At 40.7% G+C, this 71,851-nt stretch overlaps 4 protein-coding genes across 4 annotated transcripts; 2 read left to right on the forward strand and 2 right to left on the reverse strand.

The window, feature by feature from the left end:
- Positions 1-981: 981 nt before the first annotated feature.
- On the reverse strand, positions 982-4,538 carry HSPE1 (heat shock protein family E (Hsp10) member 1; the record flags this gene model as incomplete). Its single annotated transcript, XM_082001573.1, has 4 exons — positions 982-1,209; positions 1,781-1,870; positions 3,322-3,486; positions 4,533-4,538. The coding sequence occupies 4 exons, from the start codon at positions 4,536-4,538 to the stop codon at positions 1,159-1,161; spliced, it is 312 nt and encodes a 103-aa protein (XP_081857699.1). The 3' UTR covers positions 982-1,158.
- A 2,375-nt stretch (positions 4,539-6,913) lies between these two features.
- HSPD1 (heat shock protein family D (Hsp60) member 1) lies at positions 6,914-15,956 on the forward strand (the record flags this gene model as incomplete). The annotated part of the gene is made up of 11 exons (XM_082001392.1): positions 6,914-7,087; positions 9,918-10,170; positions 10,711-10,793; positions 11,500-11,595; positions 11,911-12,004; positions 12,392-12,560; positions 12,929-13,028; positions 14,008-14,253; positions 14,635-14,809; positions 15,420-15,598; positions 15,686-15,956. 11 exons carry the CDS (start codon positions 6,914-6,916, stop codon positions 15,836-15,838), a joined length of 1,722 nt encoding a protein of 573 aa, XP_081857518.1. The 3' UTR covers positions 15,839-15,956.
- Positions 15,957-18,300: 2,344 nt separating this feature from the next.
- On the reverse strand, positions 18,301-29,688 carry COQ10B (coenzyme Q10B; the record flags this gene model as incomplete). Its single annotated transcript, XM_082001466.1, has 5 exons — positions 18,301-18,468; positions 21,527-21,628; positions 24,245-24,437; positions 25,546-25,692; positions 29,603-29,688. The coding sequence occupies 5 exons, from the start codon at positions 29,686-29,688 to the stop codon at positions 18,301-18,303; spliced, it is 696 nt and encodes a 231-aa protein (XP_081857592.1).
- A 7,100-nt stretch (positions 29,689-36,788) lies between these two features.
- SF3B1 (splicing factor 3b subunit 1) lies at positions 36,789-60,203 on the forward strand (the record flags this gene model as incomplete). Its single annotated transcript, XM_082001356.1, has 25 exons — positions 36,789-36,816; positions 42,994-43,160; positions 44,459-44,560; positions 45,262-45,376; positions 47,212-47,291; positions 48,495-48,662; positions 48,812-49,046; positions 49,839-50,051; positions 50,453-50,574; positions 51,231-51,428; positions 51,520-51,621; positions 52,340-52,519; positions 52,984-53,070; positions 53,199-53,469; positions 53,713-53,858; positions 53,947-54,093; positions 54,259-54,384; positions 54,801-55,022; positions 55,268-55,450; positions 55,550-55,661; positions 55,748-55,868; positions 56,282-56,413; positions 57,284-57,556; positions 58,135-58,351; positions 59,644-60,203. 25 exons carry the CDS (start codon positions 36,789-36,791, stop codon positions 59,800-59,802), a joined length of 3,906 nt encoding a protein of 1,301 aa, XP_081857482.1. The 3' UTR covers positions 59,803-60,203.
- Positions 60,204-71,851: the final 11,648 nt, after the last annotated feature.

The following is a 71,851-nucleotide window of genomic DNA, read 5'->3' on the forward strand; positions in this document are numbered from 1 at the left end:
CTGATTTATTTCACATGAAATCAAAACATTTCAAGGCAGTTTATGTTCTTAGACCGCACTAGATGATGTAAGCATACCAACTTTGAAAGCATGGTTAGGAACACACTGTATAAAGTGCAGATTCCTGTTTGAACAACCTTGAATCCTTTTCCAAGGCAAGATAGCATGGTTAGAAATATGTAAATTGATTGCTTAAGCATTACTTAAGTAAATGTCTTGCTATTTAAGAATGTTGCATTAAGGATAAAGGAAATAAAATTTGTCAAATCAGCTCTCTACTAAGTTATGGGAAAGGTAGCGATCTGGCCTGAGATAATCTAGTAATCAGTAAAGAAATTTGCTTTAACATCAGCATCAGCCCCAATTCTGCCTGATTAACTTGTGGAGGGAAGTTACTTGTTTTCTATGGGCAAAATTGAGTGAGAGGTATGTAAGAAAGGACATTGTAATCCTTATCTGCTTCACCTATGAACTGGATGACTTTGTTCTGGCACAGGCCTAACTAGTACAAAGCTCCTGTTAGACTGCCATGGGACAGGCTGTTTGTGGCAGGGTACTTTGTGTGCATTAATCTCCCAGTGTACCTGGGTCTTACCTATGGCTAAGACACAAGTAGTTAAAAAAACATCTGTTATCCTAAGATAAAGTTCAATGTGCAAAGGAGCTAGCTGAAAGTCCCCTGCATCACTGCAGCTCTGTGATAACCATTTTAAACTCATCTCCTGACTTCATACAAGTTTAGGGAAATTAGCATATTACTACAATTGAATTGTTGTTTCAGAGAGATTAGTTCATTACACAGTTGAGACTCAATTTCACTGAGCAATAGCAGAAACTGAAACAGAAGCAGAACAGTTTTAGAAGTTTATTGTAAAGACCTTTACAATCTCCACACAGAGATAAAGATATAAAATGATGTTGTTTGGAATAATTAAGGCTGGTTGGTGGTCATCTGAATTTCACTGTTCAATGGAACTCAAGCAAGAGCAATCGATTTCTGACTGTACATATTTTTATTTGTGTTCCATCATTACAGTGAGATCACAATTATTTCAGAGACTCAATGCCTGCTTATTATAAAATAAAGGACATTTATTTACATGATGAAAGAAAAATTTCGGCATTCTACTGGAATGGATGACCGATACAGCAACAAGTTTAGTCCACGTATTTCCCAAGAATGTCACCATCTCTAAACAAGTAGTAGTCCTGCAAAGAAAAGAAACATTAGTACACATCACATCAGTTGTTTTTCCAGCTGTTCTGCAAATGCTGTCTTGCTCTGAAGTCAGGGCTACCACAGTCATGAAGTACAAAATCAAAAGTAAGACAAGCAAGACTAGCTCTACATGTTGACTTCTTGAAAATATTTTTTTGTTCATAAGATACTCTTTGGGAAAGCTAACAAGTTACTATTTTTAGTAGCAGGAAGTGCAAGAACTGTCACAAGACAATTTTGCAAGCTTTCCCTGTCAAAAGCAAGGTTATTGGCAGTAATTTCAAAGCCTTTTTAGGGCTCCCTCTACTATATGCTTGGCATATGGAGCCACTTTGTCCACCTAGCAAAAGTCAGGCCAGAGGTCTCCTTGGTTATTTCCTTTAAGCAGCAGGTACACTACAGGTACCAGAAGCTGGCTGGATTCAGCTGCACCCATTTGAATACCAACAACTGCAGTTCTTGAATGCTGCTAACACTATGAAATAACTACAGTATTTATCACTGGCAGTACAACATTTTGGGAACCAGCTTAATTTGCATTCACAAAGTTGGGAAACCTACCTTATCTTCTAGTACAATCTTAGTACCACCATATTCTGGTAGCAACACCTTTTCACCAACTTTTACACTCACTGGCTGAATCTCACCATTCTGAAAGAAAAAGGAAATCGTTAGTCTTCCACAATATAGACAGATGCAATAGAAATCCTCCAAACTGCAATGATCCATCCACATATAAAATGTTGAGGAAATCACAACAACTCCGTATTTTCATTGTACGGTGAAACTAGAATATACAGGTTTACTAGCAAGAAAAGCACACCAGTCAATTCTCAAGCACTGGAGTCCTGCAATATTTAGGCAGTAGAACTGCAGTGATTTTCTGAATATAATTAATTTTCATTTAGTTTTGAGTGTAAATATAACTGTGAGGTCTTTGCTTGACATACTGAATAGGACTTCACTTACAGAAAAAAACACCCAAGAAACCTGAGAAATTAAGTGACAGACCATTAAACACCCTTCTGAAATGAAGGGAGAACGGCCATTTCCATATTCTATAGCCAAGGCTGACTTCTCCAAGCGCCAGCTGAAAGTACCTTCCCATCTTTGTTACTTTGATCAGCTTGTCACTGGTGCTGGCAAATCAGTTGTTTAAAGCTGATAAAGCTGAATTATATTTTTGTATAAAAAATAAAATATTAGCATATTAGTCAAATACTGGTGCTATTTCACAATACAAAGCTTTAAAAATCAGATGCTGACACAAAACAGCATGGTATGCATGGAGGGACTTATGGTAAAGAAAAAGTCTGAGTCAACATGCCCAAGTTGATATTTAACCTGTTTTCCACTATTGCTACTAATCAAACACTACTTTGGTGGGGGAAAAACCTTCCTGATGCTGAAGCCCATAGCCGCTGTCATTTTTGTGAAGACTGGCTTTTTTTATGATCCCAGATGTGTATTCAACATGCAAAATTAACAAAAAATTATTTAACACTTAATTATTTTGATTCCTGATTTTCTTTTGTCCAGTAAGCCTAAGCCTTATGGACAATGATATTTTGCACAGCACAAGACAGTGAATGCCACACACTCTGGGATTCTACCCTGCTCACAAGTCACAGAAATTCAGGCATGTAATCATTTTAACAACAGCAGCTGCTAGTCCTTCAAGGTTTTGGCTGAGAAGTGATGCAACGAGATATCCCCCAAAACACTGTTTATATATTTAAAACAAAAAAAAGGAAAAAACCCCCAACCAAAACGCAAAAAACACCCCAACCACAAAACCCCACACCACTCCTGTTTAAAGCTGCTTATAAATATCAATAAATACTACTGATTTTTAAGAGGCAAGTATTTTCCATTTCACAAATGATGAAGGGAATGCTGGAATTTAAGGTCAGAGCCAGTCAGGAGAACTTGAGATTTCCACCTCCTCCTTGAATCTACCTCCAACTTCACTCATCGCCTTTGACCATTTTTGTGAGCCATCACTGAGTTTACACTGCAACCATCCCTTTCTTACGATAATATTTCAGCTGCCACGACACCATTACTAATGCTACCCAAATGTAATGCTTCAGGAGACTTACCTTTCCTCTGGCTCCTGATCCAACTGCTACTACTGTTGCTTGCAGCACTTTCCCTTGAGCTTTTTCTGGAATCATGATGCCTCCTTTGGTTACTGTCTCAGCCGCACATCGTTCAACCAGAACGCGATCAAAGAGGGGAAGAAATTTCCTAAATGCTTTTCCTGCCTGTGGAAGTAATTGTACATTGTAACAAGAGGAACATTACAACGAAATTAAAACAAACACAAAGTGATTTCTTTTTTGAGAGAAATTAATAGTTTAAGAAAACTGCTGAGCATTTATTTTTATTAGTAGCAAACATATGCCACGTTTGATTGCATCAGAAATTGGTACAGACACAGGCAGATGCTGGGCAATCCTGAGAGTTCAGCCACAGGAAGAGGTACTCCATGTGGTGGAATAAACCAGCAGCAGATGGAGCAGGCGCCGCCTCTCTGGTGGAAAAGCTGCACAGGCTTTTAACCCCAAACTGTTAGTTACTATCATTTGGTGAGCATAATTATTGATTATCCATGATACATTAATTCAGTTCACAACCAGATTTAATGATAATTAAGGATCTCTTGGGACAGCTGCATTTTTATTCGTGTAGTGAAGTGTTTTACAGTAAAGGAACAAAAGCCTAGGCAGGTACCCCATGTCAGTCTTTTTCAGGTACTGTCAAACCTTAGCGTTTCACATAACGATATATGGCCTCCAAAGTTTGAGGTCTGAAGCAAGAGTGCTGTTACTTGTATTGACTTCTACAAATAGACTACAACTTTACAAGAAACGTTACTAGATCAATGCAAGCACTCAATCCCAACGAGCAGGGGTCAGGAAGAAGGAACTTGCTTTGAATTAGAAGGAAAAATATGGCAACTTGCCAAGTCACATGGAGATAGTGCTCCACTAGCCCCGTACCCAGAGCCCACACTCACAGAAACAACTAGAAACCAGGGCCAGGCATCCATGTGCCCATTACTGACACTCATCAGTACACACACACTTAAAATCAGGGGAAAACAAGATTACAGGCAGAGCATGAACACAAGACAGTACATAAAGGATGTGTGTGTCTGTCCCCCCCTCCACATTACTACTACAATGATGAAAAACAACGGAGAAAAAGGCTGCCGATTGTGACCATTTTCATTGTGTAAAGATAACAGCTCCAAACCTCTTTTTTTAAAGAGGCTCACTCTCTAACAGAAATAAGCACCCAGACTTACGAACATGAGCGTTCTACACCAAGTATTTTAAGAAGTGCTAGTTCCTCACGTTAGCAGGATGATAAGAATAAAGTATCACAGGTGCAAGAACAGGGGCAGCTCTGCCCTTACCCAATTCTCTTTCAATGCACGAGCTCCATAAAAGTTTATGAAACACAGAGAACGAGCGCAGCATAAGACGTTCCGGTTTCGCCTGCGGCCCTGCCCGCGCACCTCCAACTAACGGGATGCTCCCGATACCCCGGGCAGGGAAGAACATGGAACTAAAGCGCGTGGGAAGCCAAATGCAGCCCCCACGGGCAACCCCGTCGGTCCCGGCCCGCAGCCTCCGCGCTTGCCGGCGGAGCCGTTGCTACCCCAAGGACTGCGTGACCTTGCGGCGTTACCAGGCCACCACAGACACCCCCGGCCGCGAGCGGCTCGCTGCGAACGGCTGTCGGGACCCGCAGGCCAGGGCCCGTCGCGTCCCACCCGCGCCTCGGCCGGGCCCCACGGGCACGACGGAGACCGCCGCTGCCGGCCGGCGGCAGGCTAAGGGCACACCCGTGCGCGGCGGCGTGGCCGCGGGCTGCTCAGGGGGTCCCGACAGTGACCCGCCTGCGGAGGACAGGCGGCCCCGCACCAGGCACAGCGAGGGCTTCTCCCCTCACGCCGCCGGGCGCGCTCAGCGGAGCCGCACCCGAGGCCGACAGCGAGGGGAGAGGCGAGGGCGACGTGCCGGAGCGCGGGCGGTGGGCACTCACCATGACGGCTGCTGCGCTCCCCGCCACCGAGTGCCCGGGCCGCCGCAGTGCACACGTGAGAAAGGTCACAGCCTGCGCATGCGCACCCGGCGCCCCGCCCCGGGGCGGTGCCCACCCCCCCGCACCGGCCCCGGTCAGCTTTAATTCCGCCGCTTATTTTTTGTCCCCGGGGCTACGTCCCGTTTCCGGAGGCGGCTGATACCCCCGCGGCGCCGCGAACCGCGCTGCCCAGCGCCCGCCGGCTCCTGGGGTCCGCCACTCGTCCGGAAGTGAGGTCAGCTCAACTTTGACCTTCGGCGAGCATGAGCGTTCCAGAAGGTTCTGGAATTGGCGGGCCCCGGAACCTGAGTGGCTCATGCTGGGGATTGCCGCGCATGCCCTTAGCGCGGCCGGCGCCCCAGTCCTGCAGGAGGTCTGTCGGCGGGCGCGGCCTCCCTCCTCCCACCAGGGGTGGGGCCACGGCCTCTATGCTGGTTCCCGGGCCGGGCGGTGCGGAGCCCCACATGGGCCGGGGGCGGGGCGGAGGCAGTGAGTGCTGAGCGCCTTCCCGCTCGTGTGCGCAGACTTGCCCACTCTGCTTTGAGTCCGGTTCCCCGGTGCTGCCTGCAGGTGAGCGCGGGAGCATGGTGGCTGGCCCGGCCCGGCCCGGCCCGCGGCGGGAGTGCCAGAGGGCCGGGGGTGCTGCTCCCTGCCCGTTCCAGCGGCGGCGGTGGTTACCGTTCTGAGAGAGGGGGTGCCCGCGCGGTTAACTGCCAGGCCTGGTCGGAGCGCGCGGCGCTAAAGGTCGCCCGCGTGCCGTGGGGGGAGAGGGGTGGTAGTGAGCCCGTCCGCGGGCGCGAGGCGGCCGGAGCGAGGCCCCCGCGCGGGGGCGATGCCGATGCCGGTGCCGGCGCGGCGGGGCCCCGGCGGTGCAGCGCGGGCGGGCTGGCGGCAGGGGGCGAGCGGCTCTTGACCTTGCTGCGCGTGTCCTGCAGGAAGGGGACGCGCGGCGGCCGCCCGTCCCGGCGGCCCCGGCAGCGCCCCGGCGCCCCTCCGCTCCCCCTTGTCGGGGCGCGGGGGAAGCCTCGCCCGGCGGAACGGCACTGCTGAGCCGCTGCCGGGGGGAGCCGCCCGGCAAGCGGGGCCGCTGGTGTCGCGCGATGCCCTCGCGGCCTCCCGTCCTGCTGCCGGGGAAGGCCCGGCGGGAGGAGCCGGGAGCTGCTGGGGGCTGCTCGGTGTGGCGCTGCTGCAGCCCAGCCCTTGCCTTGGGGATCTGGGCTCCCCAGCCTTGTTCCTCGCGGCTGCTTTTGTGTCTGCCCTTACCCAATTCTCTTTCAATGCACGAGCTCCATAAAAGTTTATGAAACACAGAGAACGAGCGCAGCATAAGACGTTCCGGTTTCGCCTGCGGCCCTGCCCGCGCACCTCCAACTAACGGGATGCTCCCGATACACCGGGCAGGGAAGAACATGGAACTAAAGCGCGTGGGAAGCCAAATGCAGCCCCCACGGGCAACCCCGTCGCTGAAAAAACGGGGCTGAAAAACTAAAACTTTATGGTTGCTTGCTTTACTTCCTGCTTCCCTTTTCTGCTTTTTAGTCTAGAAGTATAGACATACTGCTTATATTTTTTTCCTGAATTTGTTTCAATCTTTTAGACATGCTCCGTTTATCTACCGTACTCCGTCAGATAAGGCCGGTGTCCAGAGCACTCGCCCCCCATCTAACACGAGCATATGCAAAAGATGTTAAGTTTGGAGCAGATGCTAGAGCTCTTATGCTTCAAGGAGTAGATCTTCTAGCAGATGCTGTAGCTGTCACCATGGGGCCAAAGGTAATGGAAGATTTTGCATTTATTTCATGTTAATGCTTTGATCTGGTTGAAAACACCATAGTAGAAAACAGTTGTTAGATTTCCCTCGGTAGAGCTGCAGGATTGCCACCTGCAGATCAGTAACAGATGTAGGGCTATGGACAGACTGCTGCAAGCAGCCATATTCTCATGTTTTGTCACCTGAACCACGATGGTAGTGCACGTGCTTTTCATATTGACAAAGTAGAATGAACTGGATCCCTGAAAGATGCAATATATGTGTTTAAACAGTTTGAAGGTTAAGGGGTTGTGCATAATAGGTTACCATGGCTCAGATGATGGCCTGTAACCATGCAGTAGATAATTTAACCATCTGTATATCATGAGGTGGGTTAATTAGCATATGACTTTTAGTTTGGGTGGTTTTTTTGCACAAGTTAGAGTTTTGTATCACTTCACCTTTTAGTGTTAACAAGGTGAAAGAAACATTGAAAGTGTAATGTTGAGTTTTCAGTTGACTGGTAAATGTTATCAGCTTCAGTGAAATTCCATGGCAGTGGCATTCATTTATGTTGCTTATAGGGCAGAATACAGTATATGATTCCCTGTTAAGTTCCAGGTCTCTTGGAAAACCAGCTACTGTATTCTGCATAGTCATGCAACATGCAGTAAGGCTTGAAATGAGATGCCTTTTTGAGGAAGAGACACTGATTTTCTTTGGGCTTATAGGAATATCTGTTCTATATAATAACAGCATTTGCATGGCAGTTCTTCTTAAGGCTGCTCAGCTTCTGTAACATTCATTCATGTATTGCACGTTTTTGGTGCTCTGTTAGCTTTATTCAAAGGCAAAAATGCCATAAGCTGAGCAAATGAAGGTTAAGGAACAGTGATGTCGGCAAGCTGTGGCTGATTTCCATGAAGGAACAAAGTTTAAGTGTAGTCAGTTAATTTAACTCTTGGGGTTTTTTTTGGATCAGGCTACTCTGAATGCCTAAGCATAGTTTTAATGCACTGGTTAAAGGCCAGTTCCTGATGCAACTTGCTGTAACCTTGTGGGGGTTTTGTTCCAGTGGTCTCACTTTATCTGCTGTTCACCATGTATTTGTAGAGATGTAGGGATTGTACTGTAATGCCTGATTCTGCTTCCAGCATTTTTAAGAAATACCACTCTAGTGAGGAAGGTCCCCTTTGGCATTGTTCTATATTTAAAGAAATGTGGTTTGCAGTCTCACGCAATCTTTTGATACTGCTGCCAACACGTTGATTACTTTGTCAGAACTAGTGTATGTGAGTGCTTGGATTCTTGATATGCAGGACGATTCAAAATGCGTGTGTGTTTACCAGTGGTGTTCCTTTTTTCAGAAACACATAAAAAGTTTGTTGAGTGCAAGTCCTTTAATGTGATCAGATATAAGCAGGTTTTGTTGTGCTGCTCTCCATGGAATAAGATCATGTGAAAATAGAGAATAAAATTAAGCAAAACAGAGCGAGACTACATGAAGAACTTATCAGCAGTAGGATCCTCCAGAGAGAGTTTTGTTACTCTTGAACCGCTTTTAAATTTAGGAGAAGTGCAAGTCAAATGAAATAGTCGTAAGAATTCAGATTATGCATTATTTTAGCATAATTGTTTTTTTCCACAGAGTTAGAATTATGTAAATGCCTTTGCAGGTTCAGCATTAGTAACTGAAGCTTAATGTTTCTTTTGCAGCTTCTAGGGCTAGTTGTACCTCAGAAGCGGTGTAGCCTTGTGCTGGGCAGGAATCCCAAGTTAGTTAAATGGTTGAGGCAGATGAGTGGGCTCTGTGCAAGCGAGGAACACTGCACCACGGTGCTCACGTGCTGGATGGGAGTCCTTCGCTAGCTTGCCTGGCACGTGATCCAGACTCTGGTTGGAGCTGAAGCTGTGCTGGCGTCTGATCAGCTACGGCAGTGTCTCAGCAGGGCCAGTGTGGCCAGCTCTGAGCTGGAGCTGAGGCCAGGTGAGGGGACTTGTTGGAGCGGCAGTGGTGAGGTGGGGCAGTTGCTCTCCCCTCTCCCAGCAGCTCCAGCTGTCAGGGTAGCTGAGGAGTTTCAGGGCAGCAGTGGAGCAGAGGTGGCTCTTTACATTTCTGCTTCCTCCAGCTAAAACTGGAACAAGATTGATTGGGGCAGCTATTAAAGCCATTGAATTAATCTGGGAGCAAGCAGTCCTCTTGTGCAGGTGCATCTGCCCTGTGCTCCCTGTAGGGTCTATAGTTTCCCATATTAGCTGTGTATCTATTGCATAGGATAGCCCAGCTTTTTAGTTGAATGGAAGTGTGGGCTGAGAGAAAAAAAGTCTTGCTAACTTGCAACATTTGAGAAATAATTGCAACACATTAACACAAGATTTGTTAAGTTGGCTCAGGTCTTTTTGCTAATCCCTAATGAGGCTTGCAAGTGTCTGCTTTTTTTTTTCCAGAACATGCAACAAATTGAGTTTTGTATTACTGCTTTTTCAATCATAAACTTTGTATTGTGATTTGATGGAAATTTTTCAAAGTTTAGGGGAAAATATCAATGTTAGAGGGAATCCCTTCAATTATTTTTCTGTGTAAGGCCAGTCTTATTTTAGCTGCTGGCTTCTGAGTCTGTGGTATGAAGCCTCATTCAGTGAAAGTATAAAACCTTTGAGCTGTTTTTCCAGTTTTGTGGAACCTTGGTAATGTGTGTGCTTGGAAAATGTCCCAACTGAAAGCTGTGTGCAAGGTGATGCTTCTGTTCAGCTGTGGCTGTTCAAAAGGATTTTCATCTTCTGTTGAACTCTTAGAACAGCATGCTGTGGATTATGTGGCTTTGATTTAATATTTGTTCTTTGTCATCCTAGGGAAGAACAGTTATTATTGAACAAAGCTGGGGAAGTCCCAAAGTGACGAAAGACGGTGTGACAGTAGCAAAGGCAATTGACTTAAAAGACAAATATAAAAATATTGGAGCCAGGTTAGTTCAAGATGTTGCCAACAATACAAATGAAGAAGCAGGAGATGGTACCACAACTGCAACGGTACTTGCACGTGCTATTGCCAAGGAAGGCTTTGAGAAGATCAGCAAAGGAGCTAATCCAGTAGAAATCAGGAGGGGTAATTTTTTTTCCCTTGTTTTTAATGTTTAATCACTGTCTCTTTATGTCTCATATGCCAAATTTGACTGGCTTCCTGCATAAGTTGCCGCCTTTTTGAAGAGCCCCATAAAGCTTTATATGAAGAGCGGTATGTAAAGAACTCACTTGTTTCTGTAATGTTACCTACTCTGAACAATTCTTCATTTTCCTAATCACTTCACTATTTGATATGCTTGCTTAATTTGTCATAGGTAACCTCCACTTAAAACCATTTCTGCATTTAATTTCTGTATATAAATTTATTGGTGCCATATAAATAAATTTGCCATAAATTTTGATCGTGACAAAGTATGTCACCTCCATTCCAAAAGATAATCACTATGTATACAGACAACAATATGGAACTAGAACTGCCAGTCACTTGGTTTTGAACATGCAAACTTGATGCACTTTTGGCAATGTGGAGTTTGGTTCGAAACTTAACCTGTTTGTGGGTTTGGTTTTTTTCTGTGCTGTATACCTTGTTTTGATCACTCACAAGTATTCTCTTCATCTTCAGGGGTGATGCTTGCAGTTGATGCTATCATAGCTGAACTGAAGAAGCTGTCTAAACCTGTTACAACTCCAGAAGAAATTGCACAGGTATGAAAAAAAAAATTTAAAAAAAGTTTACATAGCTATTTATCAGAAAAAGTTTTGTCAAGTCAGGTTTAATGGAGCTAGGCTGTGTGTATATGACACCTGAGTATTTTACTTTATAGATCAAGATTCAGAGTATGTTTCATTGAATGATCTTCATGGTAACACTTTCATTTTCTTGAGTTATTTAAAATTCCCAGTATTCTGCCTACAGCTATACTAGTAGAAATTAGTTTAGAAGTAGGTAGCTTTTCCTTATTTTCAAGTTTCATTCCAAAATGTGGTCTTAAAACATAAACTTGTGTACTTGGGGAGAATTGAGGAGAGCAAAGATGTGTTTGCGGATGGGAGGTGACTGGGAATGTTGCAGCTCTGCTGTGGGAGGTTCAAGTCAAGGTGGGTGCCCAGCTGGGTCTTGGGCACCAGGTATGTTGGCCTTTGTGGCGTGTTTCCACCCACGGCTGCGGATTCAGATGACCTGTGTGTGTTGCATGAGCCCAGCACATGGCATCTGGCCCTGTGCTTGAGCTGCCCAGGAGCCATTAGCCCTTCTAATGGGGTTTGTGGATCCTGGTGCAGATGTGCTACAGTCAGATGCCCTGTCCTGTCAGGAAGTGTTAGAATTAAAAATAGTTATTCTGATTTTTTTTATAGTGAGGAAACAAATCGCTTGTATTGTGAAGTTAGGTTAAATGGCTTACTGTTTCAGGTGGCCACGATATCAGCAAATGGAGATCAGGAAATTGGCAATATAATCTCGGATGCAATGAAAAAAGTTGGACGAAAGGGTGTAATCACTGTCAAGGTAAGAACTGGCCAACATAGGGACTAAGTGCAAAGTGACCATCTCTTCTCCAGTGAGGGCTGGCTTTTGTGGCATGTGATGTAGTTGCTGCTGCTCACACGTGGTATCCCATTGTAATTCCTCCCTCTGCAGCTCCTTTAGGTCAGGGTTTGATCACTGCTCCCTCTTATAATCCTTTTATTTTGAAGGGGGAGCACATAAAGCTGGCATGTGGTGCAGAGCCTTTCATTCTGTTGTGCATAGTATGCTAAACATGTACTTGTGCTTCTGGTAGTAAATAAGGAATCTTTAATGTGGACTTCCTTGCATCAACAGGATGGAAAAACTCTAAATGATGAGTTGGAAATCATTGAGGGTATGAAATTTGACAGAGGCTACATCTCTCCGTATTTTATTAATACAACCAAAGGTGAGTTAACAATAACTTATGTCAAATACTTTACAATGGCTCTTGTAAGTTAGACATCGTGGTACCTGCTAGAAAGACTTCACGATCCGCTATACTATGTACTGCGGCAATAGGACAGTGGGGCCCTTGCCCATCAGAAACTTTTAACTCTTGGAAAAACTTGGAGTCTGTGGGGGTGTGTTTTTCTTCGCTAAGTGTGGACAGTGTCTGTGCTATCCAGAGCAATGTAGAATTGAAACTGGAGTCTTGGGGAAAACAATTTATGTGTCTGTTTTTAAAGCCATTGAAAAGTGTAACAGTTGCTCCACCGTAGCTCCTTAAGTTTAAGTGAATATATGGTATGTTTTTATGATGGGGTTGTTCGGATAACCCATGCTGTTTCTGCAGGGCAGAAATGTGAATTCCAGGATGCTTACGTTTTAATCAGTGAAAAGAAGATTTCTAGTGTACAGTCCATAGTTCCAGCTCTTGAAATTGCCAATGCTCACCGCAAACCTTTGGTCATTATTGCCGAAGATGTCGATGGAGAAGCCCTCAGCACTCTAGTCTTGAATAGGTGAGGCTTAAAATACATACTTGTTGACAAATACTGCTTGCTCTGGGTTTTTTTCTGTGTGTTTTCATCCTTTTAATGGAATATATACAAAAGTGTGTGTTTTGAATTCACTATGGAGTAGTACTGTTGTCTGTTCTCTTTATCAGTACCAAAGAAACAGCAACGTTTGTACATAGCCATACTTGGCATCAGTTTGGACAGAATTTCAGTTCTTTCCTAACTGCCTTTTTGAGCAAAACCGGTTCAGTTCATGAAGGTCTCTTTGTTTGCTTGATCGTTAGAGCTGTACTGAAATAATTGTCTTTAGTAATTAAACTTGTTCTCTGAACACATGTGTGGAATGTTGCTCTCTGAATTCTTTTCTTCAGGCTGAAAGTTGGTCTTCAGGTTGTTGCTGTAAAAGCACCAGGTTTTGGTGACAACAGGAAAAACCAGCTTAAGGATATGGCAATTGCTACTGGCGGTGCTGTAAGTAATGATGTTTAATTGGCTTTTTGCGCTAAGAAATGCCAATGGTATTTAAGGAGGAAAAGAACCTATATTTTTAGGTCCACGGCTTGTGTTTGCTGTGGTGCAGGCTGCGTCATGTTAGTTCAAAAATGTAATGGTAACTTTAATGTTTGAATCTTTTTTTTAAATACAGATATTGATAATTGCTGTGTAACACAGCCCTGACCAACCATGAGTAGTATGTCCTTTTAACTGACCGAAGTTACACACAATTTCCTTGCAGCATTTGGGTTGTTAAGGGGAAGGAGGAACATCAAGGGAATTTCTTAAACATTGCAAAGCTTTCTTGCTGCCTTATAAAACTGATAGTCTCATAATTGCCCAGACTTGAGTATGGCACATATAATTCTTTTAAATGTTTGGAAGAGACTGGATAACTTACTTTTTTTACTCAACTTCTCAAATAGTTGGTGTGCTGATTAGTGTCCCTTTATACTGCTTTTTTTAATACGTGCTTGAAAATCACAGCATGATACTGGGATCTGAAGGTGGTTATGGAAATAAAACTTAGTGTTTAAGCTAAATGGAGCACAAAGTAACAGAACCAGCAAACTCCTTTGCAGTCAATTTAAGTGCTAATATTCGTAACTTCTTGAAATACGAGGAGGATTTTCTAGCACAACTGCACTTCCCAGGGACTTTGAATCAGTTCCATCAGTCAGTCATGAGTGGGAAGACGGCAGCCCCTGTTCTGTCAAGGCCAGTTTGGGAGGTACCAGTGTGCCCGGGCTCTGTTAGAAGGGAAGAGTTTTGTTCAGCTTGGCTGCAGTACTGTGATTATTTTGCACTGTTAGCCTATATGTGTTTATAAATACACATTTGATATGTATGTGCCTATATGATACACATTTGCACTGTATGTATTTGTGTCTAGAAATAAAAAAATTCACATTATGGAGAAGCTGTGAATTTCAACTTTCCACGTAATTTGTTTCAGGTGTTCGGAGAAGAGGGTTTGAGCCTAAATGTGGAAGATATTCAGCCTCATGACTTTGGTAAAGTTGGAGAGGTCATTGTGACAAAAGATGACACCATGCTTCTAAAGGGGAAAGGTGAAAAGGCTCAAATTGAAAAACGTATTCAAGAAATCATTGAACAGCTAGAAGTTACCACAAGTGACTATGAAAAAGAGAAACTGAATGAGCGCTTGGCCAAACTCTCTGATGGAGTAGCAGTATTGAAGGTGAGAAGTTAAACTTCTCAAATTGTAGTCTGTGGGGAAAGGGGTGGTATCAGGCCCTTACTGCTAATCTGAGTTACTACTGTGTCGTCGTCTCATAACCTTAGCAGTTGATTTGGGTAAGGAGTTTGGCTTATTACAGTGCTACACTGCAGTATTAAGAACTTGATGGAAATTATCAACTAAAACCACGTGTTTGGGCTTTTTGAGTGCTGAGGTACAAAAGAACACTGCTGGTGTGGGAGAGTGTGGGTTGCTTTCTGGCACTTTGCAGTTAATGCTTCAAGTTGGCCATTTCATATTGCGGCAGCAGTTCGGTAGCCAGCAGTGTGCTCCTACTCAGGCTCCTTGCGTGGACCTTGACGACTGGCTTGCTGCTTGTAGGTTGGTGGCACAAGCGATGTTGAGGTGAACGAGAAGAAAGACAGAGTTACTGACGCCCTGAATGCGACCCGTGCTGCCGTAGAGGAAGGCATCGTTCCAGGCGGCGGCTGTGCATTGCTTCGCTGCATTCCAGCATTAGATGCTTTAGCTCCAGCCAATGAAGATCAGAAAATTGGTAAGCGAAGTACTTGAACCTGGGTGTGGAATTGTTAAGAATAGGCTTTCTCCTGTCCTGGGGCTTTATAAGATTAATGACAGATTGCTTTCAGTGAGTTTTCAGTTGCTTGATATTTAGAACCTCATATCTGCTTGCTATGGTGTTCTCTTCCGCTTTACAGTGGGAAGGAGCTTTCACCATGTCTCCCACTCGGATGTGAACGAGCCAATAACAATAAAGCAGCAGTACCCCCTGCAAAGAGTTGCCAACCACAGAAGGAAGAGTTGGGTTGACTGTTACAGCCATTGCAGGCAGACAGAAGATCTAAGAATGCTTAAGAGATTGTGGGGCAAATCGAGCAGAAAAAGGCTTTGCGCCATGTTACAGTAACGATGCTCCTTACTACCTTTTGCAGAAGTAAAACGAAAACGTGTGTGAATCCTGCAGTGATTTCATTTGTTGACAAATGTTAAGTAGCAGAGAACTCTCTTCCCTGGAACTGATAAAAATAGCTCATGTTCTTGCTTGGAGGGTTCTCTTTTCATATTGGTCTCCAGCACCTGAGTGTGTGCCTTGGCACAGGAGCAGTGTATGTAACAGGTAGTTCTAAACATCTTTTTTCTTGCAGGCATTGAAATAATAAAGAGAACACTGAAAATCCCAGCAATGACTATTGCAAAGAATGCAGGCGTTGAAGGATCATTAATAGTTGAAAAAATCCTACAGAGTCCATCAGAAGTTGGCTATGATGCAATGCTTGGGGACTTTGTAAATATGGTAGAAAAAGGAATCATAGACCCAACGAAGGTAACCTAACCTCTAATTCTCAGCTTTCCTTCCTCCCAGCTCATGTGACCGTCAGCAGGTATTAAGTTATTTCTTTGCTATTTTTAGGTTGTGAGAACTGCTCTGATGGACGCTGCAGGTGTTGCGTCTCTCTTATCGACAGCAGAAGCGGTGGTGACTGAAATGCCTAAAGAAGAAAAGGAGCCGGCAATGGGAGGAATGGGTGGGATGGGGGGAGGAATGGGTGGTGGCATGTTCTAATTCCTGGGGCAGGAAAGCATCATGAACTGTGCTGTTTCAGACTGATAGTTCTGACTTCAAAAACTTCAGCTGTCAGTGCAAGAGGGTGGATAGTGACTGAAGTGAGGCTGGTGTTTAAAAGAATCACTGTAACCATCAGTTACTGGATTTCATTTAACACACGTGTAATTGTTTACAGTCATTGTCCATGCCTACAGATAATTTATTTTGTATTTTTTGAATAAAGACATTTGTACATTCCTGATAACCGGGTGCAAGATCCACCTACCCAAGGTCCTGATTTAAACTTAATTTAAGGCACTTGATATTCTGTTTCAGAATTTATTGGTGCTTGCCAGTACTAGGAAGAACTTGGAAGCTGCTGTGCGTGAGACTAGACAATTGTGTACGAAGTAGGCAAATACAGTTATGTGACCTTTATGTAATAAAACCAACTGCTCAAAAGTTACAAAATGTATCACCTTATTCATCTGCATGCAAAGCCATAGGCGTGGGGGAACCATGACAGCCTCTTGCTGCCTTCTAAGATTTACTAGCAATCTGACACTTGGAAATGACTGGGCATTTCCTTCCAGGAAACATTCCTTTGTCTAGAATGTTTCAGAAATACAAGTGACTTTAATTTTGGTAAGAAATACCTAAGCTGAACTGACACTGCAGTTCTTCCAAATATTAAACAATGCTATGAAAATAAGGCACGTGCACAGACTTTATTTTGCCCTGCCTGTACTGCTTGTTTCACATGCTGGAACAGGCCCAGTGCATGGTGCAGTGCTGGGGGAGGGAGAGTGCCCCGAGGGCCTGAAACGGGTAAGTTTCCTTTGCTGAGAAAGGGTTCTGGCTGTTTTAACTACTTCTCTGGCTCGGGTGTGGCATGTGGTTACCTCCTTGCCTTAAGACTTCCAGTCTTGTCTTCCAGCTTTCTGGTAACAGGCTCCAGGTGTTGGGTTAATTTGCACTAGCTGCTGCTTTACCCTTGAAAACGACAACTCGCTTTGCCACCTACTGTGTTCTTTGACCTGACATGGCTAATAACGTTGATGTGTAAAGTGTTTTCTGCCTGCTTTCCTTCAACTCTGCTTTCCAGACGTGAACGCAGTGGTGTTCCCAAACTTGTGTCAACTAACAAAATTGCTTTACAACTTCTCAGCGCTTTAAAACTGGCCTCTTAATCCAGCTGTCACTTTCCCCAGCTTCCTACCTTTAATAAGAACTGTCCTTCACAGATAGGATGTGTGAAATTGTGGTTGTTCTTTCCAGAAACATAGCTAAATGTTCTGAAACAGCTGCAGGCCTGTCTTTGTCCTGAAACATACCTTTCTATGTTATTTTATACACTGCTCTGTAGTAACTGTGGATTAGGACACTGGGGAAAAAGACCAGCTTCAACACCTGACCTGAAGCGTCACCTAATTTCAACAAGGAAATGTTTCTTCAGAGACTGGAAAGCATAGTGATGTTGGGAATGTAACTACTGAAAATAAATTTGAGACAGCTGCTAGCCACTGTAATGGATCAATAATGAAATGGTAGTATGGTGCTGAAATAAAACTAAGACCTGAGGTTTAGCTCTCCATTGTACGTTTGTTAACAACAGGCCTTGGGCATGCTCATCTGCAGCAAGTGGAGGACAGCACTGTGGTAGGGTTCTCAAAGACAGTAACACATGCTCACTTAGCTCCCAGTTCCAACACTGCTTTAAACCGTTTGCATTAGATGAGATGTATCCTGCACAACCCAACCGCACTGTGGAACAGTGAAAGAGGGGTGGGTAGGCCGGCTCAGCCCACCAAACATGCTATACATTCAATGGTGGCCAGAGCCCAGACAGTTAAGAACCAGTGGCTGTAGCTGAAACCACTGCATTCAACCTGTATTATATCAATTTACAGTATGCATACCCCTTGATTTCTAAAAACTCAAGAGTGTGCACACTGTGGTGGTGTTTTCTGTTGCAGGTCAGAATTCATCAGCAGCTGGGGACTCATCCTTGTTATTCATTTGGATTAAAAGCAGCTGCTACTCCATGCTCCCCAAAGCGAGAATGTTGGTTTCCCTTCACTTGGACAGAGCCGGCTCAGTTGATGCTGTTAAGTTACATTCATGCTACTAATAACTTAAACTTCAGTTAATATGTTACAATGCTGAAAAAAACAAGCTTGGATAAGGTGGAACTTACACTGTGATTACACAAACTGTTTGGCAAGTTAATAAACAGCAGCCTGAGATACCTTGTGTTACAGTAGCTGCCAATTGTCTGTTACTGCAAACACTTTAAGTTGCACTTGGTTGCAGATTGAATATTCTATGTACATCTGGCTGAACAGGTGTGTGTTGTATGGTGTACAATCACACATGAAGCTCAGATATGAAATGGATGCCCCAAAAGAGGAGCACGGCCCCTCTTGTACAAATGAAGTGTGCAAACAAGTTTATAATGGAGGTTGTTACAATTTTCCCTTTTACGTGTGATGAACTTCATGAAGCATTAGCTCACGAGGTATGCTTGTTTCTGGGCCATGGAGTTTGGATGCTCTTCTTTCAAAGGCAGCTACCATCTGCTTTACCACTTCATCAAAAAATAGTGTAGCAAGTTTTGAGTGTAGAAGTGAACGAAATTCAAAAGAAACCTGTTTAAGAAAATAGAGAAGAATTGTTCTTCCTGTATCTATTGTTGTGGTAAAATGCTGTTACAGATAGACAACTTCATTAAAGATCTCCAGCTGGCCTGCAAGTAAGGTGCAGGAGAAAGAATAGCCAAAACTGAACTATAGGAGAGTGCGTCTGTGAAGAAAAGCCTTATTGCTTGGTCAGAGGACTGTCTCCCTGGGCTTTTAAATTAGATTAATAATTTTTTTCAGTTCTCTGAAGTAATCATTTCCATTTATCTAACTGTATTTTACTTAACAAAGGATGCATCACAAGACATAAGTAAAAGATATCGGGGTAATGAAAAGCTACTGACAAACAACTTAGTTACTTTGTGCATGGAATTCATCTGTGGAAGTCTGAAGAAAATCCTGCATGGCAAGACAGCAGACTTACAGGTAAGCTGGAGCAAACCCAAGAAGCATTTAAAAGCAGCTTGAAAGTGCTACCTATTAAATACCAACATTTTAAATTGGCTTTTCCATCTTGGTAGCTGTAGTTATGGTATGTTCAAACAAGAGTAATTTACTGACTAAAGCTGCAAATTTGCTCTTGTGTGCCGTATCTCCTAGCTGAACACCTCCCACTCTCGACCTTTGCTGTCCTGACGTGGCAGGCAGTGTCATAGTACAGACATACTGGTGAAGTCCTCTGCACCCAGCCCTCGGGCCTCCTCCTGCCGTGCTCAGAGCTTAACTTCTACATTTCCTTTCAGATACTGAATCTTGTAGCTAAACTGAAGCTACTCTGGGCCTAGGGAGTTTGCTTTCTCTCTCCACCCTCAAAACAGAAGGCCACTTTTATGTCAAACAGTCTTCAGTCATGCTTTTGTGCTGTGCTGGCCTTAAGTCTAGTTAAATAACATTCCCCTAAAGCTATGGAATCATATTGTTTCAGATTACACAGCTTCCCAAAATTATTACAGAGTTTTCAGGAAAAGAAACAGGTTGCTCTTCTGTGATTTTATCATTGCTCCTGCTATAGCATGTCTTTTGGATTGAGACATAAGTATTTTTGTAATTTCTGAGAAATCAGCAGATTAAATGCCAAATGGAGCAAATACAGCTTCTCTCAAGTTCCTTATGAGTAATGCATATTAACTGGAAAGAGTAACACAGAAGAAATTAAACTACTTGGACTGTAAGCCACGTGTAGCTTCATTTACATTTGCTTGACCTCAAGCAGCAGTAAAATTAATGTGCCTTTTGAAAGGCTGAGAGTTAGCAGGTAGAGTTCTGCAGAGCGGGGAGAATGAGTTGCATCGTGTTCAGTAACTATGTAAAAACTTGAGGTATGGTGTACAGTTATGAAGTTTGCAGATGGTAAAAATAGTGTTGTGCTTCCATCTATATACCACATCATTTCAGAGCCCAAACCAAACTAAAAAGTTCCCTGCTGTATGTATACTTCTCCTGGAATCAGGCTGGCAGAAGAGGACACAGTAGCTTGTGGGAACCAGCACAACCCAAAACTCAAGTTACATTTTCTGAAGCAAACGAGCATTCTTTAAATCAAAATTTTCTCTTGAATATTTGTAGTGGCACAGTATGTTTTGAGACGTTTGTTGTGAAATGCTTATCGTCTCTATCTGCACAGGCCCAGAGACAAGTAACACTGCTGGTCAGTAACTAGCAAGGGTTAGCGTACTTAAGGACTTGCCTTTGTGAGGCACCCCCCGGCTCAGCTGGCTACCTTTGCTGCTGCTACCTCAAAATGGGGTAAGCAGTAAGAAATAGAGATACTGTTTCCCCAAGAAAGTGAAGATTTCGATTTTAAGTCCAGTTGTGGGGTTTTTTTTAAGTCCCTTTAACTGAAGTTCTTGACCTGAAATGCCAAAAGGTGGCTTTGGTATGGGGACACACACACGCATTTCCTCACAAACTCGGTATTTAGATTATAAGGTTTAAACACTTGCTTAATTCAAGTTTTCTCAACTCATTTATGGCTTGGGTTAAAAGCTAGCTTATGTACTGGTCAGTAGCAGGAACTGGCGCTTATCTGCCTGGAGAAATTCAAACATCATTAGCAAATAACATGCAAACTTTTTTGGCAAATCCTATGAGAAACATATTTTTTTGAGCTAGATTCATTTTTAGATTCATTTTTACTGTTGCACTGCATGAAGCACAATACAGCAGTAAGTTGAAAGTTGCTCACCCAAGGAGATTAATGTGCCAGTTTACAAATACTCCAAAAGCTTTTTCCTGTTTACAGAATATAATTTTTAAAGCAGAGTATCCCAGTAGATGGCAGCAGGATCAACCCATTTCTGTGTACTTTTGTAGCCTGTTCTGAACCCCAGCTTAGTTATGTGCTCAATGCAACACCTACTCTTAACACTATCAAATGTAAGAAAAAAATGTGATGACAGGCTAAATAGAGAAAATGGAAAAGCAGTAGCTCCACTGGAAAACAACTTGTCTAGGAGTAACAGGCTAAATGAGAGACCAGATTTAAAGAGCAATAGTCTTGAGCTGCAGTGATATCCCATCATAGAGTAGAAGCACAGCCAAAGTCTGTTATACATTTATTATAGAAGGAAGTAGTAAGACTTAAAATACATGAAAGAGTAAAATTGTAAGGCAGGAAATTAAATTGACCAAACTGCAGGCTGAACAGGACAGATGGGAGAATACCCACTTTCTGGTACCAAGAGCACTTAGGTTGTAGAGTAATTAAAGAAAATAGCAAAGTATGTTTAGCATTTCTCCTCTGTATTTGATGTCTAAAAACTTCAGCATAGCTAGAATTGTACAGTGAGAGATACCAGTCCCTAGACTGTTTAATGACAGGCAGACACCTCACAGAAGGCTGCTGACTCTAAAGGACACTGTAGTGACCTCCATGTGGTAAAGTTTGCAAAAAATTTTTTGGATAGTAGTAACTAAAACTAACTTGTTTTCTGGGTGTATATGTTTTAAAAAAACAATCAGTACCAACAATTAAAAAAACCCAAACAACCACACAGAAAAAGACAGTTGAAGATACTGTTTCTATGCCCTGTTCCAAGCATGTGGTAGTCTTGATTACAGTACTTACTGAAAAATCCAATGTACATGTCCTTGGATAACCAGGGATACCTGGGCTGAAACGCCACACTGTTTCCAAGTGATTAAATAGTTTTCCATCTGTGCAGGATGCCTAAAAGAAAGTTTAAAAAGTCAAGCTACAATTAGGCTTTTACAGATGTGACAAATTGGTATTACTGAAGTTTACGTTTGCATTTTGTTAGACAGTGAAGGTCATAGCATAGTTAAAATTACTCTTATAGTGCAGGCAGCATAAGATCCTATTTGCACAGTGTCATTTATGGAAAAGTAATTGAACCTCTTTCAAGGGAGAGGAAAAATTTTTGTGCTGAGAGTTGTAAAACAGATCTCTAGCATGATGCATAGAACAGCAGAATAATGCTATACATCAGAATTTTGAACAATACTGTTTTAAGCAAAGGATATCAATATTTACTGGGTTTTTTTGTGGGTGGTTTTTTTTTTCTCATTACACGTGTAGAAGGTTTTATATACTGATATATAGACTGGTAGCTTTCAGCTATAGGAATGCTTAGCATCAAAACAACCCGATTGAAGACAAACTCCAAACATCTTCTGTCACAAGATACTACTGTCATCAAGAGCTACCATGAAGTCAAGAAGACTGTATACTCAAGTTCATAATCAGCTTATACGATGGCTTTTAGTTACCGGCAAACCCCTCGGGAGTGCTTGCATAACATCTTACTTTAAAACAATAAAGTATTTGCAGTAGTTGGCTTCATAGTTTTCGTGACAATAAGATCCTTATTTTCACTCATTTTGCTTTTAGCACATATAGCTAATTTTGTGTGGCTATATTTATAAAAGAAAAAGATTGAAAGGCATATACTTCAAAATCATCCAAATACATAATCTCAGTTGTCTTGGAATTTCTAGAGAGAATTTCTGTAACTGCTTTTTAACTCCCCCTCTCTCTCTCTCTTTTTTTTTTTTTTTTTTTTTACAGGTCTTACTGTTACCACAAGCAGCTCTCCTCCAACAAGGCTACCCATGATGAATAGGTGTTGCTTGTAGTTTGAAAGCAGTGGTAAGGTAAGCCATCCCAAAGGCTAATCAGCAGCACAAAAATACCTACATGATTCTTCCCAGGAATGAGATGCAGTGCCTTGCTACTTCTACAACAGAAAGGGGAGTAGCAGAGGGAAGATTAGACATGAAGAGCTGGGCTTGCTTTTCCTGCTGCTGCCAAAAGGGCAAGAAGAATGGGAAAATTGCCAGGGTATCCCCCTTGCTCCCGACCTTATAAGTAGCAAACTCACTCTGTGTTTTCCACTGCAGCAAGAGCTGCTGCTACCAGTCTGAATTTTCCATTGCTTAAGCACTGCTGCCGTAAGCAACAAATCTGTGCTCATTTTGCCACCACCAGCAGCCTGCTATGCTAGACCATGCAAGATGCCTTTGCCCAGAGTTATTTCTGAGGACAGTGAAATAGTCCAAACACACAACTGCTTCTCTAGAAATGTTCCTACAGTTATATGAACATAATGTAAACTTCTAGGAAACATAATTCCAGCAGAGAAAATGCTAATAAGTCTAGGAGGAGGAAATCTAAAGAAATGGCTCTCCTCACCACTTTCATGATCTTTTCTGAGACAATAAATCCTTTTCCGAGTGATTTAGAGGGAAAAAGAGCTGGTAAGGCAATCTGATAATAATGTGAAAGAAAAAAGCCAGTCTTGTCAGGGAAGAGTAGAAAGGGAAAGCAGTCAGCACATAAAATGCAGATTTTCCATTGTAGCTGTTCAACTTTCTTAATAAAGTGATTTTTTTTTTTCCAGAATAAGTAAATACCCTGGATAAAGGCACTTTGCTTATTCCCTTTCCAATTCACGTCTCCCCCGTACCTAAGAAACCCAGTTTCTGTTTTTGAGCAGTGTCCCTCAAGAGGAAGCCTAGAAAAGAATAGTGAAATAGGATATCCAAACAGTTATCTTGAACAGCAATCACCTGTTGCAATTACACTAGTTATGCCAAAAACTAGTCAAGATCTGCCACATGAAGGAAAAGGCAGTTTTGCTGTAAGGAATCTGTTCTGAGTTGTTCCTAACCAAAACAGATTTGAACATAGAACGCAAATTAGGCAGAAGATCCAGACATTTAAAATTTCTCCCTTGAAATTTTAATTATTGCTCTTGAAGAGCTGAAAGGAGGAGAAATACAACTGCTTCTCTTCTGAACAAATTAATTCTAAGAAATGGACTTAAAATCCAGTATTCTATCTTCTCATCAATGCACTGAATAACAAGTTCTTCAGCACATCCTACACTTAAGTTTAAGACTTCTTGTGTTAGCTAGTCAAAATTGTCAGAAGAAAAGTAATGACAGATATCAATTTTGCTAAGGCATCAGAAGCTACAGTTCTCAATGATAACTTTTAAGTCCTTATTAATTTTGCATTTAAAGAGGCCTGGACAAAATTTTAACAATAACAAACAAAAATGGCATATCTTCATTAATGGCTGCTAGTTTCTCCAGCAAAAGGAAATTAAAAAGCAATTTCTCCCTCCACCCCATTTGGCAGCTTATGTTTTAATAGCACATTCAAAGTCTCTCCAGTTAACCTAAGTCTTGAAACAAAAGCGACACAAGTTTTGAGCCACACAAAGCACTTCCAGCATCAATTTTGTTTTGAAGCACCAGTGAATTATTTGAATTTCAACAAACAAAAGTTACAGAAAGTTACAGCTAAGGAAAAAACAGTTACCTTAACTAAATGTGGTCTCACTAGAGTAACAACCGATGTATACCTCTCTACTACAGGAGGGAATCCTATTTCTAGCTGTGCTTTGCAGTATCCAGAGCGTTTCGATAATATATCCGACTTCTTACACCAAGGAACAAATAGTTTGTAATTCTCCACAACAGCAACAACATCATACATTTCCTGCATAGAATACCTGGAAACAGAAAGATGAATATTAGTTACAAGGTATTTTAACTTCAAATTCAGTTTTAAAAAGTTTCAAAGATGAATGGCAGTTTGGAAGGTGAATATAGTCACTTTATTTTAGCCCAAATAAAAAAACTTAATTAAAAAATACATGTAATGGGGAAAAACTCACAGCATCACAGAATGGCTGAGGTTGGAAGGGACCTTTGGAGATCATCTTATCTAGCACCCCTGCTCAAGCAAGGTATTGAAATCATATGAAAGAATATGATGGCAACGTCTTAGTTGATTTTACATTAACATGGCAAAGTATTGCATAGCTACAATTTTTAATTTTTAGTTCTGACTCAGAAAATAATTGAAGCACATGCTTAATTCCACCTGCATTTAAAATAAAACATATGTTCAACAGTACTCAACAGTGAGTACTGTTGGACAAAGGCTCTTTTTAAGTGACTATGCAAAATCTGTTGCAGTTCAAGAACTATCACGTAACTGACTGTTAAGCATAGTAAAAAAATTATGCTAATAAACAAATACTTCATACTATTGTGGATCAGAGACTGGGGGCAGATCCCAGTCTCATCAAATTAACTGCAATTTTCCCATAGCTTTAAGGCAAACAGAATTTCAAAATCTTTTTCTATGTGCCTAATTTTCTTCATCACACAACTAATTATTTTCCTTCTTTTAAAGAAAGAAGGAAATCTAGAGAAGTGAGAAGCACAACATAATTGGCATGTATTTGGGACAGAAGGGAACAAACAGAGTTTTTACAGCTGTTGGTTTATTCACATTTCTGCACATTAAATTCATAGTGCATTCTTCCCTTTCAGGGTTGTTTTTGTTTTGTCATGGAACAGAAGGGTTATTTCTGCTGTTTCTTTCTATGGGGCAAAGGTTTTGGGTTTCTAGATTTTGATATTCAATTTCAGTCTGGAAAAGCCTGATCTCTACAAATTCTGAAAGTCAAAAAGTCCTTTCTAGTCTCCAGTTGGGCAGAGTCATAGGGGCACATGTCTTCAGGGATTCTCAGTCTTTGAACTTTTAGATTAATCACAGCAAACACAAAACTGATAAGCATATAAAGTCTCTCTCCACACTTCTGTACAAACCCTATAATTCTTCTTTCAGAATATTCTTTTCTTTTATTTGCTAGTGGTGCAGCAATGTTGAAGAAAGTTCTTGAAAAGGTATGGCTCGTTACAGGTATTTGCAAAGGAGAAATTCTGGTCATCAGAATACCGCAAGAAGCCAAGTGCCTGCAACAGTGAAAATGCCTTTAGATGTGTTTCATATCAGCAAAGTAAATAACAACACATTCAGGTGAGACAAACAACCTGTTGTATAACATTCCAGAAAATGTCAGATTCGGATGGAAACACAAAGGCTCGCAACAGTATACAAACTGTTAAAAACACAAGGGAGACGTTTCCTTTTTTTTTTCCCCTCCTTACAAGAAACTAAAAATAGCCCCCAGTCACGAGAAAAGTAACTGGCAGGGTAAAATACAAAGGCGCTCATTAAGCATTGGCTTTGTGGCAGCCAGAGTTCATGTACAAGCCTCATATGCTCTTAATTTGCAGAACAGGCTTTCTTAATAGCAAAATCAAGGGATAGTCTGCAATACTTTACCCTTCTGGAATATGCAAAGACAAGAAGATTCCACTTGGAGATACAAAGCTGAACTCTGCCATAATCTTTCTGCTGCCGTACTTCTCTTAAAAGGACGGTTTCATTTTGAAAGTCCTTTAAGAAAGTGCATTGCTTACCCAGCTTTCAAAATTTCCTTCAAAAAATATCATGTAAAACCTTGGACACAGTGTTTTCATAAATAAAACTGAAAAAATTACCTTTAAAAATGCTAGCAATTCTAAGATTGTACCTCAGTGTTCTCTGTTTGTTAACGTCTATGCTAAAATCTAACAAATATTCATTGTGATTAATAGGTCTGTTCTGCTAAATTATTGATTTTACCTAGATCAAGTCAGCTAAGACACAAAATGCTACCTCAAAAGCTCTGATTTTTGGCACCAGGAAGTTAAAAATGCCACTATCTCCTGTCAGTGGTTCTACAAAGGTAAGCTAAAGAGCAACCTGGGTCTTTTTCTGTCCTTTGTCTAATTAAACAATCAGGACTGTACTTCTGGATTCACAAAGTCAAAAATGGAACTGATCTTCCCCACTTAGCGTGAGGCTTGTTTGGTGGTTTGTTTGTTGTTGTTTTTTTTTAAATACAGTAAACAGATAGATGCATTTTTTACTAACTACCAAAGTAGTCTAGCAAATTACAGTTACCAATTTTAAACAATTAAAATTGTTACTAACATGTTCTTTAAAAATCAACATGATTTTGAATTCTAAAGAAACACAGTAACAGCCTGGGACTGACCACATTAGCTTACGTGGTCCCTGTATTAGGAGACAGGCAAACAATAAATCAGTATTGAGTTTAGAGGAAAAAATTATCACCATCAGAAGATTAGAAATAATCTGTACAGTCTCTTTTAAAAAATAAATAAGCAACTGTGATATGAAGCAGGATGACTGATACCACAGATTGTAATCACTGCAGTTGAAAAGGAATTACTTAAGATGGGACAAATGTGTGGTGTCGAAATTAAGAAAGAATAGGTTGACTTTAAAAACCTCTAGACAGCAAGCTCTGCCAATGTTTGCAACTGCATCCCACGGGATGCGGACCCAAGCCTGTTTTTCCTACACAGGGTGGACAAGACTGCTAAGGAAAAGCATTGCTTTGGCAGAAACGCTGGAAGGGTGCCAGTAACATTGTAGCTGCCTCAACCAGATTCATCGAAGTGTTCAAACATTTGGACCAGACTTCATTCCAGAGACCTAATTTAAATTACTTTCTTCATCTGGGGCTACATACAGTACGCCATCCAAACTAATTGCCAGGTTTCTTCTCTTGGTTTGTTTTTTACTGTAGTGCTATGCCAATACATTGTTTCATACAGTTTTATCTAGACTTGTTTCAGTTGCAAGGCTGAAAAACAATCTCTGCAAATAAATCTTTTAGCTGCTGTAAGACCATGTCCTTTTCCCAATTATATTGCCGTTCAAGGAAGGCAAGGTTAAGAGAGGTTACAATGCTAACAAACATGGTGAGACTTCATCTCTCTCCTGTTTTTATCAGCAGAAAAACAGATGCTACAAGAATGTGCTGGGCTCAGTTCCACTTCAGGAAAGCATACCTCCTCAAGAAATCACGAAAGCATGGATTTCAATGTACTGTCACACATGTTTTTGTGAACCCAGCCAAGGCCACAGAAGAAAAGCCAAGTCCATGCTAGACATCAGACACACCTGCCATCTCTGTGTTCATCCTCTGACGGCAATACAACTGTATCCACTCACACTGCTCTCACTGGCATCACAGTTCCTGCCACTCGCTGCTTTCCCTCTAAACATTTGGGCACTGATCTCTGTATCACCTGAACTCCATGACCTGAAAAGGAAGCATTTACTGGTGTATGGTAAACCTACATAAGTGACCTACATTCAGTGATTTTTTTTTAATAGCTACAAAATTTTTTAAGCCTATAGATTAACATATTTTTGGAAAAAGGGATCTCAAACTCCTGACTATGAAGACTGAAATTAGCGGTAAGAGCATGCCAGGGTGATTGTGTTTACTGTTATCCCAACTGTTATTTCCATGAGGCTAGTGATATCTGATGGCCATTTCATGGTCTGAGAGACATGAGTTGATCTACTTCAAATTCTTTGCTGACAGCTGTTCACATCCCAAAAAGTGAGCGTTGCCAACAAGTGTCCTCATTAGCACCTCAGTTTGAATAAGCACAAGAGACTAATTTACCACCGGAGTCTTTGAAGTCTGCTATTCAGCACAGTAAGGGCTCTGCCAGTTGGCAACAGGTACAGAAAGTACACCAATGACAACTGCAAGACGTGAAAGCGTACATAGCTTCAAGAAAGCTACAAATAATAGAGCACCATTTTGGATTCAGCTTACACTTGCTTAAAACCAGCTGACAAGACTCTTGCAGCTTACAGTAGAAACATTTTGAAACTTAGGTTGAGACCAGTTACTTAATGAACTTCCTTATACTGAACACTCTTCCCAGTAATTGATTTTGCCCTCAAGACGCTAATAAATTAATTTGAAAAACAGCAATTTTTTTTACCAGGATTGAACTATTTTAATATTGCAAATGCACCCTAAAGATTAAAACACAAAGGATATACAGCAAGAAATGGGGTCTAAGAAAGATGGCATTACACCATTGCACAGTAACAATTATGTCAAATGACTGCTTGAAATCTGACATCATGAACTGATCTCTGCTACACTTTTTCCACTGTTTTTATGAGGATGACAGTAAGACTTTGAATTTACCAAAGAAACACAGCAGCACTGCTGTAACAAGTCAGAGGGGAACCTTTTTTCCTCCTCTCTTAAGATTTTCAAATTGCACTCTCTCTCTCTCGTCTGCTTGTTCTTTTTCTTCCAGTTACAAGATCAACTCTTCTTCCAGAGCATATTTTGTTTTTCAGGTTGTACCAGACAGCCTTACATGTGATCAGGGGATAAAGAACTTGTTGCATTATCTGAAGTGGAAAACATCTGGGCGTTTTACTCGGCTTTTAATTTCTTTTATGGATTGCTCAAAGTTATGCAACTGGCTCAAGCAAAGAAGAGCCAAGTTCGTAATCTGAAAATCGGTTGTTCTTCTGTCCACACCGGAGCCAACAGCTACCGGCACTGAGGGCAGACCGGCCATCCCCGCGGAGCCGGAGGGGGCCCGGGAGCGCTTTTCCTCTCCCCTTCCCCACAGCCATCAGCTTCGCTGCGGGGCAGCGCCGCGCTCCCCGGGCGGGACGAGCCGGGCGGGGCCAGCCGGCGGCGGGGCAGGGGCTCGCCCAGCACCGCCCCGCGGGCTGCAGGGCGCCCGGGAGCGCTCACTCCAGAGCATACTGAGGGACCGCGCGCCTCAGGCGGCCCCACCCCGGCCCCGGTCCTGGCCGCGGCGCCCCGGGGGCTACAGCGGGGCCGCCCGGCGGGCGGGCACACCGAGAGACGGTGCGGCGGCGGGTCCCGGGACAGCACGCCACCCGCCGCAGCGGTGGGAGAAGCCGCGGCGGGGCCCCGGCCGTCACCCCCCGGTCGCTCAGCCTCTCCCCGCGTACCTGACAGCGGCCGTGCGCGGCGGCGGGGCGGACGCGGCGAGCCTGCCGGCCAGCGCCCTGCCGAGCGCCCGGCCGCTCCGCGCCATCTCGAGCCCCGCTCCTCGCCGGCTGCCCCGCCCGCCCCCGCGCGCTGCCTAACGGCCGCCGGTGCAGAGCCGCGCCCCCGCCGCGCGGCCCAACCGCCTATCGCCGCTTGGGGGCCGGCATCACGAGACAGCTCAGGCTGGCGCAGCGGGAGGGGCGAGAAGCCTTTCGCCTGATTGGCCCGGCGGCGCGCGAGGCCCGCGCACGGCTATAATTGGGCTTGTGCGCGCAAGGCGCCCCCCCCAGAGCCCCACGGGGCGGTGGTGGCTAACAGCCCCACCCCCTCCCCTTTACCGCCTCCTCTTGCCAAGCGCGTGACCGGGGGAGGGGGGAAGGAGGGAGCAGCACGCGCCGACAGACCGCCCTCGAGGCGCGGGAGCGGCTCCTCGCGGAAACGGCCGCGCGCTGCGGACCCACCCCGTCCCTCCGCGGGAGCGCGGCTTCCGCGGCGGAAGGATCGCGTGGAGTAGGCGGGTAAGATCCCTCCGCGGTGCGGGTGGCCCAGGAGGGCCCGTTGGCGGGCGGCCGCAGGGCCTTCCTACGCCGAGTGGGGCACCCGCTTATCCCGCGCGTCGCCTCGCCTTCCCGCAGCTGAGGGCTGGTCACGCAGGAGCGTGGCAACCGCTTGCTTAGCCTGCTTCTGCTCGCTGCAGGCTGAAGTTTAGAATAACCAACACCGTTAAAGCTTACCAGTGCCTCCACAGACCTGACTGTAGTCAGAGCACACCGTTTTACTACAAATTGAAACAAAAAACTCGTCTTGTTACTTATGCTTTCTCATAATTCACCTTCGAAATACAGCCTCCTGCAACAAAAACGCACTTTATAACTACTCTGCTGTTGAAGCCCTACTGTTTAACTGTCCTTTGTCTCACCATATGTTTCATGTTGTGTGTAACTGTACATGTGCTGCACAGAAGTTAGTTAAAAGTCTACAAAATCTATTGCCATAAAATAGTACTTTTTAAAATTTAGTACCTGGTGGGCTATTCAACTCCTGAACTGAGACATACTTACACTTTATAGTGTTTACACATCCTCAACTAGAACGAGCATCTGGGATGTATCACACTAGAAGGTAAACAGCTTAGATACATTGTCAACAGTCTCTTCAACTATGTGATGAACCCTTCCCCACTCAGTTAAATGCAACTACGTTGTAAATTAAACTCTCTTTTAGTTAAAGCAGTTGAATGCTAAATGCATGGAAATGGAGGTTTCTGAACAAAATAGCAGTTCAACTTTGTAAGTCCACATATACATCCTCCTCAGAAATGTCCTCCTTTTAATTATTTTAGTGTCCTTGCCATTAGCAAAACCAGTCATCATTAAACAAGAACAATTTGGATGATTGAAACTAATTTGAGCAGTTCTTACTTTATCACATCAGGGTATAGTTTTTGTCCTGTATAGTGTTCTTCATACTGAACTTGATGAAAATCAGAAACATGTAAAAACGCATGTTCTCCAATGCAGGTGAAAAATAAAGAGCAAAGCCAGAAATAATGGAGAAAAAAAAAAAAAGGTGCAATGCTAGCCTGCCCACCCCTCCACCTCCAACCCTTATTATGAACCTCATCTGTGTGTTTTGCAGCTTCCATCAGAGCTGCTCTTGTTTGCGGGATTCTGTTTGCCACGGGAGCGTGCTCTGTATCTGTTCTAGCTTGCTTCCATGGATCAGGCATCACCTCTTAGAGAGTTTGATTTCTTTTAGTGCTTAGAACAACTGAAGGATCAGGTGTTGAGAAGTACAAGATGATGGATGTCTGAGGGCACTTTCAGGTTTTTTTGCTTTTTCTTTTTCCTTGATAGGCTCAGAATTACAGTTCTTACACCTTGCTTGATATCTGCTGATGGAAATGAGATTTGCATTTACTAACATTCCTTTGACAGGAAGAGTAGCCCAAACTAATAATTAACACCGGAGAGATGCAAGACATTTCTGATACACCAGAAAGAGACATAATGTATGACCACAAAGACTTTTTTTTAAATGCTATTTTTGTAATACAACCATCATGAGAAAAGGTTCACTTTAAGCTCTGATTATGAGGTTTGTACTATTTAAAAAACATTTAAAAATTTTAAGGACCCTTTTAAGGGGCAAAGTGACAGAGTCAATCTGAGGCATGCATTAAAAGCAGGCTATTTTTTACATGATACATTCAATCTCTGTTCCTACAGATGACTGAATAGGGCAGCTAGTTTAGTATGTTCCTTTGGCAGCCAAAGATATGCTGAGTAAAGCAAAAATAAAGCCATTGTATTCCTATTTATAAATTAGTTTTGAATAATACTTGCCTTCGAAATATCTCAAAATCTCTCACAATCATACCTTTAGGCATGTATGGAGCTGGGGAATACGGGGGGTATCTGGGGAAGATGATCTGCAAGCATGGGTGATGATTAGGTTGCTAGTTAACATGATATGCAAATGATGCAGCTAGGAATTAAGGGCAGGTATACTATTTCACGCTTAAGTGGATTAATCAGGAGCCATAGTATAAAATGAAGATAATTTTCTTATATTTCATATAGCACTAGTGTCCTGGGTGTTTCTGGCATAGCGGTAAGTATTTGGCTGTAAACCTGTTGTGTAAAGCATTACACTTGTTACACCTTCATAAGATTTTGGAGCGCCTGTAAATTCAAAAAAGGTTCAAACCTCAGTGCATATGCACTTATTACCCTGTTTTGAAATCCGGCTGCTCTGTTCATACCCTGTCCCACTTCCAAAACAATACAGGCTGTATTGATTTAACTGCTAAGGAAGAACACTATCGGCACTAAACTACCTAGACACCAGCCTCAGCTTCTCACGGGCTGGGGAGGATGGCTGCTGGAGGAAGGCTGTGCCTTTTGCTTCCCCACGGGGCGGGCGCCATCCTTACCCAACCACCCTCCCGCTGCCGGCCCTGGGGTGCTGTGCCAGCTGTGACACAGGCCTCCTGTGGGCCTGAAGCCTCATTCCTCTTGAGATAAAATCTACAAAAGGATCCTCAGCGCTGCCCCCCCCCCCCCGCCCCGGGAGCCCCAGTACTGTAGGAGCATGGATTACTGCCCCATCCCCTCCTTCATTTATGTTACTCAGCCCATCCTTACCCGCAGTGACAGGCAAAGCAGGGCTGGTTTGTGTTCAGGCTACACACGTACCTACTGTGCTGCAAAACACAAAGCAGTTCTCATTCAAACCCCTCCAAAAATGTTATCACCCAAAGTGTGGGTTTTTTAACTCATTGGCTTTTCAGTGAGAAAAAGGATCCTTTCTACCTTACTACTTCTTGACATCGGAAGCAAAAATGGGACTGGAAGAGATTTTATTTAATTCTATTTTTTTCTTTCTCATATTGTGTAAGGAAATTATTTTCCATGGAGCTGCAACATAGCTCCTTTTGTTAAGCATTTCCTCTCTTGAGTTAAGAATTTGTGCCCCTATCTTTAACAGACACATAAGCATCAGTAAACTGTCCCTGGCACATGAAGCTAAGCACAGACCTGGGGTAAATGAAGTACTGGGAGTTTAGACCATGTTTGTGGCTTTTTGCATAATGTCGGCTCATTGTGCAATTCTTTATAGCATTGGTGTGAGGAAAAAAGTTGAATACAAATAAAAAGATTTTTGGAAGAATCAGCTGGAGAGTGTAGTCAGAAGCATGGCTTCTTTGAGTGAACCAGTGCCAGAAACTTCTACTGGCACAATAGATGGGATGAATCAAGGACAGGCAAAGTGGCTGGATACTTCTTTCAGCAGCAGTGCCAGCTAGTGATAACTTAAGCTGGCCATGAAATCGGACCTGAATCTGTTACGTAAAGCAGGACTTCACAAGTCTGTAACTTAGGTACAATTCCAGATCTGCAAAGCTTATGGGCTCTTAAATCCAATCTGTTTCCCATCCATACAGGGATCTCGGCGAAGTGTATGTACATGTGTATGCAGGGGAAGGGGGTGGCAACTTGGGCAGGCAAAATAGGACTAGTAAACCACTAAGTTACTACCCTGTCCATATCCTGTGGAAGATAGAGATATTGTTCAGGAGGCAAAAGTAAAAATATCAGGAGGCAGGGCTTTGGTAGGCAAACACAAACTAAAGAACCTGGGGCAGCATACAGAATTTGTGGGGCAGGGGGGAAGAGACACAAGCACTTTGCAATGCTTCATCATAGCACAATTCCTCCCAAAATACATAACTTCCTTTTCTGTGGGAAATGGCATACTCCAGAACTACTATTTAAAAGTGTTCCTTGGGATCGCAACCCCTGAGCTCTGTTCTGTTTAGTAACAGAGGAAATGCAATATTGCAACTGTTCTGCCTAATGTAAGTTGGAAGTCAGGCTGAAGAAACAAGAGAAAGTTATTGCAAATTGATCTTCATAGTGAACCCGAGCATGTGACATTTACTTAAAATAGTTACATGCTTTAAATTCTTGCAGTAGGGAATTACTGTCTGCCTTGACCTTACCCTCACATGTCCCTGGGCAGCTCAGTAAATATCTCCGTCTGTGGCCTATGAGTATGTGCAAGTGCATCTTTCTAGAAATGCAGAACTTGAGCTTAATAACACGAAGAAAAAGAAGATGCTGTGCACCTTCCAATGACAGTCTCTTTTAGGAACATTTGAATATATGTAGTTATGTAGAATACTACAAGCTAACTTCTGCAAGGTAAGCAATGCAAAGCAAAGACAGACAGATGTATAGATCAATTGATGGATCAAATGTACATATTCACAGAAAACATACAACCTTGGCTTTATTTTCTTGAAGACAGTCCTCAAAAAGCTGTAATGTGAACTGCCAACTTTCATAGGGAGAACTATTAGGAAGTAGTGAATATGAGTTTTACCATTATGCATTTATCTTCCTTTTTGCAATTAATTTATACATTTTACCTCATTGAAAATTCTCAAGCTGACTCAACTTGGCTTGTTGCAAAGACTTCTGAGGCAATTAGAAACTTAGCAGTTGTACAATAAAACTGCATGATAGGAAATAAGCTATATAAGATTACAGATTACACTGTTATGAAATATCATTAACGTGTTGTATAATTAAGCACTCATGGCCTTTGAACTTAGATTGTTTGGCCAGCCTTGGTGTTTTACTTAGGTTTGTGCTTACTCCTACCTAAAAGTTGAGAGAATAAAAAAATTAGCTCATTCACAACACTTGACTATAAGGGAGAGTTTCCAGGGCTTTGCATGTGGACAGAATCATCCCATTCAGTTATGACGTATACTTTAGACTGTGATGTTGAAATATGTATATATTACATCAACAGAACTGGGGGAAAAAAGTTCATAGTTTCCAAATGAAATGCGGAAGCTGCATAAGGACAGTTACTGCAGAACAGCTAAACAATTTCTGTTTACATTCCCAGCTGGGTCATGTTTCATAAACCTCTGATCATTCCTCCTACTCTATTCTAGACTATGTTGAGTTTGTCCACGTCTTTGTGGAACTGCAGAGTCCCAAAATGAACTCCATCAGCATGTACTCCATCAGTGGCTTTGACTGTGCCAAGTAAAGTGAAATGATTGCTTTCCAGGTTTTATATGCGATGCCACTTTTAATGGCCTAGAATTAATTTACTTTCCCTGCAGCAGAATTTTGCTACTGATATACATTTAGCTTTGATTTGCTGTCCACATGTGATCACTTTCTGATTATTTTGGCTATTCTAAATTCATATACTTGATATAAAATTCAGTAGTATTCAAATGTAGTATTTTTTTGCTCTTTGTTATTAAAGTTCACCTCCTTGATCTTAGATTATTTCTTGTATGGATCAATAGAAGATGATTTTGAATTCCTTCTTCCACCTGCTAGCAGCTTTTGACAGTTTGGTGTCATCTGCCAATTTTAGAAACATAGATTCCATTCCCTCTTTCAAGCCCTTACTAAAATACTGAATAGACTTGATCTGCCTGAAGTGCTGTCATCCCGTTATGCCCTCATCTTGTGGCAATTATACATATATATGCTTTATTCTGATATCTAGCAATTCATCTGTTGGTACTGGGCTAGTTACTCTGATAAGATGAAACAAAGGTCAAGCGATTTGGCAAACGTAGCAGAGCATGCAAACTCCAGTGGGACCAACCTTCAGGAAGAGACCAGTATTTGTGAGAAGCAAGTTTTCAGGAAACAGTAACATGTTTGATGATTGCACTTTGACTGTCCACACAGTATATTGGAAGTGTCATCATCTTTTGGTGTCTCAAGTGGGAAAAAGACAGCCTGTAGCCAGATACTGGAAGAGTGACATTAGTTCTCTTCTCTAGCCTGAAGGTAACGGAGAAGCATGGAAGTGCCTGCACCTTCATATACATAATAGCTTGTAACTCTTGTGTGAAGGCCCGTAGAAGGCATTGTCCCTTATGAACTGGCCTGAACAGCACCGAGGGAGGGAACCACTTTTACGTTTACACAAATAAACAGAGATTGTGTGAAAAGATTTGCATCAGCATGAGGCCTGCTGGCAAAATGCTTCGGGGGGAGTGGAGCTGGCTGCACCCCACCCAGCTCACCTGGCCCGGCACCGCAAATGGCTCAGCCCCCTTCCGAGCCTTGCCGTGCTCTACCGGACAGCCGGCGGCGGCTTCTCCTCAGGCCAGCGCCATGAGCAGCGCTAGACGCACCTTCTCCTGCGGCAGTGGGGGAATGCCCTGGCACCCTCCCTCCTGTCAGCCGTCCACCAGGCTGTCAGGGCCTCCCCGGGACTCTCGCCGCGGTCTGAGCTCCCCTCAGCCCATGACGCAACCTCACCCTGCCCAGGACGGACCGTTACTGCTCACCTGAGCACTGGTCCCCCAGCGCCCGCCTCCGTACCGCTCAACCGCACCATCATTCGCCAACAGGGCCATCCATCATGAAGTGGGCGGGGCTTGGGCCCCGGCCTTGAAGGCCTGCCCAACCGACAGAGTGGCGTCTGCTCGCCGCCGGTACTGCGCTTGCGCAAGGCGCCAGCGCCTCGCTGGACGCGGAGCCGCCCGCGGCCGCGCTTGCGCACTGAGTGCTCGGCCTGCCCCCCCTCCCCCCCCCCTTGTAGCGGAAGTGGCGGGGCCGCGCCAGTTCCGCCTCGGCGTTGTTCGCTTTGGACAAAATGGCGAAGATCGCCAAGACCCACGAAGGTAAAAAGCCTGAAAAACACTTGCGGCGATGGTCTTGGTAGTTGCGTGCTCGAACATCGTCTTTTGATTGTGTTTCTCCGCGACTCTGGGCAGCGTCAGGCTCGGCTGCTCGGGCGGGGGCTGGGCGGGCTCGCCCCGTGGCGGGCGGGCCGGGCCTGTTTGTAATGGCGTCTTCGCTTGTGCCACCGCCATGCCCGGGGCCGCCGCCTCGCGCTCGGGGGCTGAGGGGGTGGGGCTGCGGGGGCGGGCGGGGGGAGCCTGACTTGGCGGGGGTTGTGGGTGGCTCTCGCTGTGCGTGCGGGGGAGGAGCAGGCGGTGGTTGCCTGGGCCCGCGCAGGGGGGTGAGGGGGGGTACGGTGTCGGTTAGCGCCGGTTTTGCTGAGGGGGCCGGCGGCGCCGCTGGGGCACGGGTCCCTGCCGGGCTCCCGCCTTGCCGGTCACGAAGCCGAGGCTGAGCAGCGCTTCCACGAAGGGTCGCCCGTGGGCTGCTCCTCGCCTCCGATCACGGCGCGCGGCCCTGTCCCCTCCTGCCGCTCGCGTCGAGCCCTCGAGAGGCGCTCCGTAAAAGTCGTGTTTCACGCCGCCTCGGTTTCGCATCAAAGCCGTCAGTAACACACGTTTATTCTCTTGGCCGAGCCTTTCGGCCTGGCTCCGCAGGAAACCGGAGGCCAGCGAGGGAGGGCGGACGGGTGTCGCTGAAAGACAGCGTGGCCCGAGTTGTTACTAAGCATCGCGCCGACGTGGTGCTTACTGAGAAAAATGCCCCGAAGGAGGGGAAAAAACAGTGTGAGGACTCAAGCATTTCAGCTGCCATTTTAGCACTGGAGGCTTCCTGCCGGCTGGGTGTTTGCGTAGCAAAACTGATCTCTGATGGGTTTAATGAGCGAGGGCTGTCACAGACAGTGTGTTGTTATTCTCGGAGGTGCTATGTGGCTGGGTTTACTACAGCTTCCAGCTCTGTATAGTAGGAATTAAAGCTTTCTTCTTGGCCAATGTCTGTGGCTTGTTCTGCTCTTAAGTATCTTCAAGCAAGGAAGGAAAATTCTTAGAATTGTACTGCTTCTGTGGTTTTGCTTTTGGGTTTTTACTCATGTTTCTCCATATGATAGGTCATCTGCTGTGTTTTATGTTAATCTACATTTGTAATTCACTAATCAAAAAATATCCCTGGACAGTGGTTGTACACTGTGAGGTAGGCAGCGTGCCCAGGTGTTCGTTGCCTTTGGGGACCTTAAGTTTTGCACTGAAAAAACTTTTCAAATGGAGAGGCATCATCTACCTTGGAAGTGAGGTTAATGTAGTCTTTAACACTGCATACCTGGTTTGAGTTTATGGACGAAGAATAGGTTAAACTTGTATTCACTTTGTTTAAAAATTTAATTTGATTTTATTTTTTAGTATTCTAGAATATTTTTGTAGAATTACAGAAATTGTTTTGTCTTTGGTTTATATGCTGTTACATGCATAAGGCTTGTGTGAGATACAACTCAAGTGAGCATTTCCCATCACAGTGCTCTGCATCTCCTGTTACGTAAAGAGCCTTTAATAATAAAATAGTAGACTTATTTTTTGTTGGGTTGTTTTTGTTTTTTTTTTACTTAAATTGCTTATTTATTGAAGCCAGTGGTGGTCTAATTTAATGAAAACATTGACATGCTTTCAGTGCATGTGTTTTGATTAGTGTTGTATAGGAACAGATTTTAAAGGGGGGTTGTATGTGGTTAAATGAAAAATGTATGTAACTGAGTATGATCATGTAATGCCATCTCTCCCAACATGGAGCTATAGCTAATAGCTTAATTATTTTTCTTCAGACTTCTATCTTATCTTACTTTTTTTGGTTCCTGACTGATTTGCAAAATTGAGTTGTTTGTTACTAAGCTGTCTCAGAAGATCTTTCACATCTTTGTACTGTGCACTAAATACTTGTGGATTGATGTGTTCAAGACACAGCTTGAATGAGGTCTCAAAACAGTTTGAGGTTGTTTCAATTGCATAGCTTTAAGGAGGAAATCTTAGTTTTGTTAGGCCGAAAAGTAAAATTTTAAGTGGCAGCTTATAAAGCCTCAATAAATGCTGAGTTTTGAATGCTGCCAAAGGTAGTTTTTAATTTGCATACGTTTTTCTTGCTCAGGAAAGAACAAAGAGATCTCCAAACATAATGGAGAGACCTAACATGTATGAGAGTGCTAAAATAGCAAGAAATAAAGTTGCACAGGGCAAGCTAAATGTGCAAAAATATGATAAGGCATGACAACATAGAAACTATTTATGCTGTGAAATACTACTACAGTACAGGGTCTGATTCTTTTTCCTTTTATTCATGCTGAATAATGTCGTATGCTCCAAATGTTGCAAGTAGGACTATGTGTATGGTAGTGGCGTATATATTTTGAGACAGGCTATCATGATCTGGCTGTGAACTAGATTTTCAGCTACTTAAAATTCAAATATGTTGACTTGAAAAATATTCAACATTTATGGTATTTTTCAAATCGACTGTGCATGTTAAAGTTACATATTTTAAAATACCAAAAGATAGTAATTTGAGTAAAACATAAGAAATGATCAGTAGGGTATTATCCCCCTCCCTTTTTTTTTTTTTTAAAAAAAATCCCTCTCCCTTTACTGTGTCTGTCTTTGGCTGGGGTTTCAGTTCATGTCCTGGTTGACTAAATCATCAAGGAAGTACTTTGCTTTACACAATGTACTTAAAAGCTTTGTGATTACTCTTTCTTAATTTGATTTGTATTGAAGCGCTTTGTTAAATAGATTGTGAACTTTTTAAAGAAAGTGCCAGGTAGATCAAGGAAGGTAAACACATCTTTAATGTCTAAGTAGTCTTTTCCAACTAAATATGTGATGCTTTCTAAACTGGCAATCAGGCTACCTCTGTCTGCAGTCCTTTTAGACCTTCTAAAAACCCCAAAACCCCAAAAGGGGTTTTGGGGCACGTCAAATGGGTGTTCTCTTTGAAGAGTACTTCATTTAAACTAGCACTTGGAGACTGCATAGCATTAGTTGAAAATTATGGTGGCCATAAGTGGGGATTTGTTAAGCTTATGGACCCTATGTAGACTTTCTTTTATGGTATAGATAACCCAGCAGGTTTTGCTGTAAGAAAATGAGAATGCCCCTTAGTCTGCAAACAGTTGTAGTCCTTGTAATTTAAAGGAGAAGGCCAATGATAAATGAGATCTGAATCCTCTTCAGTAAATATACCTATTTTCAAAATAAAGTACGAGAACAAGGCCTTAATATGTAAAGTGTTGGTAAGAACTATTAATAGGAAAATATTCTTGTATTAACATTTTTGCTGCAGAAATCCCACAATTGCTTTAATAGACTCTGGTGGTAGTAGTGGTGGGAGCCCATGCACAGGCAAGTCTCTGTGGCCCATCCTGTGTGGCAGAGTACTTACTGGTGCTTTGTTTGGCTGAGCTATATGGTCAGGTTGATTCAGTGGACAGATGATGGATAGACTTTTGCACTGTAGGCAAGATCTGTAGGCTTTTTTTGTGTTGAAGTTGGTTACAGCTATGGATGCACAATCAGGGCTTAATATGCTACTGAAGAAGCGGTGGGTTGTTCCAGTAACTGCTCTTTAGAAGTAAGAGTCCTTCGTAGCAATGGAAGCTTCAGGTATTCCCTTTCACCCCAGTGCTGCATTGCACCAGGCTGCAAAAAGAATCAGGAACTCTATCTGCTCTTTGAAAGCAACAGAAATAACTAAAAAATCTGAGAGAGATGTGTTTGAGTTGTATCAATTCCATAATCATGCCATAGGATGACTTCATAAAAATGGAATACCCTAAGATGGCACCGGTAAATGGAATACGAGTGGTATGCCTCTGAAGGTGATCGGAAACCTCCGTGGGCAAGATGGGATTCCCTAATTCGGCAGCGGTTTCTTTCTGCTGCTTCTCCAGCAAGTAACATTGGGGAGCAAGTGTCTCAGGTTCTGGACTTGCTGGAATCCCCTATGCTCTGCAGGATTTTAAGGGGATCTGGAGGTACCTGGGAGTGGGATTCAGCAGGTGATCATGGCCAGCAGTATAAGACTTTTGTCAGGTTTCAGTTTCTCATGAGTTCAGGGCAGATACCATGAGTTTCTGTAACACAGAGGTGACTGTCCAAGTTACCCTGTTCTAGATATTTGCAAAAGTTTGATGGAAACCCTTAATTGGCTGAAGCGAGATTCTCCTTATCAGCCACTATGATGTATCTTCTGTGCGTGGGACTGTTGATGATTTTAGAAACATACTTCTGCTGTTACTGTCTTTCCCCACTGGCCCACTGCAGGAATTGCAGATTTGCTGTTAGGGTTACCGTGCTTAAAGTGAAGTCAGTGTTTCTGCCAGTCCTATGGGCTGTACATGAACAATCCTGCTGTTCTCGCTCACAGCCGTATAGCAAAGATTTGTCAGGTAAAACTACATGTTCAGTTACCTCTATAGAAAACATGTACAGGCAGCATAATTTTGCCTACAGTGGTTGTTTTTTTTTTTGTTTTTGTTATTAGTGGCAGTTTGTGATGAGAAAAGGATCCAGCCTTGACTTTAGGTCTTGAAGCTTTACAGGGCTGACGGTTTACTTTTAAAATAAGCAATTGCTGATCTGCAGTGTTTCAGTCATTAAAAAAAAAAAAAAAATCACTAAAACTAAATATCCCGTTACTCCCCCCAATTTATGTCTCGGGTCCAATAATTTGGATTAGCAATAATCTTACCTTAAAAAAACCCCCTCTAATCTTAATTTTTGCCAGGTTTGTTAGCAGATGTTGTAGTATAGTGTGTTTTCAAGATACCTTGGTGGGAAAACTTTGTGAAATTTATTTGTCCTGAAAAAGAGAAATGAGCAACAGTAAATAAAAAAAAAATAGCGCATAGTCAAGATTTAAGATTATTTGTGAAGAGAGTTTCCTGTAGCTTTTGTAAATTGGCCAATTTCCCTCAAGCTAATGTAGCAGGCAATACCACTTCAGATGGCAAAGGGTGAATCACGGAATCGTTGAGGTTGGAAGGGACTTTTGAGACTATATAGCCCAACCCTCCTGCTCAAGCGTGATCCTTGGTATTCCTTCAGCCGTGAAGTGCAACTCTTGTATTCTTTTGGCCATGAAAATACTTGCTTGATCTACTGAAATTCACATTGTATGGATAATTATCTTTACATATCTATTGAATCAAATAAAATTTAGATGGAAACAGTAATAATTTTATGGAGTTAGTTGTGCCTTAATATACCTATATCACAATTAAATTTATTGAAGACAGTTGAATTACTGTAACTTACATTCTTGTTGCATTACAACAGGTAGGAGGAAAGCATGGTTTAATTTGGTTCCTTGTTTTCTGGTTTAACAAGTTTATGTTTTTTCTGCAAGTACCAAATTTTTAAGGCCAAAGGTGGCCACCAGAGTTGATTAGAGTTAGACCCTGGTACATTAAAAGAATGACAGAGCTCCCATTTGTCCTGTTTGAATTGTAAGCTTTTCGTTATCCAGAAGAATAGCAGACTCCTCAAAGGTGGTGGTGCAGGCAGGAATGGTCATGAGTAAATAACATTTGAGCTGCCAGAGTGAAAAGAAACTGGTCCTAACTTTTTTTTTGCTAACTTGGTATCCAGTGGCATATTAGAGGGTTTTTTTATTATTTGTTGAAAGATAATACAGCTTTGCAATATGTTGGATAACACAATACAGTGTTGTTTTATTGAATATTCTGAGATTTGACAACTCATGCGGTAGCCCTTTTGAACAGATTTGTTTTAATGAGCAAAACTGGTTTGCTAATTGGTGATAACATTTTGAAAGGCTTTTTTAATGAGAGGATTACATTTGCTGACAAAGTGCTGTGTTAGTGTAGTGTTGAGAAATATTACGGTGGTGTAAATTACCTTCTCTGCTATCTTTGCTAGATGAGATACATTAAGGGGGTTTGAATATAATTTGCTTCAGGCCATACAATTGAAGTAGTCTGTGCTGGATAACATTGCAACTTAAGGAAAAGCTGCTTATAAACATTGTGGTTTTATAGTTTTGTGTGTAATATTTACTTCTTTAAGAGATATTTCAAATTGGCTGAAAAGCTCAGTTTGCTGTACATAGTAACATGAATATTACCTTTTGTGTGTATCTGTAAAAAGACATGATTTTTGTGTGTGTCTTTACCCTAGATATTGAAGCACAAATCCGAGAAATTCAAGGAAAAAAGCCTGCTCTTGATGAAGCACAAGGAGTAGGCCTTGATTCCACAGGATATTACGATCAAGAAATTTATGGTGGCAGTGACAGCAGGTTTGCTGGATATGTCACTTCTATTGCAGCAACTGAATTGGAAGATGTAAGTGATTTTATGTATCTGTTTAGGGCATGCATTCTAAGTATATTGGAATTAATTTTGAGTAATTTTTAATAGCAGTTGCTGAAGTAAAAGCAGAGCCATACTGGACCAAATATGCTTCATCTGGGAAGCTCTTAAGTTCTAAGTCTAGCTTATACTTACATGAATTGTGCTTTGAAAGTCACGTAGGCCCAAGCAGAAGGCAAAAAGTTGTGGCCTGGTACTTAATCAGCATTAGCCTTGACTGGAATAATTGACTTTGTTCTGTTACTGCTGCCAAGATGAAAAATGGTGGTGAAAAAGAAAAAATCTAATAAAATTTGGGCCAACATACTTAAGTGACTAAGATTTCTGTTTCTACTTAATTTTAGATTTCAGAGCAATTTTTGAGGATTGTTTTTTTCACTGTATTATGTTCTCCTTATGTATCCTGCTTGTAAGATTATATTAGTTTCTAGTGTAACATTTGACCACATTTTCAGTTGCAGGAGCAGTCAGAAACTACAGTTCTGACCAGGAATGCATAGGCAACTACATACTACACCGAGTGAATTATGTTTTTAAGAGGAAGGAAGATTGCTATGTTCAGTTTAGTATTAGGTGATATATTTTTGTAGTGAAGTACTATGTGTCATTTGTAGACTTCTAAGAATTCCTTAATTAAAAATTTCCAATACAGGGCCTCACATAATTTTAAGAGCAGTTTTTCTTTTGTGTTGCTGTAAATTGTTGCACAGAAACTGGCTACTAATATGAGGAAATAGATAGCAAAAGCGTCTTATGCATTCTGGGTACTTGTTATTGTCATTGTGATTGAGAAGTTATAACTAAATCAATATTAATGTTTTTCTGAATTTTTTTCACTGTTTCTGAAGCTTTTTATACGGTTGTTTACTGAAATTTTTTTCTATATCTATCTGACTTTTAAGAAAAAATGGTTTGAATTCCTGTGCGCCAGTTTTCACATGCCAGCTAGGGAACTGTATCAATAGTGCTGATATGAAATACAGACTTTTGTATAACTAGTGTAGATAGCATACTTGATTAAATGTAGTGTATTGCAGAATACTTGAGTCTCATAGAGAAAAAGTTGCTTTTTAGTGTTGTGGATAGGTTTATCTGATTCAGCAGTTTGGGAGTAATATAGAAAGTTATATGAAAAAGCTGGCTAAAATTTGGAATTAACTATTCCATTTGTCCATTTTCATCTTTTCTATGACCACAGGATGTTAATTTGACATTATTTCATCTAAATATCTTACCAACATGACAAATTTGCCATGTCTTTTTACCAACAGGATGATGATGACTACCCTTCTACAAGTTTGCTTGGCCAGAAGAAGCCAGGGTACCATGCTCCAGTGGCATTGCTTAATGACATACCACAGTCTACTGAACAGGTACAACTTAATTTAAGGCACAATGAAATACTGTTGTAGGTGTTAGGGTAAAGAAATGTTAAAGTTTTTCGAGACCAGGTCTTGTCTTCTGGAAATGCAAGATGTATGTAGAGGGGTATTGTATTTTAATTTTGCTCTAAATTTGTTACTGCTTTAGTTTAGGATTCCAGAGGGTGATAAAAACTGGCACTTCTGCATGTAAAGGCGATGTGGGAATACACGCTAAACTACTAAAAAATTTTTTTCATAGGTCAGATACTTCAAAAATGAAAATAACTGGAAAACGTAAATTCCTTTATCATTCTTTTTGTAAATAAAATGTAATCACTTAGGTTTTATATTCCTGGAGTATTTTTCTGTGAAATTTAAAAGCGTATGAAGTAGTGTGATACTGCCCTGCAAAAAGAAGGGGAAGGATTGACAGCATGAAATGCTTTGGTAACAAGTGAATAAACTTTTTAAAATAGCAAATTATTGTTAGAAGTTATTTCATGAGAAATTTTGTGTTTAAAAAAAAAAATCCCAGTTACAGAAGTAAAATTTATATTAACATAGTGTTTTGACATTCCTACATAGTTAAGATTAAAAATAAAGTAGGCCTTTGTAGTAATACTGAAAATAAATACAGGCTTATGGTCACCAGACACTTTTCATATCGTTGTTCTTGCATATGTGACTAACAAGCTCTTTTTGGTTTTTAGTATGATCCTTTTGCAGAACACCGTCCTCAAAAGATTGCAGATCGGGAAGATGAGTACAAAAAGCACAGGCGGATGATGATAATTTCCCCTGAGCGTCTTGATCCTTTTGCAGATGGTAATTTATTTTGACTTTTCTAAACCCTTTATGAAATTTCTTGTCTTTAATTGTCTTTAGCCCTTTGATTTCTGTTGGCATGCTTGTAAACTTAGTTTTGTTTTAAACATCCCCTTTTTATAGAGATTTGGTTGAAAATCTAGATGCCATATTCTTCATCTTTATAATACAAGTTTTCTTTCCAGGTAGAAGGACAAGAAAATAATGAGCCATTGCCATAGAAACACAAAGGGTTAAAGGTTTCTCTTTTCATTTTGTTTTGGGTTGTGCGTTATACGTTGAACAACTTGTGTATTGAGTGCTCAGATTCTTTCAGTACCTTGAAAGTTTTCATTCCAAATCATAGATTTACAGGGTTACTGCTTGTGAAATGCTAGCTCTCAAAATAGAGCACCTAATTCTTGCCATCCTATGTAAACTTAGGTGGTATAGCTAAAAGAAGCAAAAGCATATATAAGACTTTGATACTATTAATAGTTCAAGTCTGTTCTGATAATTTTAGAATGCAAGTCAGGAAAAGGGGTATAGTGGGTCTGACAGAAACTTTCTTCAGGTGAGTGAGTTTCACGTGTGGCAATAAGGTGCCTGTTGGCTTAAAATTAGTAGCTATTTTGCAGGTTTTAAAAATTAGAATTTCAGCCTGCATGAATTAATAGGGATATTAATTATTTTACTTGCTTAATTGTAATTGATATAAACATGTATTGTCAGAATTCACAGGCCCATACTAACTGTCCTTAATTTCTTTCCTACAGCAGTACTGCTATATGCCAGTCCTGTCTGCATTCTTAAGGGTGCAGTTCAACACATCCTGTGTAGATTATGGTGAAAAAGTATTCCAAAGGAAAGTCCTATCAAAGCTAGTGTCAGAATGACACAGCCAATTGGGCAATGATCTTCAGCATAGAAATGTTTAAGAAGTTCATTTTTTTCCCTAAATTATAATGCTATACCACTTGTATAGCAAATCGGCACATTTTTCTTAGAGAGAAGTGTTTTTCTTGACAAGTCTTATTTTTATAAAGTTGGGCTTCTTGTAAAGTATTTAAAAGTTTAAATAACTCAAGATACACAGCATAAAACAACATATGGTATACAAAACCCATTACCTGTGAGTATCATTGTGGTGGTATATGTACGGTATTGCATTCAGCTCCCAATCACGTTTGTACCTTGAGAAGAGGGGGAAAGTGTCATCAAACAGTTTTTTGGGGTTTTTTGTTTTGTTTGTTTTTTTAATGAAGCCCTTTTACAATATTGACGCTAGAAGATCTGGGAGATGTGTCCGGATTTGTCAGACTTATAAATGGGTCTTTATGGTAAAACATATTAAACATTACTTAGGTATGCAATAGTTAGTTATAGTCAGATAGCAACTAGGATTTAACAGCTTACACAAGGTAATGTTTTGAATATAAATATCTTTCCAAAGTGTTACTAATGGTAAAGAGATAATTTTCTAGGCTTCTATTCTGCTGCTTGAAGTCAGAACTGCTGATGGAGACAAAGGCACGAAAGTGTACGTATTCCGGATTAGCAACCCAGGAACCCATCACTTCTGAAGACTCTTAACTGTGTTGTCATTTTATCATTTATATCGGCTTTAAAATATTTGTTTGAAACTGCAGTAGCTATGTTTGTGTTCAAACAGGTTAAATTGATCAGCAAACTGAATAAACGTAAGATACATGTAATTTTTAAAATTTTCAATCAAAAAGTAAAATTAAATGATCATGGAATAATATAATATTAGAGCAGGACAATAGAAAAAGTCAATAGTTTCTGCTTATCCTGTACTCATTGTGCTCCATTCCTGTTGCTGTTCTCTTCTGCAGGAGGGAAGACACCAGATCCTAAAATGAATGCCAGAACATACATGGATGTTATGCGTGAACAGCATTTAACAAAAGAAGAGGTGTGTGTGGGGAGGGTTTTCCACTTGAATTTAGTTTCATTTATCAACTTTTGAAAGCATGTTAAGAAAGTGGGAGTGGAAATTCTGTTAACTTTTTGTCTTGACTTAAAAGTCTCTTTCTTTGGAAAATCCTGTTCTTCATGTGTTAAAAGTCAGTAGAATTTAATGACGAAAGTTTTGAAAAGCACCTGTTCTGTATAATACCTAAACAATGGAGGGAGAAGTAGTCTCAGTATGTTTTAATCTGCATTTCTTTATAGCACTTGGACTTCTTGTTTTTATTTTCTTTCAGAGGATGAGAATAAATAAATGTGACAGTCACTGAGGTGTATTCAGTATCAGAGATGTTTTTGTGAGCTCTGTGTAAAGGGAATCCAGGGAGGTTTTAAAAGGCTTTTGTTGAAGCACTTAGAACAGATGTTGCAGTACTAAGAATTGGTGTAAGGTTAACATTTGGTTTTAAATGTTAAAAAAGTAAAAGTACATGCTTTATTCATGGCTACTAAAAATTCCTTCTAATAGGTAAGAAGATTTTGGTAATATAATCAAATTTCTTGTGTAATACTTACAGTGCCATCTTATTAATTGGAGCAAGATCTTGTAGTTCCAGTTACCTTTGTAGATTGATATTGATTTACCCTACTTGACTGACTTTAATTGAGGAATTAGTTTATAATTTTGACAATCTTAACTGTTCATGGTCGCATTGATAAGTGACAAACAGTCTGGGTTAGTGTGCTGTTTTTATTTAAAATTCTGAGATTACATTGTTAAAAAGTCCTGAAATTCTTATGTTGATGGATATAGCTAACATGAACACGTTTTCTAAGTCATCCACCTCTAATTTACGGAAGTAGAACTTTTTCAAACAGATGCTTAATGATTTTAAGGCATACATGTAAGTGACAGAAACTGGTAGCACTCAAAATTCTCCATGTGCTAGCAGTTGTTGTAGTAATGGCTTTAAGAAATCAATTTAAAAACAGCCCCTCTAGTCTCATAGCTGCTCTGTCAGTATAGAAGAATTTGAAAATATAATGAACTTGAAATTAAAACAGTAGCTAATTGCATGTTATCTGAGCAAAACCTCAAAAAATAGCATAAAAATTATGATACAGCTGAAATATCTCTTTTAATGGTATAATCTGAAGAGACCTTCTTAAGAAATCTTTCTTACGTTTGCCTTTTTGTGCCCTTGAATAGAGGGAAATTAGGCAACAACTAGCTGAAAAAGCTAAAGCTGGAGAGCTTAAAGTCGTCAATGGAGCTGCATCTCAGCCACCTTCAAAACGCAAACGTCGTTGGGATCAGACAGCTGATCAGACTCCAGGTGCTACACCTAAAAAGTTATCCAGTTGGGATCAAGCAGAGGTAATACTAGTGTTCATCATCTTATCTACAGAAGCCATTAATGCTAATCTTCAATTTCAGAAGTTTCTTACCTACTTGAACAGAGTAACTGTCAGTCTTCTACTTTATAGTATGAGAGATACTAATGCTTTTGGGTTTGTCTTGTATAGACTCCTGGACATACACCATCTCTGCGATGGGATGAAACTCCAGGCCGTGCAAAGGGTAGTGAAACTCCTGGTGCCACCCCAGGCTCAAAAATATGGGATCCCACTCCCAGTCATACACCAGCAGGAGCTGCCACACCTGGACGGGACACACCTGGTCATGCAACACCAGGCCATGGAGGTGCCACTTCCAGTGCACGTAAAAATCGATGGGATGAAACACCTAAAACAGAAAGAGGTATTTATGGCAAACTGGAAAGTGCATAATAAGTTTTGAATGGTTAATTCTACAGTTTTTTTTTTACCTTAAATAAACAGTAGATTAAGAAGTCAGGCAAGGAGTTGTTATATTCTGACATCTAGTGGTTGATGTGGAGTGATGTTTTTGTCCGAGTTTGTCGCATTGAATTCTGCCTGTTAGCTTAGCTCACATCTGTGAAAGCACCTTGGCTCAAAAATTGAATCAAAGTTTTGTAGTATATCTAGTGACTGCTGCAGGTTGGGATTTTAATGTGATAAAGGAGCTCACATTGGATTGCTTTTTGTTATACATTTATGTGTGGTGGTTTTGAACTGTTTAATTTTTTTGAAGAGGTTATATTAAAACAAGTTTTGGAAGCATTTTCTCACCTGCCTAATTTGAGTGAAGCTCATGCATCAGAGAATAGTGAAACATCTTTGTTCCTTAATGCGTTTATCAAGGGAGTACGTGGAGTACTTTGTCCAATGTCTAGAACATCTAAGTTCTTTTGTATTTTTTAGGATTTTATTTATGCTAAGATTTAGCAAGAAGGTGACATGCTTTTTTCATAAAATGAAGTTCTCTGTTGGATGTTTTTAGTGTAATGCCTGTGTCTTTTCAGTAGTCACCAAAGTAGTCTTTACTTTTTGTCTAGTGTATTTGTTTATTTGATACTTGTTGATTTGTATAGACATGAGGATGTGATATTGAAAATGGGTTTGGATATTGATACTGTAGTTGGAGTATATGCTGTTCACTTCCTACAAAAGCTGTTTTGTTTTTCCTTAGATACTCCGGGGCATGGCAGTGGATGGGCTGAGACACCTCGTACAGATAGAGGTGGTGACTCCATTGGTGAGACACCAACCCCAGGAGCAAGTAAAAGAAAGTCACGATGGGATGAAACACCTGCTAGCCAGATGGGTGGCAGCACTCCTGTCCTGACACCTGGCAAAACACCCATTGGTACACCAGCTATGAACATGGCAACTCCTACCCCAGGTAAGCCTGGGCCATTCTCTAAGGCTTCACTTTCATTTGTGGAAATGTTTACCTTTATATTGTATTTTGAAATAGACTTCTGCCTAACATGTTCTTCTGCCCATATGAAAGTGGTCAGTATGTGCTCAGTTTACCATTTTTAACGCCCACAGCAACTCAGTTCTGGAGGGGAATCGAGACTAAGGTTATATGTCTGTTCCTGTTCAATTTAGTTAGTAAAAAATTGGTAAAAGGCTCTCTAAAGGTTTGATATCTTACTGGCTACAGGTTTCAAGTGCTATGGAAACTTTGGCTCAAGAGAGCACTTAAAGGTTAAGTACAAGTTGCCTCTTCTGCATACAGAATGTTTTTTTTAAAATCCTTTTTTATATGTGTTTTTTTTTTTTTAAATTGAAATATAGGTCATATCATGAGCATGACTCCTGAACAGCTGCAGGCTTGGCGTTGGGAAAGGGAAATCGATGAGAGAAACAGACCACTTTCTGATGAAGAGTTGGATGCTATGTTTCCAGAAGGATATAAGGTAATTCAACTGGAATAAAACACAGCAGAGCATGATAGGTTTTTTTTCTGCCAGAGAATACTGATTTTTTTTTTTTTACCAAGTTGTTCCAGAAGTCACATGTTTCACACTAAGTATTAGTTGTTGATTGTAGATTTTTGTTTGATTCAGTTACTGGTTTAGTTTAAATCCATTAGACAGGGAGAACTAAATGTGGTCTCAAAGGCCAGTTGTTATTCTGCTTCTCAATTTTGGGAATGCCCATGAAGGCCAGTAATGAGCTCTGAATGGACTGATTAAAATACTAAGTCCAGACGTACTAAAACATAGAAGAGAATTGCAGACTCTTAAGTCGGCAAGTATACTGTGTTGATACAGATATTGAAGTGCTTCTTGAATACCTTGTAAAGAGACTTCAGAGATTATTATCCAAGCTCTCAGCGGTGGAAGTGGGCTTTCTGCTGAAATATTGTCAATATAGGATAAGCACAAACACAGACTGTCATGGTGAATTTGTTTGTATTGCTGTGAGTGTGGGATCTAGTGTATGCAATAACACTCACACAAATCCCCAAACAAATAAAATGGAAGATATAAGTTTAGTAATGTTTTGTATTTGATGCCTTCCTCTTTTTATATCTGTTGTGATGAGAGAAATTTTGTTCTTTCTTCTGTAGGTTCTTCCCCCACCAGCTGGTTATGTACCTATTCGCACTCCAGCTCGTAAGCTTACAGCAACCCCGACACCTTTGGGTGGTATGACTGGATTCCACATGCAGACAGAAGACCGGACTATGAAAAGTGTTAATGACCAGCCATCTGGCAATCTTCCATTCCTAAAACCAGATGATATTCAATACTTTGATAAACTGCTGGTAAATGAGATTTCACTCATGCTGATTAAAGTTTCCTGATTTCTCTTGAATATGTAGCAATGCCTATTTATTTGTCTGGAATTATTTGTAGGTTGATGTTGATGAGTCAACTCTGAGTCCTGAAGAACAGAAGGAGAGAAAAATAATGAAATTACTTCTGAAAATAAAGAATGGCACACCTCCCATGAGAAAGGTGAGATGAATTGTCAGATGCATTTATGTAATTCCATTTTTCAAAAATCTCCATTTGTTTTCAGGTTTAATTTCAGTTGTCTGTGGGATTATTTTTAAGATGATCTCCTAAACTTTGACCCATTTAGTGCTTTTTTCCTTTTCTATATCTGTGCAGATTTTTGTTTGTTATTCGATGTAATTTAGTATTGCTGCTTTTTGTATGGTAATACCAGTCACTAAATAGTATATGGCTTGTATCATATCGTTTTTTACTATTCTGAGAAACTAGATTTATAGTACTTTTTGCTTACAGGGCTTCATAATTTTCTGGATTTTGCTTCTTACACTTAAATTAGCAGTGTAGCTTTAGTTAAGTTTCAGCCTTACACATTATGCAATACAGTAGCGGTCTTTTCTGTGCTTTAAATTGACCATAGCACCAAGCTGCCTAGGTGCAAGTAAAAGCTGTATAAGGTACTTTTCAGATGTAGCCATTCCTAATATTAGACCAGGAGCGTTCTTTTCTTGAAAATTGAACATCTGGGCGCTAGCATCAGGGTGCTTCTCTTCACGCATTTGTTTTTAAACAGATCAGCATAAAATTGTTTGAAGTACAGTTTTACAGTGGTAGAAGCAAGTATTTTGAAGCCTGTGGTTACAGTGAATTACATACCTGTTTTATAACTGTTCAGTATTGTTTCCATAGTTTAACTGATAGGCTGTTTGCTTTTCTTTAGGCTGCATTGCGACAAATTACTGATAAAGCTCGGGAATTTGGAGCGGGGCCGTTGTTTAATCAGATTCTGCCTCTGCTGATGTCACCAACGCTTGAAGATCAAGAACGTCACTTGCTTGTCAAAGTCATCGACAGAATTCTTTACAAACTGGATGACTTGGTCCGACCATATGTACATAAGGTCTGTTGCAGTTCACCATTTCATCTTTGATTTGCTTTTTCTGATCACTGCTGGGAGAAGTGTATATTTTATTTGCATATCAGAAGAGGATGATACCATGTTTTGTTTTTTTTTTTTTTAACATAATTGGCTTTCATATTTCTTCTTAAGCCAAACTTTAAGTTCTTGTACTGTGATCAAAGTGTCAGCTTTATAGTAGTAAGGCATGATGCAAAAATGATATATGCATACTTGGGGATGGGAAAGGGATCTTATCTGATTTGGGTAGTATCTCCAGGCCAGGTCCTTTAGAGAAAGAGCTGTAAAAAAAAGAAGAGCATAATGGATGTAAATTTTTTTCTAGTCATCATAAAGTTTGAAGCTTGGGTCCATGGAATGATCTCTGTTTCATGGAGTCTGGTTGGGTCAGAAATATTACTAAAAGCATTAATGAAAGGAAATATTAATTTGCTCATCTTTTCCAGATCCTTGTTGTCATTGAACCACTGCTGATTGATGAAGACTACTATGCTAGAGTGGAAGGCAGAGAAATTATTTCAAACTTGGCTAAGGTAAAGTTCCAGCCTTCATTAAGGCATTGAGTTAGCTTACGTATAGCTGCATGTTTATAGGCACAGCAGAAGAATTAACTGTACTGTTCATAAATCCAGTTGGTATGTTTTTTATGTTTTTCCTTCAGGCTGCTGGTTTGGCAACAATGATCTCCACAATGCGACCTGATATTGATAACATGGATGAATATGTCCGAAATACAACAGCTCGAGCCTTTGCTGTTGTTGCCTCTGCTTTGGGCATTCCTTCTCTGTTACCATTCTTGAAAGCTGTCTGTAAAAGCAAAAAATCCTGGCAGGCTAGGCATACTGGCATCAAGATTGTACAGCAGATTGCTATTCTTATGGGTTGTGCGATCTTGCCTCATCTCAGGAGCTTGGTTGAAATTATTGAACATGGTAAGTTCTGTTTTCCCAGGTAAAGGTTTTTTATTCACTTCATATTTGGAAAATTTTTCATACCCCAGTGAGGCACAGTGATGGTAAGGTCCTTGTTTTGTGTGTTGACACTAACAAACAGTTCAGCTGACTCAGTTTTCCTGAAAATAAGTTAATCCCTTTTATATTTCCCTGCTATTTTTGCTATTTGAACTTAAGTCACAAGAAGTACATAAAGTCGTAAAAAACACTGTTCTCTTGCAGGTCTGGTGGATGAGCAGCAGAAAGTTCGCACCATTAGTGCTTTGGCTATTGCTGCTTTGGCTGAGGCAGCTACTCCCTATGGTATTGAGTCATTTGATTCTGTTCTGAAGCCTTTGTGGAAGGGTATACGTCAACACAGAGGAAAGGTATATGTAAAACACTGTCTTTAGTTTGAACTGAAATGGATGTATATCTTCTGTAACTCATTAGAGACATATTTCTGCATTTAAATAGGGTTTGGCTGCCTTTTTGAAGGCTATTGGTTACCTGATTCCACTCATGGATGCTGAGTATGCAAACTACTATACCAGAGAAGTCATGCTAATCCTTATCAGAGAGTTCCAGTCTCCTGATGAAGAGATGAAAAAAATTGTGTTGAAGGTATGTCAGAATGATTGTTTAGCATTAATATTGAATACATACGTTTTTCCTTTGGGAAAAAAAAAAACAAACAAAAAAACAACAAACCCAAACCAAACCAAAAATCAACCCACTGCAAAACCTGCCCAGAATTAAAATTGTTCCATTTTTTTAATTTCCTGTCAGGTTGTAAAGCAGTGTTGTGGTACGGATGGTGTTGAAGCAAACTACATTAAAACAGAAATCTTGCCACCTTTTTTCAAACACTTCTGGCAGCACAGAATGGCATTGGACAGAAGAAATTACAGACAGGTATTTTGGTTTTTTTTAGTTGGAAAATGATTTACAGTAGAACACAATTCACATTAGAATGTTCATTCAGGCTAGATGCTTGATTTTTGTCTTGTATGTTCTGAAACTGAATTGTGTTTGGACTAGCGATTTAGAAGTTGCATAGCTAGAAGATTCACTTGTCTTGATAGCCTCCTAAGAACATTTTACATCTGTGAATATGAGGCTACATCAGTTGGATCAGTTGTAAGGTGGGGTAGTTAACTCCATTTCTGTTGTTTAATACATTGGATGATTTCTAAAGGTAAAACCAGTTGTTTGTAGCGGGCTTATCATGCATGATACTGTTTCTCCTCTTCAGACTAGGGAAATTTATTTTCAAGATGTAGAAAGTAGATTTTAACAATGCTTGCTTACTTAACATTTTTATGTTTCAGTTGGTTGATACAACTGTGGAGCTGGCAAATAAAGTTGGAGCAGCAGAAATTATTTCTAGAATTGTGGATGATCTGAAAGATGAGGCTGAGCAATACAGAAAAATGGTCATGGAAACAATTGAGAAGATAATGGGAAACCTGGGAGCAGCAGACATTGATCATAAACTGGAAGAACAGCTTATTGATGGTATCCTGTATGCCTTTCAGGAGCAGACCACAGAGGTAAGGCTAAGGGTGTTTAGTGTTTTGTTCACTTTAATTGTAAGCTAGCTCACTGTTAGTTATACAGAAATGCATGCTTCTAAGTTAGATTTTTAGAATTCTTTTTTAGGCATCAGTGCTCTAATAAATGAAATCCAGAAACAAGCTATGGAATGTTAGCATTTTAATAACAATTGTAGATGATATGTTTAATTAAAATGTAGTGTTGCTGTTGGTCCGATTTTCCTTTGTTGTTTTTACACTAGGATTCTGTGATGCTGAATGGTTTTGGCACAGTGGTTAATGCTCTAGGCAAAAGAGTTAAACCCTACTTGCCACAAATCTGTGGTACAGTTTTGTGGCGTTTGAACAACAAATCAGCTAAAGTTAGACAGCAGGCTGCTGACCTGATCTCTCGTACTGCAGTTGTCATGAAGACTTGTCAAGAGGTATTGTATTGATTTCTTCTACCAAATTTGCTGTAGTATGCCACAGTAATAAGAGGTGGGGAAAAACATTAACTTCTAAATCTTTTTACTTGGTTGTAGGAAAAACTGATGGGACACTTGGGTGTTGTATTGTATGAGTACCTGGGTGAAGAATATCCTGAAGTACTGGGCAGCATACTTGGAGCACTTAAAGCTATTGTGAATGTTATAGGTATGTTTGTGTATTGATTACATACCTGTTCAAGAGCAAAATGAACAGGCAGTATAAAACTAAATACACCTGTTTGAATTCAATAGGTATGCACAAGATGACACCACCAATCAAAGATCTGCTGCCACGACTTACACCTATTTTGAAGAACAGACATGAGAAAGTACAGGAAAATTGTATTGATCTTGTTGGGCGCATTGCAGACCGGTAAGCTGCCAAATGATAAACTATTTGACCCTTTGCGTGGTCAATTATTGAAGCAAAAGCTAAAGTTGAGTATCAGGTTTGGCATCTGTGTATTTATTGTCATATCTTAAGCTTTACGCACAGCTTAAGAAATATCAAGAGATGGGATATTTAGCAGACAGTCTGTTCAATGTATTATATAATTTTGCAAACACTTAAAGAAATATGTTGTCCATTTATGCAAACTTAGAATGCACACAAAATAATAGAGTACCCTGTTAACCAATGAAGATCTAATCTTAATTGGATACCTAATTAACAAAGTAGCTTAAGCAGTATCCCTCCGATAGCAAATGAATAGGTGCTGCAATTTATGTGGTTTTAGTTAAAAACTTCTAACAGCTCTGAGGAGGTAACTCACTTTATTCCTTCAGAGGTGCAGAATATGTTTCTGCGAGAGAATGGATGAGGATCTGCTTTGAACTGCTTGAATTATTAAAAGCTCACAAGAAAGCTATCCGAAGAGCCACAGTGAACACTTTTGGTTATATCGCGAAAGCTATTGGGTAAGTTGGTCTAATGCTTATCCACTTCTACACACAGTTACCTAACATAGTGATGATTGTGAGTTTTCTGGTGAGAAATATTCAAGCTTCTTTACATTTAACATGTTAAATGCGTAGACTTGATTTTACTAATTTTGTAGAAGGAGAATAGAGTTACCTATTCTTCGTTAACGTAGGGTGCTGCAGTTTTGAACTAAATTTGTAGGCTAGCAAGGTTAGAGTATAATTTGGTAGTAAGAGCTGTTTGTCTCATGAATTTTTGATACATTCAGACCCTCTCTGTATTGTTTCATAAACTCTTCTTTAAATGCTCATTCTCTCTCCGCTTACTTTTCCCCAAATCAATACTCCTATTGATTTGCAAAGCATTTTTTGCTACTAAGGTGATACTGCAAGTCATCATGTTGTAGAATGAAGCCCAATTCCCACCTTTATGTGTATTTTTAAATAAGTAACCAATGACTGACAATGCAGATACTGCAAGCAACCAAGGAATGCCGTAACTGTGCTTATCTCTACAGGACACTGCCTATTTCCATCAATGTGTGTAGTTTTATACAAGTTTGTCATTGCTTGTGGGATCAGAGTAATAATGGGGAGGCTACTGCTACCCTTCAGAGTTCACAGGAGGCATCAGAAGGCAGGAAAAAGCTAAGTCTAGAGAAAGTAAAAAATGTTGGTTATGAAAATAAGATCATGCAGTTGCTTAAGCTGTTTTACAGTTTCATGATTTATGTTGTTTCCCAGTTATCTAAACTTCTTTTAGGGGCTAAGCCATGCTTTTTTGCCACTTGCTGTTTGAAACTCAACTCATTTTATCCAAATCCTCCCTGAATCTATTGACATGGATGCGCATGTTATCTCTTCCAGACCCCACGATGTTTTGGCTACACTGCTAAATAACTTGAAAGTACAGGAAAGGCAGAACAGAGTATGTACTACAGTAGCAATTGCTATTGTAGCTGAAACATGCTCACCTTTCACAGTGCTGCCTGCACTCATGAATGAATACAGAGTTCCAGAACTGAATGTCCAGAATGGTGTGTTAAAATCTCTTTCTTTCCTGTTTGAATACATTGGAGAGATGGGAAAAGATTACATTTATGCTGTTACACCATTGCTTGAAGATGCTTTAATGGACAGGTGAGTGCACTTCTTTCTGTCTATGGTACAGTTAGCCATAGTAATATATTTTAAGTGTATAACTGGGTTATAACGATAGCAATTATGCATATTGTCCTTGTTTGCTAAAAATGAAGTTGAAGATGTCCCTGCTCATTGAAGGGGGATTGGACTAGATGACCTTAAAGGTCCCTTCCGACTCAAACTATTCTATGATTCCATCATAGGCCAGCATGACTTGGAAGCCATTGTCTGCAAATAATTCAGATTCAGTACTCCTATTTTACTGATATTTTTAAAGATTAAAATGATGCAAGCATCTTGAGCCAAGACTTCCTATATTCAAACTGCTTTTGATAATTTCTGTTGTTAGTACTTTTGCTGTGGCTTTAGAACGCAGTAATTTGTCAGAAAACTCGGACTTTTTTAGATTTACTGATTTTTTTGTTACTCTGCCTCCTGCTGTCAGCAAATAAGGGTTAAAAGTGTATATTAGTGCTTTCAGAAAAAGTGTTATTGAAAAGAAATCTTACGCTTGTCCAATCCAGTCACATTGCTTCCAAGTATGATTTATTAACAAACCACTGTTCTCTTTGCAGGGATCTTGTACACAGACAAACTGCCAGTGCTGTGGTGCAGCATATGTCTCTTGGTGTTTATGGGTTTGGCTGTGAAGATTCTCTTAATCATTTGTTAAATTATGTATGGCCTAATGTGTTTGAAACCTCTCCTCACGTCATTCAGGCAGTTATGGGGGCTCTGGAGGGCCTCAGAGTTGCCATTGGACCCTGCAGAATGTTGCAGTATTGTTTACAGGTATGTCCTCGTGTATGCTGGGGTAGCAGAGACAGCAATTACCAGGCAGGACTTCCTTCCAGGAGACAAATGTCAACTGAAGACTGTTTCCAGCAAAGGAGAACAGTGTGGCTTTTCGTCTCTTTAAAGTATTCTTTAAACATGGCATTCTGTACCAAGGGCTTCAATAATTGAAATACACAATAGATAAGAGATTTCGATATAGTGAGATAGCCCATTACACTGAGGAACTTGCATAGGAATAGCAGGTAACTTAGAATATAAATTGGCTCTAATAGCCTGGCACACTCTGACTTGTAAAATGGAAGCATCTCACAAATTTTGAGGACACTAATGACTGGGGAATAAATTAGTAGTGCAGAGGCTTATGAGAACAAGTAACAACTGAGATAAATGAGAGGATAGGCTTAAGATTAAATCAACATTATTTGTCATTAGCCAACAAAAAACAGCGAGCCATTTAGAACTGTAAGAGTGAAGCACTAAAAAATGGTACTTTGATCAGAAGTTGTACCATTACATCAACAGTAGTCAGTTCAGCTTTTGTAAATGTGTGTGTAGCAGTAAAACCTGAAGGCTCCTTCTCTGTGTAATTGCATGTTAGAGTTCTTGCTGCATTGGCTGTAGAATCTAAACTCACATAAAAGGTGGGAAACTAGGATGAATGTAATGCAGATCAATGTAGAGAAGATGTGACAGCATTTATTATTTGCAGATATGGAATTTCACTCTGTGGCTTTTTTTATGTGGGGGACCTCAGCACAAAGATACTGACATCAGTAGGAAGGTGAAAGAAGCCCCTTGTGCAGTATATATTTTTGCAAATGCTACTTGTATATTCTTATCATGTAGGACTTTTTTCTAGAGCTTTGTATTCTGCTCATTTTCTAGGAATACACAAGATAAACTGTTAGCCCTATTTAGTGCGCTCTGCCCAAATCACAATTAGCAGAGCCAAAGATAAGATCCAGTTCCAACCAAATATACTGCAACAGGTTTTAATTTTTATTTTAAAGGAAGAATATGAAACTAGAAATACATTCAGTGAAATTTCTCCCTGCAGAAAAAAAGATAAGAAAATCTGTCTGTAAATAATGCTTTGTTTACTACTTGCTAGTTTAGATGGTTGCAGAAATTGGGAGTGACATGTTTAGTGTATCTTCTTTCTTATAAGTGGTGTTAGTTATTGTAATTGCTTTTTTAAATGCTTATTGTGCAAAACTGTATTAAGTTCAATAACAGACATTTAGACCGTAAGCTTTTAATACATTTTGTTTCGTTCTGTTTTCTAGGGTTTGTTTCACCCAGCCAGGAAAGTCAGAGATGTTTATTGGAAGATATATAATTCAATCTACATCGGATCACAGGATGCTCTGATAGCACATTATCCAAGAATCTATAACGATGAAAAGAACACCTATATTCGTTATGAACTTGATTACATCTTATAATCTTCTTGTTCAGTTATTTGTGTTTAATGCACAGCTGTTCTTCAATTAAATGCTTCAGATTTGATGATGTAAAATTTTAAAAATATTGGAGATCAGTGTAGAGCTGGTCAGAGGCAGAGCTAGGAATCCAGTAGCATGATTTTTTAAATATGTCCTTGTTTTTTGATGTTAAACAGTTAAAGCCAGTAGTGACCAAGAAAACAGTGATTACAATGTACTGGAGGAATTTCATTTTGGATTCATCTTTATGAAGATTTAGATTTCATTCCTTGTGTTTAAAGGGGAAGTTTATTTGAGAAATAAACATTTGTGTATAAAAACAAATTTGTGTGTGGTTTTTGGACAGAGGGGCTTGTAAAACGAGTCCCTTTGGATTAAAGTATTTGTTCATGTAATAAGTAGGTGGCATATAACATTTTAACCCTTTTTGTCATCCCTTAGCTTTTGAATAAATAAGAAAAACGTAAAAACTGTAGTTAATGTGTCTATCTGTCATGCAATAATGTAACTGTAGTCTGGCTGATGGTTGTAGTAGTGGCAGTTTATTTTCATGGAAGAAGTAGTGTTTAATTGCTTCTTGTTGTTGCTTCATCTGCAGTATTCTGGTTGTGGGGATGGATTAGCTTGTTAAATTTTCAGAAGTTAAGCAGTTCATTGTAAATGGTATGTGTAAGATCAGTTGCACAAATTATGTACATTGATCACATTTAGCATGTTGTTTAGCATGTATGGCTGTATAGAGACAAATGATATTTATAGGCCATGCTATAATTCCTATAAAGAGCTAGGAAAGTAATATCCCCAGCACCTGAGATGAGGCAGTTTAAGTGTGTGCGAGTGACATAGGAAATGCTTCAGCTTGAAATAAGAAAAGCATTTTATTTCCTCATTTGCTTTTTTCCTTCTGTGCGTGTACTAAAAAGAAAAAGGTAGTATTGGTATCTGACAGTAAACCACATAAAGCAAGATTAAGTCATGCTGGTAGTATTACATACTACCTCATGTTTCTAACATAACAAAAGGTAGTAGTTGGCTGTCAGGCATGTTCTGAGAGTCCTTGATTCAAGTTGAGTGATTAAGTTACATCTTGCCAAGTTCAGTGCAATGTTAGTGGACTTTGTCTGCTGTTTTGCATAAATGTGAGATTCTTCACCTGTTCAGCTTATAAGAAAATTCCACCCTCCCTTTCAAGGCCTAAGTTTTTGTTAGGGGCTTGGGGTGGCATGACAGCAACTTGTGACCCTTTTGTTTATGAAGGCACTACTTTGTTAGGAACTGAAACAAGTGACTTTTTTCAGCAGTATGCTTTATTCTAAAGTTTGCTACGTGAAAACAGCTGGAATTTCTTGAAGTCTTTATTGCTGAACTTGGAGAGTAACGTGCATTCTAGTCTATTTCTAGTGCTCTCATTTAATATTGTTTGTATTACAGATAGCCTGTCATCGTCATTTCTTCAGTAGTTCTGCAAGATAGGACCAAGCAAGTGCCAATAGAGAGGGTTGGAGGGCTGAAAAAACCACTGAGTTTTGAGAGACTAGCCTAAAGAGAGCTCTGAAACAGGTAGGAATGGGTGATGGCTCATGGCTTCTAGATGTGTCTTAGCAAAATAGTTATGTAAACAAGTAAAATTGTAAAAATTTTCTAGTAAGATGGAAGGGAACAGCTTCAGCTTGTTCTCATTTTTGTGTCCTTCAAGCTCATCACTTTAATTCTCAACAGTATTTTCATAAATCTTTTTGAGGAAGATAGAGTTTCTCTGCTTTCCTGAGAAAAGAGGGAAAGGGGAAGGAGATCTGTTGTTTGAAACAGAATTGTACATAAAATTGCAGTGTTCATTGCTGGGTTTTTTGCTATCCTGAGTATGTGGGATGAAACAGCAGTATTGAAGTGCAATTCTTTATATGTGGTGTCATTAGTAGGCCTTTTTGTCCTTCCTGGGACTTCTGTGCATTTGTGGAACTCTCACCTAAAAAGGCCATCTCTGGGTCATACGATGTTTGATGTGACTTTCTAGGAGCCTACAGCAGCTCTTAAAGAATTTTGCCAATGTTCTTTAGCAACCCTACCAAGTTTTATTTAGCATGGACAGATTAAGGGGACAGTATCTAAGAATATGGGACTTCCATTTTTGTTCTGCCCAAGGGCAAAAACTTTTGGAGAAGGAAGTAAAGTTAACTATCTAGATATACTAGTATAACATCTGTCCATCCGTAGACAAACATGTTTCTTTTCCAGTACAAATTCAAATCAATAATGAATGAGAAAGTTTTACTCTGAGGCTGTGGCTGGTGCTCACCTGCAGATTTCTGATTCTGGACAACAAAGGGCAAAGTGTTGAAATGAATGGAAAGATTGGGTCACTGCTATTTAAATTCCATTAATGAATAATTAATTGTGCCATTAGCATAGAAAAATAGACTAGTCTAAGTGAACAAAGTATCCACTTCTGCTGTTTTGCTGCTTTTTTATAAAATGGGAGACGTGCCATGGCTTGGCAACTGAGAAGTTTATCTTGCTATAGAATTACTGTATGGTGTGTGGTAAATACATGTACAAGCATAAAATCTGAATGTCCAGAGAGTATCTTATCTTTCCTATTTAGGTTTCTTTGTAAAGAGAACCAAGTGTTCCTTCCAGCTTCCACTCCCCCCGCCCCTTCTCGATTTACATACAGCTCCTAACTTTATCAGTGAATTGCAAAAGAAACTCTATAGACAAAAGCCTCACTGACAGCCCCAATTCTTCTGAACAGGCTCGTCTGGTATACTGAATGAGGTGGAAGGACCTATAGGGGAAAAAAAAGGTATGTGATTTTTTTTTTTTAATCTATTTTTTTAATCAATTAAAATGATGCATTTGGAGAGAGGCAGTGAATTAAGAGAGCATAAGCTCTACTGCAGTAAGCAATACTGCCTTGGGCTTTTCCTAGTTTAGAATATCTGATTTTTTACAACTTAATGTGGTTCTCAATTGTAACTGATTTTTTTTTTTTTTGTTTGTCCTTTTTAATGGCAAAAAGGATGCAACAGTTGTATATACCTACATTTCCTTACAGTCTAAACTTCTCCATCAAAGCATGCCCCTTTACAGCCTGTGCTGATGGGGCTAAAATTAGCCAAGGCTAGCAGTTATCCTTAAGGTATGCTAATCTTAAAAAATTAGTTTTGTCTGAGCTACTTCCTGGGAGCAGCAAAAAAAAAAAAAAAAAAAAAAAAGATAATGGTCTAATGTTTCCTTGATTTTATGTTCACTTGTAGTTGGATTCTCTTGCTTCTATACTTCTGTCCTGATATAATTTCACACACACACCCCCCCTTCACTCCTACTGTTCTGATTCAGTCGTACCCTTTTTGCTTACAGCTTATTTTCCCATGGCATCTACCTAAATCTGCATTGCTCTCCTCTCATTCTCAGATGGAGCCTGTTCACTGGCTTTTTACATTAAATTTCTTGATCCTTAGTAGAGTCATTGTAGGAGTCAGATGGAGCTTGTCAGCGTGTGCCTGTCAAGACAAGGAAATGGGATGCCAAAAGGTTACTGAAATGCTAGATTTTTCTGTGATGCTGTTCTGTGTGTACCTCCAGAGGGAACATTGGAAAGCTTATTCTAAAGCACAGCAGAACTTCAAGCCTGAGTTCCTGCTCAAAGCATAGTTGAGGAGTTTTAAGTTAGTAAATAAAGGTTTGCAAATAACCCTGAAATGCATTGGCAATTGTCGTTACAAACATAAGGTAAATTTTAATTTACCTTTTTTCAGAGACCCTGAGATTGCTTAAGGAGTGGCATTTTTTTCACAAGAACAGAGGTTTGATGCCCAGCATAAGGTTTTGGGGTTTTCTGGCAAAATTTCAAAGAATTATGCAACAAAGTATGGATGTGATGATTTTTAAGTAAACTTGCATGTAAGAGTCCTTAAAAATTAGCAAAACAGACTTTAACATTTTGTTCCTGTCAATGAAGGAATTCTGTCTGAAAAAATGGTTCATTGTGAAATATCTTCTAACATGTTAAGAAAGGTTGGAACTTGGTAATGGTTGTAATAAAGAGAATGATCTTAACAATAAATGCTAGGAAACCTTAAGAATGTTTGTTATCACTGTGGCATACATTCTGTTTGCTAGCTTTACAGACAAACCAAACCATTTTCCTTATCAATTTTACATCCATGTGACTCTCAGAAATTACATGGTACCAGTTTTTTCTCAGTTACTTTGCGGAAGTTTGTCTCTTAAGGCCACTTTCTTAAACCTTTTGGTGCAATGACTGTTGTGAAATAAAATTTCAGACAGCTTTGCATCACACTCATTATTCTCCTGCACATTTTACTCCAAGCTAAGCAACGTATATTTTCCCTCTATTTAAGCTGCTGTAATGAATACCCACATTACTAATAGACTGGGCTGGGCTGGGAAACAGCTTTCAAATTTGTGGTTCTTCACTCCATGTGAGAAGTCTTGATGTGCAAATAAAGTGATTGCCTGTTACTTAATGTACATCTGTGAGCCAGCTGCAGAACTCATTCTCTGCCAGCAGGTTAAATAGGGAAAGAGGTAAATGTGACACTGTGATCCAAAGTATAAATCTGTACATCAGTGTGGTACTTTATGCTGGAGAGCCTTGAGGCTCACCAGCAGTATCTGAAAGGATTTCTGCTGCCCCTGGCCTCCAGTGCTGCCTTTCCCTCTGGCCCATGTGATTTAAACTGCAGCCTTCCCTGTGCTCCCCTCTGAGTTGTACCCCTTGAAACTGTTGTGGGCTGATCTGGGGCTTGTTAAGGCCTCCCAGAAACCTGGTTAAGAGATCCAGTGCACCGCTGGGTGAGGAGTGCTGCCTCTTTATCCAGCTATGTGTACTCACACCTAACGCAAGCCCCAGACCAAATGTTCTGGAAGTTACGAATAAGTCGTTTTCTTTGCAAGCAAAACAGCAACAAATGCTTTATGAATTGTGAATAAATGAGGGAGTAAATTAATTGGACTTGGTCTGTTTATCCCAGGGCTGATGTGACATAGTAATTGACTTGAGACCCCTCTTGATAGTGATCATAATTAAAGTTTCAGGTTTTCTGAAAGCTTGCTTTCTTGATGAAAAGAGATTTTTTGTTTGTTTGCTTGTTTTTTAGCATCTTCTCCAGGGTCTACATCCATTTGTTTATTCATTCTGAATCTCCTATTCCTTTCACAAGTAGGAAACAGTTTGCTCACCTTAATATCAAAGTGTTCCTTTCCATTGATAGATAAATATTTCTTTGCTTTATTAGCAATCATCTTTTGCACTGAGCTGGCTAATAAGCTGCTTCAATGAACTGTACAAGTTGTTTCCGCTGACAGCTTGCGTTTCTCACTGAAAAATGCTATCTTTCACTGGTCCTAATGCTCTGTACCAGTTTTTCGTGTTAAAACCATACATGATAAAGCCTTTGAATAGGCTAGCTGTCGTTCATTACTGGCTTTTGATTGAGACCAGATGTGATGACTGTTAACCACCCTAGGGTGACAGGGGTCTGAGGTGACTTATTTCCAGCCTTTTCTTAGGTAACTTTAGAAATAGTGACCTTCAATCCCTGCCTGTCACCCAAAAGAGTAGAGCAGAACTGTGTTCAAGCCATACGTTTTTGTCTCTGTCAGAGTCTAAGTCTCCAGGGGTCTGTGGATCTTGCCCAGCTGATAAAAGGAATGGAACTGGCCATTTATTATTTTAGCTAATAAAAGAGAATATTGTGTATTAGCTTTTTCACATTCCAAGGCACTAGCAACAGAATGAAGGTTAAAGGCGCCTGATATTCACAATTAAAGAATGGAGCCTTTGTTTTTAGCACAGTATGCAGCTGAGACAGAGGGAATAGGCCAGGAAATGAAAACCAGGTGGCTTGGGTTTGAATTTTCAAGACCAAAGAAATGACCTTCAAAAAAAGCTATTTCCTCATTTAATAAAAATAAGTTAAATACATACAAAATAATTTCATTATTCTCTACATTGGTTTGCAGATGTTTCTATACATTTATTTTCACAGAACAGACCTGATGATTAATAGATTTGTCTTAAAAAACCCTGCTGAGATGCAGCTAGAGATTTCTGTAGCATGAGGTTCAAAGTTAATTTTGACAAGATTGGAAGGTACATAATAACCAGTGAGAACAGGCAGAAATTTTTGTCTCACTGCAATATATATTAGACACTCAGCTGCATACAAATATTACTATTCATACTGCATTAATAATACTACCAGTTACATGATACTACCAATCTTGTGTCAGTACCTTAAAAGAAAAAACACACCACCCTGATATTTAAAATAAATTTAAGCAAAATCAAGGGCATAATTTTTTTCTTATTCCCTCCTGTTTATTGTGATGTTTATTGTAAAAGATGTAACCATGGTAACTTAGCTTAAGGCATCTGTAGAATAAAATTACAAGTTATCATTTAACATATTTACATTTTTTTTCAGGTACAGCTTTCATTTAAAGCTTAGAAAGCTTGAGACAGCACACTTTGCAAATCAGCTTGTTTGTGTTCTCTTGGAAACGGTGAACATGACTTCATAGTGACAAGCTGTAGGGTCATTTTGTTACCCACATGGGAGTACAACTGTAATTGCCATTAGACCTCCATGAAACTCTGTATTGCAGCTCTTGTCTCCTGCGGTGGTAGGTTGTATCGTAGGCTTTGCTGTTTGCCCTAGATGAGGCTAGAGACGTATTGGACCACAGGTGTAAAGCCACTTCTCCAGCCACCCAGGGTTGGCAGCACAGGCTGTTGCCGCATGCTTTTCTGTGGCAGTAGGTTCATCCAGCTGTTGTGACTTGAGAAACACACTCCGGTGGTCGCCGAGAAGCTTTTCTTGTAGCATTCACCCATTGATATGGGTGTTTTTACCTGTACAAGCTAACACATTATTAAACACATTGTACAACTTGTTGGTGTTAGGCGAAGTATACTTTTTTCAAATAGTTTATTCAAAGCCTGGTTTATCTTAATTAGGTAGCATGCTTCCAAGAACAGGTTTTTTTTTTGTCTGGACTTACACTGTGCTTCAGGGCGGTGTTTGAAATTTTCTGCCACCTGCACACAGAGTATGCGATAGGCCTAGGACAGCAGCTGACCAAGATTGGTACAAGAAGCTCAACCTTACTTTTCCTAAGCTTTTTGCTGACTCTAATCTGGTATTCGACTGAAGATGTGAATGGGCTTCTTGACTTGCTAAGTTTAATGAACAAGTCCATCTCTGTCCAAAATTCGTCCCTGCTAGTCATCACCACCCTATGTTTCTTTGATTTTGTTGCTTTGTGTGTAAGATTTTAGTGGGACGTTCCTGCAGAGTGTACAGGCACAAAGATGTTTAATTACCGAATGCTGTCATATGCGTATCACTTGCTCACTATTTGTAGGAAGCTACAATTGGTAATTGCATGAGCCTTCATATGGCTTATATGTTAAGATCTTTCTCTGAATCACTGTCTGAAGATGGCAGAATAACTTCCCAGTGATATGTATATTTTCCGGTATTAATATGCATTTACTTGCCCATGTGCAAGTAGAAGTTGCGTATATGCTCCTGGGTGCAGCTTGCTTTTTCTCTTAGAGGCAGTTAGTTGCAGTTCTTTCTAAACTTCTTTGTGTTGAGGTAGCTCTTGGGCGTTTCGGTCATTGGAGACAGGCCTACAGTACAAACTTTTTAGAGTTACTACATTTTCAGACGTTGGCTATTCTCTTGGTGTTAGAAATGCAAGTCTGCTGTTCATGACAGCTTGTCAGCTGCCAGCTCTACATCCTTCGTGCTGATGCAATGCCATGTACTACAGTCATCCACCTTTCAAAAATCTTATTTGTCATGTAGTGTAGGTTATGTAGTAGTTTAAAAAAAAAAAAAAATAAAAACAACCCAAAAACCCACCACAACAAAACAAACCCACCAAGATCCAACCACCACCACCACATTTGCGTTTTAGCTTTTATCACTAGTTGCTTGGATTTTTAATCACTTTCCGAGTGAGGCTTATAAAGCTTTCCTCCAGTGTCAGAGAAGAGGCCTCCAGTAAGGGTCTGCTGGCACTGCTGTGAGGGATGCCTTGTGATACAGATACTGCCATTTGGGAGATGTTTTGATTCTTCCTGTGCAGTTCAGCTATCAAAGAACTTCCTGACACATCTGTTAAAGGTTTTACCTCTGTCCTTGCTTCCTTTGGATATCTTGGGGCCTCCTTGTTACCTGTCTCTGGAGTTTTGCTGCTATGGGTTGTAATTTCCCCCCACAAAGGAATTAACATGCATCTGATAGCAATACTTCTGTTACCACTGCCTGCAAATCATCTCTCTGTAAATGTGTGTGGTACTTTTATTTATTCTCCCCTATTTCAGAGGAATGTGTGCTCTTTCCATTGATAAACAAAAGTTGTAACCCTCGATCCTGCTCAGTTCCTCTCTTAACACCCCAACTGATGAGCAATTATTTTTATCTTTTTATTTCAAACATGTTGAATCTGTTCAATTTTTATATTGTTTTACTTGCATTGCTTTCCTCTTTCACTGGATCATTTTCTTGTTGTATCGCATCCATTTTATGTGGCTTAAAACCAAAACAAAACTCCAGGTATCCTAATCAAGATATAGTAGTCCTGGAGTCCTTTGAAGTACCTGCTACTGCTATGTTTAGGCTCACGTGCTTTCTTGTTTAACCCAGAATATAATTCCTGAGCATGGAGAGTTAAGGTCTGGGTCCTCGGTCCAGTGTTACATAGAATAAGAGTCTTAACAAGCAAACAGCTTTGTTTTGCTCTCTTAATTTAGGGATAAAATGTGGAACTGTGTAGTGCACCTTGTGTGTTGTCTTGTAAGAATTTTGATTTATGTGCTTGAAATCGGGCAAGTGTGGGTGTAAAGAAGGAGCAGTGCATAGTGAATAAAGCATAGTAGTGGATACTGGGACTTCCTGCCCTGCTGAAGGATTTGCTCGGTTGCTAAACTTTTCTGGAAAACAGAAGTTGTGAGACTTAATATCAGTTCTTGGAAACCAGTCTGAGGGGAGTCAAGGGGCTCTTAAAATAGAGGACAGTTGCTACCTTCTTTCAAGAGGTGCTGTCAGAATAGAAGAGACACTGGCTAAAGCATTGGTCCCAGAAAGGGAAGAGGAAAATGTATTTGGCATGCAAATTATTAATTTTATCTGCTGTTACCTTGCACTTTATCTGTGTACACATTGTATGTATGTAGTTAGTTCTCTCTTATATTTTAACTACCGTGTATCCCTGAAAGTTGACACTTTGAACCCTAGTTTCCACAAGGATGTACCTGTGGGACGAAGGCGTTTATACTGGGGAAACAATGGGCTTAGTGCTAGTTTTAGTGCCTGCAGGAATGAGTGCCAGGGTCTGACCTCTGAGGAGACCAGGAGATGTAGGTCTGTAAGCCATGACTGAGCTGGTAAATCTACTCTTAAATCCTGTGAGTCACTTGAGGCCACCCAGCTGCCTGGGCTTGAGCACCTGGCTGTGTGTAGCAAGGGAGTGCTGTGCCAGCAGTGCTTGCAATCCCCTCCTCTTCCTTCTTCCAGTGATACTGAAGTGGATCGGTCTGTTTTATTCTCCCTCATATTCAAGCAGTCTTAAGAAATATTGCAATTTACTAGCTGTTGAAAATTTAAACATTTACTTGCATCTGGGGTAAATTATTGCAAGGCATGTTTAGAGTGTGGATTCTCCCCAGCAGTTCTGCCCACAGGAAGACACATCAGAGAGCCCAGATGGTGCTTTTTACTATGGCAGAACAATGCTTTCCATTCTTCAGGAGGCAGGTTCCCTTCCCTTTCCAGGACTTGGCTGTGTCTCATTGCTGTGATAAGAATGCTTCTTAGTGTTTCTTTTTTCATATCAGCTAAACTGAATTGCTGGAGTGAACTCGGGCCATCTGTCCTGATGCTGGAAAGGAAGAGTACAGCCTGCTGTCAGCTATCTTAAGCCATTAGCAAATCATCAGTGTGGCATGGAGGACTTAGTAAGGAGTCTCACACTGAATTGCAGACCATTGTAATTAAAACCAGTCTGCCCTACTTGGCATACTAGTTCAAGATGTTGCTGTTTAGAAGTGAGCATTCTAGTAATACAGGCATAGCTTTTCCTGCCTCTCTGTGTCCTCCTCCCTGCTTCCATGTAAGTGAGTTTGAATCCATAACATACGGTTTGGAAAATTACAGTTTCCTGCATAGTCAACACAAAGTCATGGAATCACTGGAATACTGTACTGAAACATGTTGTTTCCTGCACTAAAGGAACTGCAAAACCTGCCAGGAAGTGCTGTGTGATAGGAATATGATTTGTAACATGTTAGTTATTGTAAGTACTAGTTGCTTCTGCCATGGCTGGACAGCAGAGTTAAGTTGTTAATGTGTTGTTAAATCATTAGTGCTAGTATACAAGCAGAAATTAGTTTTTAATGTGAAGTAAACAAAGTTATATCCTGACACATTCATGCAGTTTTGTTTTGAGAGATAACGGAATGAGCTCTCACCTTGCCATTCCTCAAACATGTAGGTTTGACATTTCTGAGCTCCAGCGTTCATCTCCTGTATCTGAAGTGCTTCATGGCGCTGTTTTTCTACCAACAAGGTGTTTTTTCATACTCGCTATGCTCTGGGATTTAGGGAATTAGAGGGGAGTAAGGCAGCTGTACCATGAGCTTAGAAGCTCGTTTCTGACCCACTTTATTCTTGTAGCAGTATCTGTTGTCATGTCTGGAGATGTTAATAGTGACATTATCTGGAGCACAGCCATTGACCCAATCTTCTGATCTTGCAAGAGGATCAGGGAAGACATCTGCACTCATGCAGAATCTTACAAATGTCCTTGAGGTATCATGCAAGTGCAGGGCCCATCTGTATGGGCTAAATCCATAGATTTTTATCTTGGGGCCAGGCACGTGTGCTAAGTACTACTTATTCCATCCTTTGCCGAGTCACAATATTGTGCAAAACACATGTTTAAGAATATACAATGCCAAAAAAAACTTTAATTACTATGTTCTGCATAAGTAAAGGGTACTTCACATTACTTTTTAAAAACATATAGCAGATATTCACATTGTAATGAGCTCTAAAAGGCTTATACAGTGAAAGACAAATCCATTTAAAAGGGATTTGAATAGACTGAAACAGAGTTACTCAATCTTAGAGTCATGGCTTTCCTCTCAGATACCTTGTTCCAACTTGCATAGAGGGTGGCTCTTCATTTCTTAGGGGGAAAGTTTGGTTTAGTTGGAAATGCTTCATACTTTAGTCTGTTGGATCTTTTTCATTTGTTTATTGAAGACTCTCAGCAGCTCTTACCCAGAGAGGCTGGGTTGTGGTAAAGAATGTGCAAGATGAACTGATGTTGATGCTGTGTTTGTAAGTCAGAGCAAGGTCATCTGCTATCCAGAAATCCAGTACCAATAAAATCGGTCAACCACAGGATTGTCCTTATTTGTGGCACTTTCTGCATGGGCTTCACCAGTGTCAGTACATCCTGTGGACTTTCTTAGGATGCATTGTGCAGGCGGTATGGCCATGAGGCAGGCCATTAATATTTCACTAACTTCATTGCAGTTAGGAGGGATTCCTCTCTCTCTACTCTGTTTCCCTCCAGTTGCTGTAGGGCTTTGAGACACTCCTGATCTAAAGAAAATTTTTTCCCCTCCCAGGAACACAATGAGCCCCTGTCAAAACAATTGGTTGCTTATTCTGATGAATGTATGTAATTATTAAAACCAGAACAACCTCTTGGAGAACTGGAACTTCCATCAAAACCTTACAAAATTCTCCTTCCATTACCTTGTTTGGAAATGAAAAGGGCTTGGGGTAGAGAATGCTTTGTTTTCTTTTTCTTTGGAAACATCCTTATTTGGCATCTGTAAAGCATTTACATTCCCTAGTTCTGGATCAAAGTCCTTTCATGGCTCATGTTACTTATTTCCTTCTTTAACTGAAGCACAGAAAGAAAAATGGATTTTTTCCTCCCTCAGGCTTACAGTATAAACCATTGTAAAAAGTCAAATGCCAGTTTTTAGCACAGAAGT

Source organism: Phaethon aethereus, assembly GCF_964289735.1.
Source record: "Phaethon aethereus genome assembly, chromosome: 6".
NCBI lineage: Eukaryota > Metazoa > Chordata > Aves > Phaethontiformes > Phaethontidae > Phaethon > Phaethon aethereus.